General features: G+C 43.0%; 3 protein-coding genes across 3 annotated transcripts; all 3 read right to left on the reverse strand.

The window, feature by feature from the left end:
- Window positions 1–39,838: 39,838 nt before the first annotated feature.
- Window positions 39,839–43,723, reverse strand: LOC123190535 (zinc finger BED domain-containing protein RICESLEEPER 2). The gene is made up of 3 exons (XM_044603193.1): window positions 43,517–43,723; window positions 42,717–43,043; window positions 39,839–42,376 (listed from the first exon to the last, which is right to left on the reverse strand). Exons 1-3 carry the CDS (start codon window positions 43,545–43,547, stop codon window positions 40,242–40,244), a joined length of 2,493 nt encoding a protein of 830 aa, XP_044459128.1. The 5' UTR covers window positions 43,548–43,723; the 3' UTR covers window positions 39,839–40,241.
- Window positions 43,724–45,129: 1,406 nt separating this feature from the next.
- Window positions 45,130–51,896, reverse strand: LOC123190536 (methylmalonate-semialdehyde dehydrogenase [acylating], mitochondrial). Its single transcript, XM_044603194.1, has 19 exons — window positions 51,657–51,896; window positions 51,490–51,572; window positions 51,314–51,388; window positions 51,039–51,200; window positions 50,829–50,907; window positions 50,234–50,388; window positions 49,969–50,032; window positions 48,980–49,059; window positions 48,614–48,679; window positions 47,994–48,044; window positions 47,742–47,893; window positions 47,551–47,641; window positions 46,508–46,588; window positions 46,356–46,433; window positions 46,184–46,219; window positions 46,065–46,108; window positions 45,914–45,992; window positions 45,560–45,650; window positions 45,130–45,453 (listed from the first exon to the last, which is right to left on the reverse strand). The coding sequence occupies exons 1-19, from the start codon at window positions 51,682–51,684 to the stop codon at window positions 45,347–45,349; spliced, it is 1,602 nt and encodes a 533-aa protein (XP_044459129.1). The 5' UTR covers window positions 51,685–51,896; the 3' UTR covers window positions 45,130–45,346.
- A 9,991-nt stretch (window positions 51,897–61,887) lies between these two features.
- LOC123190537 (histone-lysine N-methyltransferase SUVR4) lies at window positions 61,888–66,320 on the reverse strand. The gene is made up of 8 exons (XM_044603195.1): window positions 65,875–66,320; window positions 65,301–65,775; window positions 63,649–64,670; window positions 63,276–63,541; window positions 63,092–63,158; window positions 62,925–62,975; window positions 62,346–62,445; window positions 61,888–62,238 (listed from the first exon to the last, which is right to left on the reverse strand). Exons 1-8 carry the CDS (start codon window positions 66,061–66,063, stop codon window positions 62,171–62,173), a joined length of 2,238 nt encoding a protein of 745 aa, XP_044459130.1. The 5' UTR covers window positions 66,064–66,320; the 3' UTR covers window positions 61,888–62,170.
- Window positions 66,321–72,089: the final 5,769 nt, after the last annotated feature.

Consider the following 72,089-nt stretch of genomic DNA (forward strand, 5'->3'; position numbering starts at 1 on the left):
TTCTTTGGCCTTTTCTTTTTTATGGCCTTTCTCCTTTTTTGGGGCCTTATCTTTTTTTATGGCCTTTCCTCTTTTTTTTATTCCTCACTTGGGACAAGGCTCTAGAAAATGATGATCATCACACTTCTATTTATTTACAACTCAATGATTACAACTCGATACTAGAACAAAGATGACTCTATATGAATGCCTCCGATGGTGTACCGGGATATGCAATGAACCAAGAGTGACATGTATGAAAGAATTATGAACGGTGGCTTTGCCACAAATACTATGTCAACTACATGATCATGCTAAGCAATATGACAATGATAAATGTGTCATGATGAACGGAATGATGGAAAGTTGCATGACAATATATCTCGGAATGGCTATGGAAATGCCATAATAGGTAGGTATGGTGGCTGTTTTGAGGAAGATATAAGGAGGTTTATGTGTGAAAGAGCGTATCAAATCACGGGGTTTGGATGCACCGGCGAAGTTTGCGCCAACTCTCAATGTGAGAAAGGGCAATGCACGGTACCAAAGAGGCTAGCAAGGATGGAAGGGTGAGAGTGCGTATAATCCATGGACTCAACATTAGTCATAAAGAACTCACATACTTATTGCAAAAATCTACAAGTCATCAAAAACCTCGGCACTACATGCATGCTCCTAGGGGGATAGATTGGTAGGAAAATACCATCGCTCGTCCCCGGCCGCCACTCATAAGGAAGACAATCAAATAACACCTCATGTTTCGAATTTGTTACATAACGTTTACCATACGTGCATGCTATGGGACTTGCAAACTTCAACACAAGCATTTCTCAAATTCACAACTACTCAACTAGCACGACTTTGATATTATTACCTCCATATCTCAAAACAATCATCAAGCATCAAACTTCTCTTAGTATTCAATGCACTCATAAGAAAATTTTACTAATCTTGAATACCTAGCATATTAGGATTTTAAGAAAATTACCATGCTATTTAAGACTCTCAAAATAATCTAAGTGAAGCATGGGAGTTCATCTATTTCTTCAAAATAAAACTACCACCATGCTCTAAAAGATATAAGTGATCGAAGCACTAAAGCAAATGACAAACTACTCCGAGAGATATAAGTGAAGATCAATGAGTAGTCGAATAATTATGCAACTATGTGAAGACTCTCTCATTTAATAATTTCAGATCTTGATAATTTATTCAAACAGCAAGAAAAGCAAAATAAAATGACATCTAAGAATAGCAAACATCATGTGAAGAAGCAAAAACATAGGATCAACCGATACTAACCGATAGTTGTTGAAGAAGAAAGGTGGGATGCCAACCGGGGCATCCCCAAGCTTAGACGCTTGAGACTTCTTGAAATATTATCTTGGGATGCCTTAGGCATCCCCAAGCTTGAGATTTTGTGTCTCCTTAATTCCTCTCATATCACGGTCTCCCTAAATCTCAAAAGCTTCATCCACACAAAACTCAACAAGGACTCGTGAGATAAGTTAGTATAAACCATTGCAAAAACCTTATCATAGTCTACTGTAGCAAATCACTAAAATTATTATTAAACATTGCATACTAAATGTCTCTGCATATTTAATAGTCCTATCCTCAAATAGAATCATTAAAGAAGCAAACATATGCAAACAATGCAAACATAACAGCAATCTGCCTAAACAGGACAGTCTGTAAAGAATGCAGCAACATCCATACTTCCCTAGCTCCAAAAATTATGAAAGAAAATTCCCACTGTAGTAAATTTATCAGAGCTTAATATTCAAAAGGTTTCAACATTTTATCACATTCTGACTTTTGTAGGGAATTATTGCAACAGCGTAAACTTTCTGTTTTCAAACAGCAACATGTGGACTTCTAAAATAGGCATAGTAAAGGCTATCAATGCCACATTTATTGAAATAAAAGATGAAAACATTGTTCTAAATAACAGCAAGAAAATCTTAACAAAATAAATTGACGCTCCAAGCAAAACACATATCATGTGGCGAATAAAAATATAGCTCCAAGTAAATTTACCGATGAACGAAGACGAAAGAGGGGATGCCTTCCGGGGCATCCCCAAGCTTAGGCTCTTGGTTGTCCTTGAATATTACCTTGGGGTGCCTTGGGCATCCCCAATCTTAGGCTCTTACCACTCCTTATTCCATAGTCCATCGAATCTTTACCCAAAACTTGAAAACTTCACAACACAAAACTTAACAGAAAACTCGTAAGCTCCGTTAGTATAAGAAAATAAATCACCACTTCAAGGTACTGTAATGAACTCATTATTTATTTATATTGGTGTTAAACATACTGTATTCCAACTTCTCTATGGTTTATAAACTATTTTACTAGCCATAGATTCATCAAAATAAGTAAACAACACATGAAAAAACAGAATCTGTCAAAAACAGAACAGTCTGTAGTAATCTGGATCAAACATATACTTCTGGAACTCATAAAATTCTCAAATAAATTGCTGGACCTGAGGAATTTATCTATTAATCATCTGAAAAAATAATTAACTAAATAGCACTCTCCAAATAAAAATGGCAGCAATTCTCGTGAGCGCTAAAGCTTCTGTTTTTTTACAGCATGATCGCAAAGACTTTCCCCGAGTCTTCCCAAAGGTTCTACTTGGAACAAACGCTAATTAAACACATAAAACCACATATAAAAAGAGGCTAGATGAATTATTTATTACTAAACAGGAACAAAAAGCAAGGAACAAAAATAAAGTTGGGTTGCCTCCCAACAAGCGCTATCGTTTAGCGCCCCTAGCTAGGCATGATGACTTCAATGATGCTCACATAAAAGATAAGGATTGAAACATAAAGAGAGCATCATGAAGACTATTACTAGCACATTTAAGTCTAACCCACTTCCTATGCATAGGGATTTTGTGAGCAAACAACTTGTGGGAACAAGAATCAACTTGCATAGGAAGGTAAGACAAGCATAACTTCAAAACTTTAAGCACATAGAGAGGAAACATGATATTATTGCAATTCCTACAAGCATATGTTCCTCCCTCATAATAATTTTCAGTAGCATCATGAATGAATTCAACAATATAACCAGCACTCAAAGCATTCTTTTCATGATCTACAAGCATAGAGAATTTACTACTCTCCACATAAGCAAAATTCTTCCCATGAAGGAGCAAATAACTGTCATGTGATTGAAAATTAAGATCAATATGACAAGGTTCATTGTTATTATTATTCTTTAAAGCATACGTGTCATCAGAATAATCATCATAGATAGGAGGCATGCTTTCATCATAATAAATTTGCTCATCATAACTTGGGGGACAAAAAATATCATCTTCATCGAACATAGCTTCCCCAAGCTTGTGGCTTTGCATATCATTAGCATCATGGATATTCAAAGAATTCATACTAACAACACTGCAATCATGCTCATCATTCAAATATTTAGTGCCAAACATTCTAATGCATTCTTCTTCTAACATTTTGGCACAATTTTACTTTCCATCATACTCACGAAAGATATTAAAAAAAGCGTATGAGACAAACTCAATTCCATTTTTTGTAGTTTTATTTTATAAACTAAACTAGTGATAAAACAAGAAACTAAAAGACTCGATTACAAGATCTAAAGATATACCTTCAAGCACTCACCTCAACGGCAACGGTGCCAGAAAAGAGCTTGATGTCTACTACACAACCTTCTTCTTGTAGACGTTGTTGGGCCTCCAAGTGCAGAGGTTTGTAGGACAGTAGCAAATTTCCCTCAAGTGGATGACCTAAGGTTTATCAATCCGTAGGAGGCGTAGGATGAAGATGGTCTCTCTCAAGCAACCCTGCAACCAAATAACAAAGAGTCTCTTGTGTCCCCAACACACCCAATACAATGGTAAATTGTATAGGTGCACTAGTTCGGCGAAGAGATGGTGATACAAGTGGTATATGGATAGTAGATATGGGTATTTGTAATCTGAAAATATAAAAACAGCAAGGTAACTAATGATAAAAGTGAGCGTAAACGGTATTGCAATGCGTTGAAACAAGGCCTAGGGTTCATACTTTCGCTAGTGCAAGTTCCCTCAACAATAATAACATAATTGGATCACATAACTATCCCTCAACATGCAACAAAGAGTCACTCCAAAGTCACTAATAGCGGAGAACAAACGAAGAGATTATGGTAGGGTACGAAACCACCTCAAAGTTATTCTTTCCAATCAATCCGTTGGGCTATTCCTATAAGTGTCACAAACAGCCCTAGAGTTCGTACTAGAATAACACCTTAAGACACAAATCAACCAAAACCCTAATGTCACCTAGATACTCCAATGTCACCTCAAGTATCCATGGGTATGATTATACGATATGCATCACACAATCTCAGATTCATCTATTCAATCAACACATAGAACCTCAAAGAGTGCCCCAAAGTTCCCACCAGAGAATCACGACGAAAACGTGTGCCAACCCCTATGCATAGGTTCATGGGCGGAACCCACAAGTTGATCATCAAAACATATATCAAGTGAATCACGTGATATCCCATTGTCACCACAGATACGCACGGCAAGACATACATCAAGTGTTCTCAAATCTTTAAAGACTCAATCCGATAAGATAACTTCAAAGGGGAAACTCAATCCATTACAAGAGAGAGGGGGGAGGAGAAACATCATAGGATCCAAATATAATAGCAAAGCTCGCGATACATCAAGATCGTATCACCTCAAGAACACGAGAGAGAGACAGATCAAACACATAGCTACTGGTACATACCCTCAGCCCCGAGGGAGAACTACTCCCTCCTCGTCATGGAGAGCACCGGGATGATGAAGATGGCTACCGGAGATGGATTGCCCCCTCCGGCAGGGTGCCGGAACGGGTCTAGATTGGCTTTCGGTGGCTACGAAGGCTTCTGGCAGCGGAACTCCCGATCTATTGTGCTCTCGGATGTTTTTAGGGTATATGGAGATATATAGGCGGAAGAAGTATGTCAGGGGGCCACGAGGGGCCCACGAGGGTGGAGGGCACGCCCCCCTACCTCGTGGCCTCCTTGAAGCTTCCCTTACGTAGACTCCAAGTCTTCTGGGCTTCTTCTGATCCAAAAATAGGTTCCGTGAAGTTTCGGGTCATTTGGACTCCGTTTGATTTTTCCTTTTCTTTGAAACCCTAAAACAAGGTAAAAACAAAAACTGGCACTGGGCTCTGGGTTAATAGGTTAGTCCCAAAAAATGATATAAAAGTGTATAATAAAGCCCGTAAACATCCAAAACAGTAGATAATATAGCATGGAGCAATCAATAATTATAGATACGTTGGAGACGTATCACTCTTCAACTCATACATTGTTTAATTTCCCTTCGTGCTTACCAAAGGATGATTGCTATGATGACTATTATGATCTCGTTGATTCTTTTGAAATATCCCTTTTTTGATGATGCTTGCTATGCTTGTGGCCAAGATGCCAATATGAATTATGCTTATGAAGATGAACTTGCTATAGTTCCTTATGTTAAACATGAAATTGTTGTTATTGCACCCACGCATGATAGTCCTATTATCTTTTTGCATTCTCCCAATTACACTATATCGGAGAAGTTTACCCTTATTAAGGATTATATTGATGGGTTGCCTTATACCGTTGCACATGATGATTTTGATGAATATAACATGCATGTGCTTGCTGCTCCTACTTGCAATTATTATGAGAGATGAACTATATCTCCACCTCTCTATGTTTCCAATATGATAAAATTGCAAGAAACTGTTTATACTATGCATTGGCCTTTACTATGTGTGCATGAATTGTTCTTTTATGACATGCCGATGCATAGGAAGAGAGTTAGACTTCGTAGTTACATGATATATGTTGCTTTGTGCTACTACTAAATTACAAATCATTGTTAATTAAAATTGGCTTTGATATACCTTGGGATCCGGGTGGATTCACTACTTGAGCACTATATGCCTAGCTTAATGGCTTTAAAGAAAGCGCTGCCAGGGAGACAAGCCGGAAGTTTTAGAGAGTCATTTATTTCTGTTGAGTGCTTTCATATAGTTTAAAAACAACAAAAATAAAGAGGGGAACCCAAAACTTTTTCAAAAAGGAAAGTGAAAGTGAGAGAGACAAGCATTATTGAAGTGGGAGAGCTCCTTGAACTTTGTTCATGCTCACGGCAACTTTGTGAATCTTGATTACAGAAACTTTTCAATAAAAATAATTATCCCCTTGTACAATTCCATTGTATTATAAAAATAATGTGCCAAGGTTTGCCTTTAGGATGTTTACATTTGCTTGATGGTTTGTACGGTGCAGGACAGAAACTTTGGCTGTAGTGCGCGATTTTACATTTTTAGCTGGAACATCAAATGGTTCTGATTATTTTTGCACTGTCTTTATATACAAATTTTTTATTTTTCCTAATTTTGGCAGAAATTTTCAAGTATCAGAAGTAGTGAATGTTCAGATTATTACAGACTGTTCTGTTTTAGATAGATTCTGTTTTTAATGCATAGTTTGCTTGTTTTGATGAAACTATCGATTAATATCAGTGGATTAAGCCATGAAAAAGTTATATTATAGTATCCATAATGCAAAAACAAAATATGAATTGGTTTGCAACAGTACTTAGAGTAGTGACTTGCTTTATTATACTAACGGATCTTACCGAATTTTCTATTGAAGTTTTGTGTGGATGAAGTGTTCGATGATCGAGAAGGTCTCGATGTGAGAAGAAGGAAGAGAGGCAAGAGCTCAAGCTTGGGGATGCCCGAGGCACCCCAAGTAAATATTCAAGGATACTCAAGCGTCTAAGCTTGGGGATGCCCCGGAAGGCATCCCCTCTTTCTTCAACAAGTATCGGTATGTTTTCGGATTTGTTTCGTTCATGCGATATGTGCAATCTTGGAGCGTCTTTTGCATTTAGTTTTCATTTTTCTTTTATGCACCATGCTGGTATGAGATAGTCCTTGGTTGATTTATAGAATGCTCTATGCACTTCACTTGTATCTTTTGAGTATGGCTTTTATAGAATGCTTCGTGTGCTTCACTTATATCATTTGAAGTTTGGATTGCATGTTTCTCTTCACTTAGACAACCGCCATTTGTAGAATGCTCTTTTGCTTCACTTATATTTGTTAGAGTGTGGGCATATCTTTTGTAGAAAGAACTAAACTCTCTTGCTTCACTTATATCTATTTAGAGAGATGACAGGAATTGGTCATTCACATGGTTAGTCATAAAATCCTACATAAGACTTGTAGATCACTGAATATGATATGTTTGATTCCTTGCAATAGTTTTGCGATATAAAGATGGTGATATTAGAGTCATGCTAGTGGGTAGTTCTGGATTAGTAGAAATACTTGTGTTGAGGTTTGTGATTCCCGTAGCATGCACGTATGGTGAACCATTATGTAACGAAGTCGGAGCATGAGTTATTTATTGATTGTCTTCCTTATGAGTGGCGGCCGGGGACGAGCGATGGTCTTTTCCTACCAATCTATCCCCCTAGGAGCATGCGCGTAGTACTTTGTTTCGATGACTAATAGATTTTTGCAATAAGTATGTGAGTTCTTTATGACTAATGTTGAGTCCATGGATTATACGCACTCTCACCCTTCCATCATTGCTAGCCTCTCTAGTATCGCGCAACTTTCGCCGGTACCATAAACCCACCATATACCTTCCTCAAAACAGCCACCATACCTACCTATCATGGCATTTCCATAGCCATTCTGAGATATATTGCCATGCAACTTCCATCATCATCATATACATGACTTGAGCATTCATTGTCATATTGCTTTGCACGATCGTAAGATAGCCAGCATGATGTTTTCATGGCTTGTCCGTTTTTTTGATGTCATTGCTACGCTAGATCATTACACATCCCGATACACCGCCAGAGGCATTCATATAGAGTCATATCTTTGTTCTAGTATTGAGTTGTAATATTGAGTTGTAAGTAAATAAAAGTGTGATGATCATCATTATTAGAGCATTGCCCCAGTGAGGAAAGGATGATGGAGACTATGATTCCCCCACAAGTCGGGACGAGACTCCAGACGAAAAAAAAGAGAAATGCCAAAAAAAAGAAGGCCAAAAAAAATAAAAAAAATGAGAGAAAAAGAGAGAAGGGGCAATGTTACTATCCTTTTACCACACTTGTGCTTCAAAGTAGCACCATGTTCTTCATATAGAGAATCTCTTGACTTATCACTTTCATATACTAGTGGGAATTTTCATTATAGAACTTGGCTTGTATATTCCGATGATGGGCTTCCTCAAATGCCCGAGGTCTTCATGAGCAAGCAAGTTGGATGGACACCCACTTAGTTTCAATCTGAGCTTTCATACACTTATAGCTCTTAGTGCATCCGTTGCATGGCAATCCCTACTCACTCACATTGATATCTATTGATGGGCATCTCCATAGCCCGTTGATACGCCTAGTTGATGTGAGACTATCTTCTCCTTTTTTGTCTTCTCCACAACCACCACTCTATTCCACCTATAGTGCTATGTCCATGGCTCACGCTCATGTATTGCGTGAAAGTTGAAAAGGTTTGAGAACGCCAAAAGTATGAAACAATTGTTTGGCTTGTCATCAGGGTTGTGCATAATGTGAATATTTTGTGTGGTGAAGATGGAGCATAGCCAGACTATATGATTTTGTAGGGATAACTTTCTTTGGCCATGCTATTTTGAAAAGACATGATTGCTTTATTAGTAGGCTTGAAGTATTATTGTTTTTATGTCAAATGATAGACTATTGCTTTGAATCGCTCGTGTCTTAAATATTCATGCCATGATTAGATATGTGATCAAGATTATGCTAGGTAGCATTCCACATCAAAAATTATCTTTTTTATCATTTACCTACTCGAGGACGAGCAGGAATTAAGCTTGGGGATGTTGATACGTCTCCATCGTATCTATAATTTTTGATTGTTCCATGCCAATATTCTACAACTTTCATATACTTTTGGCAACTTTTTATACTATTTTTGGGACTAACATATTGATCCAGTGCCCAGTGCCAGTTCCTGTTTGTTGCATGTTTTTTGATTCATAGAATATCCATATCAAACGGAGTCCAAATGAAATAAAAACTGACGGAGATTTTTTGGAATATAGATGATTTTTGGGAAGAAAAATCCACGCGAGACAATGCTCGAGGGGGCCACGAGGCAGGGGGGCGCCCCTGACCCTCGTGGCCACCCCGTAAGGTGGTTGATGCCCTTCTTTCGCCCCAAGAAAGCTAATATCCGGATAGAGATCGTGTTAAAATTTCAGCCCAACCGGAGTTACGGATCTCCGGGAATATAAGAAACGGTGAAAGGGTAGAATCTGAGAACGCAGAAACAGAGAAAGACAGAGAGACAGATCCAATCCCGGAGGGGCCCTCGCCCCTCCCGTGCCATGGAGGCCATGGACCAGAGGGGAAACCCTTCTCCCATCTAGGGAGGAGGTCGAGGAAGAATAAGAAGGAGGGGGGCTCTCTCCCCCTCGCTTCCGGTGGCGCTGGAGTGCCACCGGGGGCCATCATCATCACCGCAATCTTTACCAACAACTTCACCGCCATCATCACCAACTCTTCCCCCCTCTATGCAGCGGTGTAACCTATCTCTTACCCGCTGTAATCTCTACTTAAACATGGTGCTCAACGCTATATATTATTTCCCAATGATGTATGGCTATCCTATGATGTTTGAGTAAATCCGTTTTGTCCTATGGGCTGTTTGATGATCAAGATTGGTTTGAATTGCATGTTTTATTATTGGTGCTGTCCTGTGGTGCTCTCCGTGTTGCGCAAGCATGAGGGATCCCCGCTGTAGGGTGCTGCATTCATGATTCGCTTATAGTGGGTTGCGTGAGTGACTGAAACACAAACCCGAGTAAGGGGGTTGTTGCGTATGGGATAAAGAGGACTTGATACTTTAATGCTATGGTTGGGTTTTACCTTAATGATCTTTAGTAGTTGCGGATGCTTGCTAGAGTTCCAATCATAAGTGCATATGATCCAAGTAGAGAAAGTATGTTAGCTTATGCCTCTCCCTCAAATAAAATTGCAATAATGATTACCGGTCTAGTTATTGATTGCCTAGGGACAAATAACTTTCTCGTAACAAAAAGATCTCTACTAAAACTAATTTAGTTGTGTCTTTATCTAAACATCCCCTACTTTTTATTTACATGCTCTTTATTACCTTGCAAACCTATCCAACAAAACCTACAAAGTACTTCTAGTTTCATACTTGTTCTAGGTAAAGCGAACATCAAGTGTGCGTAGAGTTGTATCGATGGCCGATAGAACTTGAGGGAATATTTGTTGTGCCTTTAGCTCCTTGTTGGGTTCGACACTCTTACTTATTGAAAACGGTTGCGATCCCCTATACTTGTGGGTTATCAATCTCAGATGCGACTTTGAAATGTCGGCACGTCATTAACTGGCCCCCAATCCAGCCCCTTGTTGACCCATGACGCCAGTTGTGGCGGGGGGGGGGGGCGAACGGAGGGCGGGGGCAGCTACCCACTTAGTACTTCGGGGAGCTGTGATGTAAAACCACTCCCGCTGCCATAATTTGGACACCTCCAGAAAGAAACCCTTTGGCCATGGAGCATCGATGCCTTTGCTTATTGTGGCACCTCCGCATTCTGCGTGTCACCCATCGATCATCTTCGGCTTCACATTGAAGGTCTTGAGCAATAAGCTGAAGTGTGGGGTGATGGGAGGAAGGCCTCACACACGACGATAAACGACGAGATGTGAAGGATGGAATCCAGGGCTAGATCATGGAAATCGAGCCCGTAATAGAACATAAGCCCTCGGACAAAGGGATCAAGACTAAAGCCTAGCCCTCGGAGGAAGTGGGAAACAAATACGACACTCTCGTTGGGTTCGGGAGTGGGGATGACCTGCCCTTGAGCAGGCAGCCTATGCGAGATTTCGGCGGTCAGATACCTGGCTTCCCTTAGCTTCTTAATGTTCGCCTCTGTGACAGAGGAAGCCATCCACCGGCCTTGAAGGTTGGATCTGGACATGGTTGAAGGACCGAAGCACTTAGCCTGAGCCTTGGGTGTTGGAACGCGGGGTGGGGGAAGGGAAGGATTGAGCACGAGAAGAAAAGGACAGGCCTTGGCCCCTTTATAAAGAGGGCGAATATCAAGCGTCCTCCGCGTGCCCGTTTGGAACTTGCCTAAAATCGAGGAGTCATGTTAACCAGCACGGCTGGGTTACCCACGCCCGTATTGATGGGACTCCCGTGATAAGGGGAACACGATCTCTGCTTCGACAAGACGTGCCGATAAAACCGCCTCGCAACTCATGCAATGGCAGGCAGGGAAAAACGGTTCGTAATGACCGGGCGACGGCAGGACGTCACGTTATGAAAAGTTGTTAGCAAATTGGATTTGTCGAATAATGTACTCTCTACAGTGGTATGTGGAATTTGCTTTGCAGAGCTGGACACTATCCTTGTGTTCAAAATCTTATATGGAGTATTTGGAGAAGGAATCCGCCTTGCAATGCCGAGGACAATCTGCGCGCCGGACTCATCGTCATTGAAGCCTGGTTCAGGGGCTACTGAGGGAGTCCTGGATTAGGGGGTCCTCGGACGGCCGGACTATATCCTTTGGCCGGACTATTGGATTATGAAGATACAAGATTGAAGACTTCATTCCGTGTCCGGGTGGGACTCTCCTTTGGGTGGAAGGCAAGCTTGGCAATTCGGATATGTAGATCTCCTCCCTTGTAACCGACTCTGTGTAACCCTAGTCCCGCTCCGGTGTCTATATAAACCGGAGGGTTTAGTCCGTAGGACAACAACCATCATAATCATAGGCTAGCTTCTAGGGTTTAGCCTCTACGATCTCGTGGTAGATCAACTCTTGTAATACTCATATCATCAAGATCAATCAAGCAGGACGTAGGGTGTTACCTCCATCGAGAGGGCCTGAACCTGGGTAAACATTGTGTCCCCCGTCTCTTGTTACCATCCGCCTTAGACGCACAGTTCGGGACCCCTACCCAAGATCCGCCGGTTTTGACACCGACAGCTGCATCTCGTGATCCAGGCATTGTGGAGGCCGCAGAAGATCCCGGATGGCCGACCGACTCATCACGGGTGCATGATTGCATGGGGCCGACCAGATCAGCACCGGATCCGGCTCCTGTCAGCCGTGGCTAAGCCCGCCGCTTGTAGCAGCGCGACTCGTCGGGGAAGCACGCGCCACGTTGGCCACTTGGGAGCTGCCAGTTGTGAGGTGACGAGCGGGGCGGAGCGGCCATGGGGCCACCTCCAGCAGGCGCGGGACCACCTCCAGCTGTGGTCGGTTGCGTGGCGTGCGCGGGGTCGCTGGTGGTTGCACGGGCGTGCGATGCTGCTGTCGGCTCTGACGCGTCAGCCCGCACCAATCCCGGTGCAGATTGCCTGCGTTGTTGCTCCTGCAGCGATCCCGAGGTGGATCCGGCGAGTTCCAAGGCAGATTTGCCCCCCATGTCACGACACATGAAATATGGCATGGGGGAAGTGATTTGTGCATCATTTTCTTCTCTGTTTTCACTGCTGTTTTCTCCTGCAACATCACAAAGCTGATGGGTACGGTTAAGAGGTTAGTCATTGTTTGATCAGCACAATTATTTTCTCCCCCGTGATCAATGCCGGATAGGTGAGATGGCAAAAGAAGGATTTCTTTGCGGAGTAAGGCGCCGGCATTTGGATGAAGATCAGCAAAAGGAAATTTTGTTTCATTAAAGATCACATCGCGAGAAATATAGACACGGTCAGTGGAGATGTCAAGGCACTTGACACCTTTGTGAAGTGGACTATACCCAAGAAAAGCACATCGCTTTGAGCGGAACATGAGTTTGCGATTGTTGTATGGGCGAATATTAGGCCAACAGGCACACCCAAACACACGAAGTGATTTGTAGTCGGGTTTAACATGAAGTAGCCTTTCTGTTGGAGTTTCATTATTAATGACACGACTAGGAAGCATGTTGATAATGTGGACAGCCGTGAGAAAGGCTTCGTCCCAAAATTTAAGAGGCATAGAGGCGTCGGCTAAGAGAGCTAGTCCTACCTCCACAATGTGTCTGTGCTTACGTTCTGCCGAACCGTTTTGTTGGTAAGCGTGGGGACAGGACACGTGATGAGAGATGCCAAGGTTTTGGAAGAAAGTCCTTGCCGTGGTACTTCTCCCGCGTGGTCACCTTCTCAAGCTCGCTGGTGATGTGTTCGGTGGCGCCACTGTCGACGTACCAGTTGGTGTCAACGCCGTAGGAGCCGTCCGCAGAAGCAGCCACCTTGTCCTCATCCTGGGAGTCTTCATCGTCCTCGTCATAGCGGTACCAGCAGTCTCGGGCGGTGTGCCCGAGCTTGCCACAGATCTGGCAGCGTGGCGCATCAGGGCACACTCGGTTGGAGCCATGGCCACCACCGCCGCCGTGTCCCTTGGAGTTGGTGGAGGAGGAATGGTCGGTCCGAGGAGTGTTGGTGTTGGAGGAGTTGCTGCCACCTGAGCGGTTCTTGCCACGTGGAGGTCCGCCATGGCCACGAGAGGCAACATTCGCAGAAGACTTGAAACCGCCCGAACCCTGATAGAGTGCCATGCGCTAATCAAAATTGCTTAGCATGGTGAACAACTCATCTAGGGTGACGGGGGAGGTGCGGGCATCCAGGGCCGACACCAGAGGCTGGTACTCCATGTCCAGCGCGTGGATGATGTAGGAGACGATCTCGTCGTCTTGCAGCGGCTTGCCGGCCGCGGCGAGTTCATCAGCGAGGCCGCGCATGTGGGCGAAGAAGGTGGCGACCGGCTGAGTTCCCTTCTGCGCATGCAGCAAAGCCGTGTGTATGTAGTTGACACGGCTAAGCGACTGCGAGGAGAACATGGCCGCCAAAGTGGTCCAGAGCGCGTGCATCGTGGTGATCGCGGTCACCTGCACCAACACCTCTTTTGAGATATTATTGAGCAGGTACCCGAGCACTTGTTGGTCCTACCGGACCCAGATTGGTGGAGAGGGTTGGGCTCGGTGGATTCCTTGCCGTCCTTGTCCTTGCCAGGAAGGAAGCGGGCTGGCTCCGGCGTGCTGCCTGATGACCCACAAGTATAGGGGATCTATCATAGTTCTTTCGATAAGTAAGAGTGTCGAACCCAATGAGGAGCAGAAGGAAATGATAAGCGGTTTTCAGCAAGGTATTCTCTGCAAGTACTGAAATAAGTGGTAACAGATAGTTTTGTGAAGGGATAAATTGTAACGAGCAACAAGTAACAAAAGTAAATAAAGTGCAGCAAGGTGGCCCAATCCTTTTGTAGCAAAGGACAAGCCGGAACAAACTCTTATAATAGGAAAAGCGCTCCCAAGGACACATGGGAATATCGCCAAGCTAGTTTTCATCACGTTCATATGATTCGCGTTCGATACTTTGATAATTTGATATGTGGGTGGACCGGTGCTTGGGTGTTGTTCTTACTTGAACAAGCATCCCACTTATGATTAACCTCTGTTGCAAGCATCCGCAACTACAACAAAAGTATTAAGGTAAACCTAACCATAGCATGAAACATGTGGATCCAAATCAGCCCCTTACGAAGCAACACATAAACTACGGTTTAAGCTTCTGTCACTCTAGCAACCCATCATCTACTTATTACTTCCCAATGCCTTCCTCTAGGCCCAAATAATGGTGAAGTGTTATGTAGTCGACGTTCACATAACACCACTAGAGGCTAGACAACATACATCTTATCAAAATATCAAACGAATACCAAATTCACATGACTACTCATAGAAAGACTTCTCCCTTGTCCTCAGGAACGAACGTAATTACTCACAAAGCATATTCATGTTCATAATCAGAGGGGTAATAAAATGCATATAGGATCTAAACATATGATCTTCCACCAATTAAACCAACTAGCATCAACTACAAGGAGTAATCAACACTACTAGCAACCTACTAGCACCAATCCCGGACTTTGAGACAAGAATTGGATACAAGAGATGAACTAGGGTTTGGAGATGAGATGGTGCCGATGAAGATGTTGATGGAGATTGCCCTCTCCTGATGAGAGGAGCGTTGGTGATGACAATGGTGATGATTTCCCCCTCCCAGAGGGAAGTATCCCCGGCAAAACAGCTCTGCCGGAGCTATAGATTGGATCCGCCAAGGTTCTGCCTCGTGGCGGCGGAGTCTCGTCCTGAAAAGTTCCTCCTCATTTTTCTCTCATTGAAATACCTCATATAGGAGAAGATGGGCATCGGAGAGCCACCAGGGGGGCCACGAGGTAGGGGGCGCGCCCTAGGGGGGCGCCCCCCACCCTCGTGAGAAGGGTGTGGGCCCCCTGGCCTTCATCTTTGGCGTGGATTTTTCTTTATTTCTTTTAAGACGTTCCGTGGAGTTTCAGGACTTTTGGAGTTGCGCAGAATAGGTCTCTAATATTTGCTCCTTTTCCAGACCAGAATTCCAGCTGCCGGCATTCTCCCTCTTTATGTAAACCTTGTAAAATAAGAGAAAATAGCCATAAGTATTGTGACATAAAGTGAAATAACAGTCCATAATGCGATAAATATCGATATAAAAGCATGATGCAGAATGGATGTATCAACTCCCCCAAGCTTAGACCTCGCTTGTCCTCAAGCGAAAAGCCGATAACAATAAATATGTCGTCATGTTTAGAGGTAGAGGCGTCGATAAAAATAAAATACGGACATGAAGGCATCATGATTATTCTCATAAGAGCAACATATATAGATTTGGTTATATGATTACTTATGTTCAAGTGATGATCTATTCACAATGCAAAAGTATAAATCATAACCCTTATTGGGCTCCGACAAACTATAATCTCAGTCATTGAAGCAATTGCAATTTATCGTAACATCGGAAAGAGTCTATGTCAGAGCTAAAAAGCAAGTCCACATACTCAATTATCATTTAGTCCTCCATAATTGCTAACACTCACGTGATACTTGTGGTTACAGAGTTTTAATCGGACACAGAGAAAGATAGGGGCTTATAGTTTTGCCCCACAACCTTTTACCTCAAGGGTAATATCAACAATAATGGTTCATGCTCTCCTACATCCAATTACATATATATATCATGTTCTTTCCAACATGCTGAGCTTGCCAAAGGATAAAATGAAAAAGAAAAGGTGAACATCACCATGACTCTTGCATAAGGTAGAAGATAATAATAAAGGATAGGCCCTTCACAAAGGGAAGTAGAGGTTGCCATGCGCTTTTATGGTTGGATATATAAAATCTCAATGCGAAAGAAAGTCACTTTATATTGCCCCTTGTTATATGAACCTTTACTATGCAGTCCGTCGCTTTTATTACTTCCACATCACAAGATCGTATAAAGCTTATTTCTCCCACACCAATCAATCATACATATTTAGAGCAATTTTTATTGCTTTGCACCGATGACAACTTACTTGAAGGATCTTACTCAATCCATAGGTAGATATGGTGGACTCTCATGGCAAAATCGGTTTAAGGATATTTGGAAGCACAAGTAGTATTTCTACTTGGTGCTGAGAATTTGGCTAGCATGAGGGGGAAAGGCAAGCTCAACAAGTTAGAGGATCCATGACAACATACTTTATCTCAGATATAAGAAAGACATGACTCATTACGTCGTCTTCCTTGTCCAACATCAACTCTTTAGCATGTCATATTTTAATGAGTACTCTCAATCATAAAAGATGTCAATGATAATATATCTATATGTGAAACCTCTCTTTCCTTATTACTTCCTATTAATTGCAACAATGACCAAAGTTATGTCTGCCAACTCCCAACAACTTTTAATCATCATACTCTTTCTATGTGAAGTCATTACTCTCAATAAGATCAATATGAATTTTTTGTTTCTTTTTATTCTTTTTCTCTTTTCTTTTATTTACCCAAGATCATGGCAAAATAATCAAGCCCTTGACTCAACACTAATCTTTATTATAAATAGTTCATGGACTCGATTACATAGAGAGATCATAAAGCAAAACTCAAAACTTGATCATGGCATAAACTTTATTCTACTGGATCAAGATACTACTAATAGGATCGAACTAAGAAAAATGGTAAAAATAGGAGTTGTGATTGTGATACGATACCGGGGCATCTCCCCCAAGCTTGGCAGTTGCCAAGGGGAGTGCCCATACCCATGTGATTATATCTCCTTTGTCGGTGAAGAAGGTGGTGGTGACGGATAATCGCACATCGAGCGTAAGAGGTCCTCCAGCTTGCGAATAATGCCCTTGAGTGCAACAATATGCTCCTTTAACAAAATATTTTCTTGTGTGAGATACTTGTTTTATATACGAGCTAACTCAATCATCTTGAAAGCTTCAATCTCAGTTGGGGTAAGAAGGTTATGATCAATTTGAAGGGTGTCTTTTGCTGCTGGGGCTTGATCCTCCGTGGCCTTCTTGATCCTTTCATCCTTGTTGACCTTCGTGGGTTCTTCCCTCTTCAGATCTATCTTCATTAGCCAAGCATCATTGTCACCATTGTTGGAGGAGGGAGACGACATGATGCTTAGTCTAGAAAACCCTGATAGAAAACAGCTCGAAACGAAAACAGAGGAGGTTTGCGTGATACGGGAGTCAAAACCTTCGGGAGAATATATAATGAATTTTTACCGACCAAAATACGTAATGTGCAAGAAAACGGAGTCCGGAAAGCACTCGAGGTGCTCACGAGGTAGGGGGCGCACCCACCACCCTCGTGTCCTTCCCGGACTGCTACTTATTTTTCTATTTTTCTAAATATTCCAAAACGGAGAAATGTTGCCTTAAAAATTGTTTTGGAGTCGGTTTACTTACCGTATCACATACCTATTCCTTTTCGGAGTCTGAAATGTTCCGGAAAGTGTCCCTTATGTATTCCTCCGGGGTTACGGTTTCAATAATATTGGTTTCAACATTTATGGGATTACCTGAGATATAATGTTTGATTCTTTGACCGTTTACCACCTTCGGATTTGTGCCCTCGAAGTTGTTGATTTTTATGGCACCAGAATGATAGACCTCTTCGATAACATAGGGGCCTTCCCATTTAGAGAGAAGTTTCCCTGCAAAAAATCTTAAAGGAGAGTTGTATAGCAATACATAATCACCTACATTAAACTCACGCTTTTGTATCCTTTTGTCATGCCATCTTGTAACTTTTTCTTTAAACAACTTGGCATTTTCATAAGCTTGGGTTCTCCATTCATCAAGTGAGCTAATATCAAATAACCTCTTTTCACCGGCAAGTTTAAAATCATAGTTAAGCTCTTTAATAGCCCAATATGCCTTATGTTCTAGTTCTAGAGGTAAGTGACATGCTTTTCCATAGACATTTTATACGGAGACATACCCATAGGATTTTTGTATGCGGTTCTATAAGCCCATAACGCATCATCAAGTTTCTTAGACCAATTCTTTCTAGACCTATTAACAGTCTTTTGCAAAATTAATTTGAGCTCTCTATTGCTCAACTCTACTTGACCACTAGACTGAGGGTGATAAGGAGATGCAATTCTATGATTAACATCATATTTAGCAAGCATTTTACGGAAAGCACCATGAATAAAGTGTGAACCACCATCAGTCATTAAATATCTAGGGACTCCAAACCTCGGAAAAATAACTTCCTTAAGCATTTTAATAGAAGTGTTATGATCAGCACTACTAGTTGGAATAGCTTCTACCCACTTAGTAACATAATCAACAGCAACTAGAATATGTGTGTATCCATTAGAGGCAGGAAAAGGTCTCATATAATCAAAGCCCCAAACATCAAATGGTTCAATAACAAGTGAATAATTCATAGGCATTTCTTGATGTCTACTAATATTACCAATTCTTTGACATTCATCACAAGACAAGACAAACTTACGAGCATCCTTGAAGAGAGTAGGCCAATAAAAACCAGATTGCAATACCTTATGTGCAGTTCTATCTCCAGCGTAGTGTCCTCCATAAGACTCAGAGTGACACTTGTGTAGGATCTGTTCCTGTTCATGCTCAGGTACACAACGTCTAATAACACCATCTACCCCTTCTTTATAAAGATGTGGGTCATCCCAAAAGTAATGTCTTAAATCATAGAAGAACTTTTTCTTTTGTTGGTACGTGAAGCTAGGTGGTATAAATTTAGCAACAATATAATTAGCATAATCAGCATACCATGGAGTACTACGAGAAGTACTTATAACATTTAATTGTTCATCAGGAAAGTTATCATTAATAGGTAGTGGGTCACCAAGAATATTTTCTAACCTAGACAGGTTGTCTGCAACGGGGTTCTCAGCTCCCTTTATATCAACAATATGCAAATCAAATTCTTGTAGCAAGAGGACCCATCTAATAAGTCTAGGTTTAGCATCTTTCTTTTCCATAGGATATTTAATAGCAACATGATCTGTTTGAATAGTTACTTTAGAATCAACAATATAAGATCTGAACTTATCACAAGCAAATACAACTGCTAAAAGTTCTTTTTCAGTAGTAGCATAATTTATTTGAGCATTGTCTAGAGTCTTACTAGCATAATGAATAACATTTAATTTCTTATCAACTCTTTGCCCTAGAACAGCACCTACAGCATAATCACTAGCATCACACATAATTTCAAAGGGTAGGTTCCAATCAGGTGGCTGAACAACAGGTGAAGTGACTAATACTTTCTTAAGTATTTCAAATGCTTCTACACAATCATCATCAAAGACAAATGGTATATCTTTTTGCAATAAATTAGTCAGAGGCCGAGAAATTTTTTAGAAGTCCTTAATGAACCTCCTATAAAATCCAGCGTGACCAAGGAAACTTCTTATACCTTTGATGTCCTTGGGACATGGCATCTTTTCAATAGCATCAACCTTGGCTTTATCAACTTCAATACCTCTTTCAGAAACTTTGTGCCCCAAGACAATACCTTCATTAACCATAAAGTGGCACTTTTCCCAATTCAAGACAAGATTAGTTTCTTCACATCTCTGCAAAACTCGATCAAGATTGCTCAATAAATCATCAAAAGAGGAACCATAAACGGAAAAGTCGTCCATGAAAACCTCACAATTCTTTTCACAAAAGTCAGAGAATATAGCCATCATGCATCTTTGAAAGGTAGCAGGTGCATTACATAAACCAAAAGGCATATGTCTATAAGCAAAAGTACCAAAAGGGCATGTAAAAGTAGTCTTTGAATGATCTCTAGCCGACACAAGTATTTGAGAGAAACCAGAATAACCATCTAGAAAGCAATAGTGTGTATGTTTGCATAATCTTTCTAGCATTTGATCAATAAAAGGTAAGGGGTAATGATCTTTCTTAGTAGCTTTATTTAATTTGCGGAAATCAATTACCATCCTATAACCTGTGATAATTCTTTGTGGAACCAATTCATCTTTATCATTAGGAACAACAGTAATACCTCCCTTCTTAGGGACACAATGGACATGACTTACCCACTCACTATCAGCAACGGGATAGATTATACCTGCCTCCAGAAGCTTTAGTATTTCTTTTCTTACTACTTCTTTCATTTTAGGATTCAGACGGCGTTGAGGATCACGAACTGGTTTGGCATCTGCTTCCAAATTTATTTTATGTTGACATAGAGTGGGACTAATGCCCTTAAGATCATCAAGAGTATATCCAATAGCAGCACGATGCTTCTTTAGAGTTTTCAATAATCTTTCTTCTTCATGCTCTGAAAGGTTAGCACTAATAATAACAGGATATATCTTCTTTTCATCAAGATAAGCATATTTAAGATTATCAGGCAACGGTTTAAGCTCAAACACGGGATCACCCTTGGGTGGAGGAGGATCCCCTAAAATTTCAACAGGCAAGTTGTGATGCAAAATAGGTTCCTGTTTAAAGAATACTTCATCTATTTCCCTTCTTTCATTCATTAACATATCATTTTCATGGTCTAGCAAATAATGTTCTAAAGGATCACTAGGAGGTACGGCAATAGAAGCAAGACCAATAATTTCATCCTTACTAGGTAATTCTTCCTCATGATGTTGTTTACTAAATTTAGAGAAATTAAACTCATGAACCATATCATCCAAACCAATAGTAACAATATTCTTAGTGCAGTCTATGGTAGCATTGACAGTGTTTAAGAAAGTTCTACCAAATATAATTGGACAAAAGCTATCTTGCGGAGAAGTAAGAACAAGAAAATCAGCAGGATATTTAGTTTTCCCACACAAGACTTCAATATCTCTAACAATTCCAATTGGTGCAATAGTATCTCTATTAGCAAGTTTAATAGTGACATCAATATCTTCTAACTCAACAGGTGCAATTTCATTCTTAATTTCTTTGTATAAGTCATGAGGTATAACACTAGCACTAGCACCCATATCACATAAGCCATGATAACAATGATCTCCTATTTTAACAGAAATAACAGGCACGCCTACCACAGGTCTATGTTTACCTTTATCACAAGGTTTAGCAATTCTAGCAGTTTCACCTTCGAACTGAATAACATGCCCATCAATATTATCATACAAGAGATCTTAAATAATAGCAATATTAGGTTCTACTTTAACTTGCTCAGGAGGTGTATAAGTTCTAATATTGCTTTTATGAACAACAGTTGAAACTTTAGCATGATCCTTTATTCTAACAGGGAAAGGTGGTTTCTCAATATAAGAAGTAGGAACAATAGGATCATTATAAGTGACAGTCTTTTCTTCAACTTTAATAGGTGCAGCTACTTTTACTTCTATGGGAGGATGATATTTAAACCACTTCTCCTTAGAGAGATCAACATAAGTAGCAAAAGATTCACAGAAAGAAGCTACTATCTCAGAGTCAAGTCCATATTTAGTGCTAAACTTACGGAAAATATCGGTATCCATAAAAGATTTAACACAACCAAACTTAGGTGTCATACCTGACTCCTTACCTTCGTCGATGTCCCAATTTTCAGAGTTGCATTTAATTCTATCCAATAAATTCCATCTGAATTCAATAGTCTTCATCATAAAAGAGCCAGCACAAGAAGTATCGAGCATGGTGCGATTGTTTTCAGAAAGCCGAGCATAAAAACTTTGCATAATTATTTCTCTTAAGAGCTCATGATTGGGGCATGAATATAACATTGATTTAAGCCTCCCCCAAGCTTGAGTGATGCTTTCTCCTTCACGAGGCTAGAAATTATATATATAATTGCGATCACGATGAACAAGATGCATAGAGTAATACTTTTGATGAAATTCCAGCTTCAATCTTTTATAGTCCCACGATCTCATATCATCACATAGCCTATACCATATCAATGTGTCTCCCTTCAAAGATAAAGGGAAGACCTTCTTCTAAGCAACATCATCGGGTATACCTGCAAGCTTAAATAATCCACAAACTTCATCCACATATATTAAGTGCTCATCAGGATGCTTTGTTCCATCTCCTGTAAAAGGATTAGCTAGCAGTTTTTCTATCATACCCGAAGGATACTCATACGGAATTTCATTTTCAATAGGTTCAGTAGGTTGAGGAGCAACTCTTTGCTCTACTGGACGGGGTGAAGATACCCCGAACAAGCCCCTCAGAGAATTACTTTCCATAGTAACAAGTGACAGTAAATTTCAGCACACTATATAAAATTTTCCTTACCAAATTCCACCTACCAAAGGCGCTACACTCCCCGGCAACGGCGCCAGAAAAGAGTCTTGATGATCCACAAGTATAGGGGATCTATCTTAGTCCTTTCGATAAGTAAGAGTGTCGAACCCAATGAGGAGCAGAAGGAAATGATAAGCGGTTTTCAGCAAGGTATTCTCTGCAAGTACTGAAATAAGTGGTAACAGATAGTTTTGTGAAGGGATAAATTGTAACGAGCAACAAGTAACAAAAGTAAATAAAGTGCAGCAAGGTGGCCCAATCCTTTTGTAGAAAAGGACAAGCCGGAACAAACTCTTATAATAGGAAAAGCGCTCCCGAGGACACATAGGAATATCGTCAAGCTAGTTTTCATCACGTTCATATGATTCGTGTTCGATACTTTGATAATTTGATATGTGGGTGGACCGGTTCTTGGGTGCTGTTCTTACTTCAACAAGCATCCCACTTATGATTAACCTCTATTGCAAACATCCGCAACTACAACAAAAGTATTAAGGTAAACCTAACCATAGCATGAAACATGTGGATCCAAATCAGCCCCTTACGAAGCAACGCATAAACTAGGGTTTAAGATTCTGTCACTCTAGCAACCCATCATCTACTTATTACTTTCCAATGCCTTCCTCTAGGCCCAAATAATGGTGAAGTGTTATGTAGTCGACGTTCACATAACACCACTAGAGGCTAGACAACATACATCTTATCAAAATATCAAACAAATACCAAATTCACATGACTACTCATAGCAAGACTTCTCCCTTGTCCTCAGGAACGAACGTAATTACTCACAAAGCATATTCATGTTCATAATCAGAGGGGTAATAATATGCATATTGGATCTGAACATATGATCTTCCACCAATTAAACCAACTAGCATCAACTACAAGGAGTAATCAACACTACTAGCAACCTACTAGCACCAATCCCGGACTTTGAGACAAGAATTGGATACAAGAGATGAACTAGGGTTTGGAGATGAGATGGTGTTGGTGAAGATTTTGATGGAGATTGCCCTCTCCCGATGAGAGGAGCGTTGGTGATGACGATGGTGATGATTTCCCCCTCCCGGAGGGAAGTATCCCCGGCAGAACAGCTCTGCCAGAGCTCTAGATTGGATCCGCCAAGGTTCCGCCTCGTGGCGGCGGAGTCTCGTCCTGAAAAGTTCCTCCTCATTTTTTTCTCATCGAAAGACCTCATGTAGGAGAAGATGGGCATCGGAGAGCCACCAGGGGGCCCACGAGGTAGGGGGCGCGCCCTAGGGGGGGCGCGCCCCCCACCCTCGTGAGAAGGGTGTGGGCCCCCTGGCCTTCATATTTGGCGTGGATTTTTCTTTATTTCTTTTAAGACGTTCCGTGGAGTTTCAGGACTTTTGGAGTTGCGCAGAATAGGTCTCTAATATTTGCTCCTTTTCCAGACCAGAATTCCAGCTGCCGGCATTCTCCCTCTTTATGTAAACCTTGTAAAATAAGAGAAAATAGCCATAAGTATTGTGACATAAAGTGAAATAACAGTCCATAATGTGATAAATATCAATATAAAAGCATGATGCAGAATGGACGTATCGCTGCCATCGGCATAGCTGAAGACGCCTGCTCCCCTTAGCTGCCGCATGATCTGGACGCACCACAGTACATAGTTCGTATGGGTGAGCTTCTCCGTGACCTGACTGTTGAGGTCGGTCTGGGAGGAGCCGGAGGAAGACATGCTAAGCACTAATGGAGATTGGAGAAACTAGATGTATTGGAAGAAGGATGCTCTGATTACCATGTGCGATAGGCGGAAAGCGTCTTACCCTCGTATGAGGGGGCGCCATGCATGTTTATAGGCAGGGGCGCACATCCCTGATAGCGCATACAAGTTGTTGACATTACATGCTTGGAGGAGAAGGGATAAGAGAGAATAAAGAGAGTTCGGTTTACAAGAGATAAGTATCATCTATGCAACCGAAAGCACTTAAACACCTATCTCTATCTATCCCTATGTCACGTACAATGTTGCGTTTAACAATCTTGAATCTTGGATCTAACACGACAGGTATTGACAGCCACACGTATGAGTTTTGCTAATACTCATCGAACGCTTCATGCATCTCCATGACCAGAGTCACAATCTCTATGTGATCGTTTGATGCTTCTTCTTGCAGAACTGTCCTCACTTTCCATACCTTGCTGAAGTATACATTTGTTGTCGGAGATCTAGGGCTAGAAATTACTTCGATAACCTTGGTTTCATATCTGATGGAAATACCTACCGTCGTTGTGCTGCATCATCCCTTTCTCTTTGGGGAAATACCGACGTAGCTTCAAGCGACATCAATACGTCCATTTTGCATCATGTTTACCTACTGTTATTTATAATGTTTTTATGCATAATAATGCTTTTTGAAGTAATTCTAATGCCTTTTCTCTCATAATTTGCAAGGTTCACACAAAGAGGGAGCATTTCGGCAGCTGGAAATCTGGACCTGGAAAAGCTACATCAGACCACCTATTCTGCACAACTCCAAATGGGTTGAAACTCCACGAGGAATTTTTATTGAACAAATAAGAAATACTGGAGAAAATAACCACTGGAGGGGGGCCACCTGGTGAGCACAAGACACCAGGGCGTGCCTGGCCCCTCAGGTGCGTTCTGGTGGGTTGTGCTCAGCCCAGCCCACCTCCGGTGCCCATCTTCTGGTATATAAGTCATTTTGACCTAGAAAAATAAAGGAGAGGGCTTTCGGGACGGAGCGCCGCTGTCTCGAGGCGGAACTTGGGCAGGAGCATTTTTTCCCTCTGGCGGAGCGATTTCACCGGGGGAACTTCCCTCCCGGAGGGGGAAATCATCGTCATCATCATCACCAACAACTCTCCCATCTTGAGGCGGGCAATCTCCATCAACATCTTCAACAACACCATCTCATCTCAAATCCTAGTTCATCTCTTGTGTTCAATCTTTGTACCGAAACTATAGATTGGTGCTTATGGGTGACCAGTATAGTGTTGATTACATCTTGTAGCTCATTGCTATATGGTTTATTTGGTGGAAGATTATATGTTTAGATCCAATAAGCTATTTAATACCCCTCTGACTTGACCATGGTGATCATTTGTGAGTAGTTACTTTTGTTCTTGAGGTCACGGGAGAAATCTTGTTGCAAGTAATCATGTGAACTTGATATGTGTTCGATATTTTGATAGTATGTATGTTGTGATTCCCTTAGTGGTGTCATGTGAATGTCGACTACATGACACTTCACCATATTTGGGCCTAAGGGAATGCATTGTGGAGTAGTAATTAGATGATGGGTTGCGAGACTGACAGAAGATTAAACCCTAGTTTATGAGCTATTCCGTAAGGGACCGATTGGATCCAAAAGTTTAATGCTATGGTTAGAATTTATTCTTAATACTTTTCTCGTAGTTGTGGATGCTTGCGAGGGGGTTAATCATAAGTAGGAGGTATATTCAAGTAAGAACAACACCTAAGCTCTGATCCACCCACATATCAAATTATCAAAGTAGCGAAGACGAATCGAACCAACATGATGAAAGTGACTAGATGAAATTCCCGTGTACCCTCAAGACCGCTTTGCTTATTATAAGAGACCGTTTTAGCCTATCCTTTGCCTCAAAAGGATTGGGCTACCTTGCTGCACTTTTGTTACTACTATTTTTATTTGCTCGTTACAAATTATCTCGCTATCAAACTACTCTGTTACTTACAATTTTAGCACTTGCAGACATTACCTTGCTGAAGACCACTTGTCATTTCATTCTGCTCCTCGTTGGGTTCGACACTCTTATTTATCGAAAAGACTAAAATTGATCCCATATACTTGCGGGTCATCAGTGGCGCCGACCCTTCGTCGGGGATGCCGGCCAGGTGGTGGGTCCTTGTGGCGGCGCTGGTGGCGATGGATCTTGGGATCCCGCTCCCGGTACGTTGCAGGATGCGGCAGCCCGTGCACATGAGATTGAGTTTCTTCAAACAGATCTGGATGAAAACTTGCTTTCGGCTACTGCCAAGGCTGGCGGTGGCGGCGTTGTTTGCGGCATTTCCTTCTTGAAGGCATCGCCGTGGAGAAGCTCAAGGCCACTTTTTGCTACCACCGGAGCAAATCGTAGACCAGTAGATCGGATGACAGCGGCGCTCTGGTGTTGTTTCCCCCTTGGGGGCGTCATTCATGGAGATACACACGGGTTCGAGGGAATAGAAGACGGCTTATTTGGTGGAGCAGTGCTTCATCTTACACATTGATGGCGGCGGATCTCGTCGGTGTGGTGCTATGGAGACTCGGAGTCCGATGCGCGGAGATGGACTCGCGCGGGAGGATGTTGTCTAGGGTCATGGTGACGTCGATGGCAGAGAGGCCTAGCAAGGTCGGTGCATTAGTTTCTGCTCTAAAGATTGATTGGTGGAAGATGGTGGCGACGACACAGAGAGTGTGTCGGATCAGTTTGTGCCCCAAACCCAGTATGTGGCTTGGTTGGGGCCTCTGCCTTTAGATGTTAGGCATTTGTGCGATGTCTGTTTGGTATTAGGCTCGGACTATCGGCACCCCTTCATCAGGTGAATAGAAGTAGCGACAGTTGTTGCTAAGATGGTGGCTTCAGACTACATAATGTACTACTTTGTAAGATCTTTGTGAATAACTAATAAAATGGCTACATGCATCATCCAGATGCAGAGGCCGGGGATAATCCTTCTTTTCTAAAAAGAGAACTACTTGTACATGCCGCAAGTAGTTTGAACCCACACAGGCAGACCAGTAAATGTAGGATGCAAATGATATTAGTGGTGACCATTTCTGACCGCACGCCGCTAGTTCATATAGTACATACTAGTGTCGAGCCTTTGTATTGAATCGCTGCTGGTAGTTCTTGGCATCAGAGCCCTCTTTGTGTATCTTAGCAGCAACGTGTCATTTTTTGGAACACTGCTAGTAATATGACAACAGTAATGTGCTTTTTTAGCTAAACACTGCTTGTGTTTTGCCAAGTTTGCGACGGCATGTCATTTTTGCCAGACGTTGTTATTACCAAAATACTATGAGACCTCCTTTCGTTCATAGGATAAGAATGCTATAGTAATATGAAAATCAAAGGAAGTGAGATGACATGCATCTCAATTCTTATAGAGAAAGACATGTCATTTGATGCATAGGATAGGAATTTTTCCATTGAGTCTTCTAATGTTTTTTCCTTCAAAATGTGAAGGATTGATTCCTATCCTATATAGGAATAGGAATCCATTCCTACAAACCAAAGGGCTTGAAAGGAAATTTTCCTTCGCAAATCCTATCATATAGAAATTCTATGAAATTCCTATGAACCAAAGAAGGCCTGAAGGGTTCCTGCACTAGTGGCTGACACTAAGGTAGGAGAGGAGGTCACAACCTTTGGCTCGTGGGATTCGTTGGCGAGGCACACGCTATTTAGAAGACGCATAGTCGCAGTCGTGTGCGTCGTTGATAAAGCCGACGTCACTACTACAGGGCCGCGCTTGGGGTTGTCATGGCTGGCGAGCTCGGGGCGGGGCAACACACACCACCCATGATATGACCAGTCTCAACTATAGTCAGACCAACGACAACGACAATGTACAAGCTGCCAACCAGAATCATGTTTTTGCAGCTCCATTAGTCACTGTTGGTGATATCGTTGTACCGTCATATTTAGAATCAAGCTTTGGCAATGAACTAGTTATCGCTACATGTATCCATGTGGTTCGGCCAAGAAAGATTGTTGTTGTTCGGCCAAAAGAGGAAGTGATATTTGTTGCGCCTAAGAACGCAATGAGCGTGAGCATGTATATTGATTTTGGCTGCCTTGGTACACATGCGCACGTGAAGAATATTGGTGATTCAAACTACAGGAAGAGATCGGATCCATTTAAAAAGTACAGGTCCAGGTTTAAGCTTTGCCTGCTGTTTTTATTTCTTCCACGCAAGGAATACCAGGCAGGTGAGGACGAGGATCCTCTGCCGTTCGGCAGGGTGTCTTTCGACCACTGACTGATGGACCCATCGGGGAACAGGCCCACATGGCAGCGCCACAACGGCAGGAGCCGCACGTTAGGGGAGCCGCTTCCGGCAGGTGAAAGGACGTGCTGCATGTGGAGTCTCCTATGCTTAAAAGAAATCGGATGGGGTCCACCAACAGAAGAATAAAGCTGGCGGCCATGTAACAAATCTAGTAGTTTTTGTCTAGTTAAATAGATCACAAGTCGGTTATCATATGCTTACGATGTTTCCTTGTTTTTTAAGTGTACGTAACAAGCCTTGCTTCCCAAGATAGTTAGGTGTGCGGCTATTATATAAAGCCAATCTAGTTCTTTGTAAGAGGAGATTATTTTTTATGAATAGACACAATGTCTTTTTAGGGTAAATACCCGTATCGAGTTTTGGGGGAAACTGTCTAAAAATCCTTAAGTTTTGGAGGAAGCTTTAGAAAACCTCTGTGTTGCGATTTTTGTGTGAGGAAATTGTTTTGCGCGTGAGTACCGTCGTCGAGATTGGTTTTCTCGTGCTGAGCCACAAGGTTCAAACCCTTTATTTCGTGTACATCGCGTGCGCGGGCGAGAGGTTGCTACTGCTGAAGAAGAAGTGTCGTGAAAGATCGGGCCGCAATAACGGATCAGACCTCACCTTAAGCTTTGGTCTACATCAACCCACTTCCATTCAGAATTGCTCGTGCTTGCCATAAAGATGTCGTGCAGCGCCTTCATCCTCGGGCACTCTTCAATCATGGCTCGCATCAGAGTCATGGTGAGGCCTCTTTTGGTTCATAGGATAGGATTATCATAGGAATAGGAATTTTGTAGAAAATGAGATGGCATGTATCTCAAATTCTATGAGTAAGAATAGGAAACGAGATGGCATTTGGTTGACACCAAAGAAATTTTTCCACTGAGTCTAGGCTCATTTTTATTTTCCTATGAAATGTGAAGGATAGGAACCAATCCTATGTAGGAATAGGAATCTATTCCTATGAACCAAAGGGCTCTAAAGGAAAAAAATCCTATAAAATTCCTATCCTCTAAAATTCCTATGAAATTCCTCCAAACCAAAGGAGGCCTTTGTGGGAGAAAAAAAATTAGGCCTCCTTTGGTTTGTAGGAATTTTATAGGAACTCTATAGGATGGGATTTGCAAAGGAAAAATTCCTTTGAAGTCATTTGGTTTATAGGAATGGATTTCTATTCCTATGTAGGTTAGAAATCAATCCTTCATATTTTGGAGGAAAAAAGACATTAGCCTAGACTCAATGAAAAAATTCATATTCTATGCACCAAATAACATCTCTTTCTCTATAGGAATTGAGATGCATGTCATCTCACTTCCTATGATTTTCCTATCCTATGAACCAAAGGAGGTGATCCTTTGGTTCATAGGAATAAAAAGTCACAGGAAATAAGATAACATGTATCTGAAATCCTATGAATAGGAATAGAAAAGAAGATGTCCTTTGCTTCACATTATAGGATTTTTACTATTAAGGCCTCCTTTGGTTTACAGGAATTTCATAGGATTTCTATAGGATAGGATTTGCAAAGGAAAAGTTTCATTTGAAGCCCTTTGGTTTGTAGGAATGAATTCCTATTCATATGTAGGATAGGAATCAATCCTTCACATTTTGGAGGAAAAAAAACATTAGCTAATTGAGATGCATGTCATTTCACTTTCTATGATTTTCCTATTCCTGTAAAATTCCTATCCTATGAACCAAAGAAGGCCTAGGCTAATGTTTATTTTTCTATGAAATGTGAAGGATAGAAAAAATTCCTCCATAGGAATATGATTCTATTCCTACAAATCAAAAGGATCTAAAGAAAATTTTCCTATACAAATCCTATCTTATAGGATTCCTACAAAATTTCTACAAACCAAAGAAGGCCTAGAATACCAAATGATAGCACCCACTACTTCTATGACATGAATCAATCATTGGTCGGGATTACGAACAGGAATCATAGAGGAATTCATGGTTGAGAAAAGGAATCTGGAGGTGGAAGATGAACAGTATGCACAGACGCTACAGGGTGCAGCTATGTATCCCTTATAGCCACCACAAGCGCAATGGCGCGTGCAGCGCTCCCTAAATGGGCTGGACCAAGAGACGTAGCTGCGTTGGATGCTACTTCGTTCGTTTCCTTTTGATCGCTCATTATCTTTGATTTATTCTTTTCTTTCATAATTTTATTCATATTCCCAAATATCCTAAAATAAAAATATTTATATTTAAAATGCTTATGCAGTGTTTAGAAACTGTTTATGCAGTACTTAAAAAAAGTTCATGAAACTTTTAAGAATGTCATTGGCTGTAAACAAAATGTACGTTAAAAATGTTCACAAGTTTCCAAAAAAACGTGACATATTAATAAAATACTACGTACCATTGATAAAATTATAAATATGTGCACATGTTTCAAAAAATATCTTCAAAATTTTTAAAATACTTATGCAATGTAGAAAAACATTCTCCTATTCTAAAAAAGGTTTGATGGCACTAAAAAAATTCAATGTGCATTTAAAAAAAACATGTATTGAAAAAAATTTGAACATATGTATTTTTTTAAATGTACATCAATTATTCAAAAAATGATCAACGTGTATCAAAAACATGTATACGGAAAATGTAGAATGTGTATTGAAGAAAGTACGCATGTGTTGATTAAAAGAATAAAAAAATAAAAAAATAAAACCGATGAAGAAACACAAAAAACGGGGAAACCCGATGAAAGAAATGTAGATCCACCCGAAACAAGCATGAAAAAACACGCAAAAAAGGTTCAAAACAATCACAGAAACAAACAGGGATAAATAACCACGTGAAAAAACATGGTCAAAATTAACTACAGAAACAAACATGGAAAAAACCACACGGAAAACCGATCAAAAATCTTTCCTAAAAACTGCTCCCCCAGACACCTATTGGACAGGCCCATCAGTGCTCGTCTCATTGGTGGGCTGGATCGTGCCTGAGGGCCCAGCGAGGCCCACCCAGGTCGCTGGCACTAAAGAAGACCAGCCCTCGTACTATTACGTGTTGCAGGCGCGATTCAACAATGGATCCCCTCTAGTTAGGGTTTTACCTTCCTCTCGGCGCCGATGGCGACGTAGAGACCTCTGATCCCTCCCCCACCGAACTACGTCTTCTTCTCGGGCTGATCCAGGGGCGTCCTTCGGGTCGCCACCCGGCCTTGGAAGGGATCCAGAGTTTTTTGGCGGGGATAGGATTAGGTGCTCCCGTGCGGGAGCGATCTGTCTTCTAGGGTTTATCATGGCGGACCGAGGCAGCACCTCTACAGCGAACAAGGGCAAAGCAAACCCGGTGGATATGATGAAGGAACTAGCCCTCGATGAGGACAACCTTGATGACGTGGTTTTTGAGGACAAAGATGCACCGGCAGATGAGAATCTCCGCTGGATGATCTTGGTCAGGGTTCATATGGATAAAGACTTCAGCAACTACTGGTTTTTCCGCACGATGCGTGCAGCCTGGGATCTGGCGAGGCCGGTGAAGATAAAAACTCTAGAGGAGAATCTCTTCATAATGCAATTTGATTGTTTGGGTGATTGGGAAAGAGTGACGCAGGGAGGTCCGTGGCACTTCAAGGGCAACCCTGTGATCATTGCCCCGTACGATGGATTCACCAAGCCTTCTACGATCGAACTCTACAAGTTTGAGATATGGGCCCGGATCATTGATCTACCCCCGGCGTATCATGGTAAAGTTAAGGTGTTGGCCTCCAAGTTTGGTGAGTTTGTTGACGCGGAACCCGCTTCTTTCGATTTTGAAGGAAATTTCTTCAGGGTAAGGGTACGGCTGGATGTTCGTAATCCGTTAAAGAAGGCCACCTCACTGATCCATGGTGGCGAACGAGAGATATTTGCAGTCCGCTATGAGAGGCTACCGGACTGGTGCCAGGTGTGTGGTATGATGGGGCATCAGTTCAAGGAACATGGGGACGGCGTTCACCCACCGTTTGCGTTGGTGTTCAAGAATCTGCGTGCGCCGGCCACCACCAGCTGGGCTACCAGGAGAAGGAGTAATAGCCAGAAGCAGCAGCCAGCAAGGGGCAACTTCTCTGAAGCTGGAAGTGGTATCGCCAAGGGGGGAGAGAAGGTCGTTAGTGCAGTTGATGACCCTGAACTGAGTCGCAAAAGATCCTCAGATGCAGTCCTGACCGAATCAGCAAAGGAAGGGACAGGCTTGGAGCTCGCCCTGGTGGTCAAAGATGCAGTTGTGAATCAGGTTCCCCTGAGTCCACCCCCAAAGCAAGACCCCAAAGAACAAAAACTGTTATGCAGGCTGAAAAGAATAACTCAAGGGATGGAAGAAAGGCACCGGCTAGCAAGATCAACAACAACAATGGTGCACGTTTGGCGGCCTCCTCCGGGGAGGACCGCCGTGCACAATGAATCTCTTGAGCTAGAATTGTGGGGGATTGGCAACGCCCCGACAATTCAAGAGCTGCGAGAAACCACGAAAAAGTTTGCCCCTAAAGTACTATGTATTGTTGAAACCCAGATTAGCGGTGATAGAGCAGAAAATCTCAAGGGTACTTTAGGCTATGACAATGCTTTTGCTGTTGATTCCTCCGGTAGGAGTGGAGGTTTATGTATTTTTTGGAACAATGAAATAAAGACGGAGATTTTAGGTTACTCTAAGTATCATATAGATGTCAAAATCAGTATGCTTGGGGGGGGGGGGACCGTGGAGGCTCTTATGTTTCTATGGGGAGGCCCAAACGCACCTCCGGCATCAAACCTGGACAACCATGTGTAATCTGGCCACTCTCCATAATATGCCTTGGATGTGCTTGGGAGACTTTAATGAAGTGCTCAGATATGACGAGCATGATGGAATTGGTACTTGTAGTCAAACCCAGAACCAAGGATTCAGGGATGCAGTGGATGTGTGTGGTCTGATAGACCTCGGTTTCACTGGCAGAAAGTGGACGTATGAGAAGAAGGTAGCAGGAGGGTCGTTCACAAAGGTGCGCCTAGACAGGGCACTTGGGATGACCGAGTGGTGCACGCTCTTTCCTAACGCAACTGTTGAGCATCTATCGGCTGCAACTTCTGATCACTCGCCCATTCTCGTACACCTTGCCACAATCAGTCCAGGAGCAAAGACTGAGAAGAGGTTCAGATATGAGGTAATGTGGGACACTCATGCGGAGTTGAAGCAAACAGTTCGGACTGCATGGGAACCCGGGGGACAGCTAACAGCGAACGAAATTCGATCAACGCGCTTGCAAACAATTTGGGATAATGGGCAAAGTCTTCTTTCGGAAGTGTTCGAGGGGAGATTCGCATCCTCAAGAAAGAACTTGACAGGCTACGTAATGAGCCGACGAGGACAGGCCCGTCTCATGCAGAAATTAAAATTAACGATAGGCTCATCGAGCTATATTTACGGGGAGAGCTCATGTGGAGGCAGCGGTCCCGTATTGAATGGTAGTCCGCTGGAGATCGTAATACTCATTTTTTTCATATGCGAGCATCGATGAGGCGTAGGAAAAATCTGATAAAAGCCTTGCAAAGGGCTGATGGCGAGCTCACAGAGGATATGACGGAGATGCAGCAGCTAGCCCTGGACTTCTACAAAAATTTGTATACGTCAGAAGGAGTACAGGGAGTTGCAGAAGTACTGGAACACGTCCCGGTCAAGGTGACACCAGCAATGAACGCAGTTTTGATGGCACCGTATGAGGAGAAGGAAGTGAAAATGGCCTTGTTCCAGATGTTCCCTACTAAGTCCCCGGGACCCAATGGCTTCCCTGCTCATTTCTTTCAACGCCATTGGGATGTTTGTGGAGAAGCGGTCACCCGGGCCATCCTAGGCATTGTTCGTGGGGAGGAGAGCCCATCATGCGTTAACGATACACTTCTGGTCTTAATCCCTAAGGTATCTAATCCCACGTTACTGTCACAATTTCGCCCTATCGGTTTATGTAACGTTTTCTACAAGATTGCCTCAAAAGTGTTAGCAAACCGACTAAAGATCATCCGACCAGATATAATCTCTGAGGAGCAGTCCGCCTTTGTACCGGGAAGGCTAATTACGGACAATATTATTTCAGCTTATGAGTGCCTACACTTCGTGAAGAGGAACAGGGCAAAAAGCAATTCCTTTTGTGCGCTCAAGCTTGATATGATGAAGGCTTATGACAGAGTTGAATGGGAATACCTTAGAGCTATCATGGAGAAGCTAGGTTTTGCTACCCCCTGGATTACTGTCATCATGAACATGGTGAGCTCTGTATCCTTCTCAGTGATGTTTAATGGAAAAAAGTTGGAAGAATTCAACCCTACACGTGGCATTCGACAGGGAGATCCCATCTCTCCTTACCTTTTCTTGTTGGCAGTAGAGGGCCTTTCGTGCCTACTCAAATCACAAAACCAGTCATCCCAGCTCGGCGGCATTAAGGTGGCACCATCGGCCCCGTCGGTGAACCACCTTTTATTCGCGGATGATAGCCTGCTGTTTTTCAGGGTAAGTGTTGATGGAGCAGAGGAGATATCAAACCTATTGGAGTCATATTGTATGGCATCGGGACAAAGAATCAACAGGGACAAATCATCTATATTTTTCAGTAGGGAAACCCCGGAGATAGTTCGTGCTGCGGTCAAGGGTTTCCTTCATGTTCCAAACGAATCTTTGAGCGATAGATACTTGGGGATGCCTACGGATGTGGGGCATGCCAAGAATGGTACATTCAAATACTTAAGTGATCGTGTGTGGGACAAGGTAAAAGGATGGATGAGCAAGTGTTTATCAGCGGGAGGAAAAGAGGTTCTAATTAAATCAGTAGCTCAGGCCATACCAGTATATTCTATGTCTTGCTTTAAGCTACCAAGAGGTTTATGTGAGCATATAAAGTCTATTATTCGGAAGTTTTGGTGGGGCTGTAAATAGGGCAAAAGGAAGCCGGCTTGGGTATCGTGGGATGTGATGATGCGGCCTAAACACTTGGGAGGATTGGGGTTCAGAGATTTAGAGTTGTTTAATCTTGCTCTTTTGGCCCGTCAAGCCTGGAGACTTTTTAATGAACCATCTACTTTGAGTGCTAGAATACTCAAAGCTAGCTACTTCCCCGAGACTACATTGTTAGAAGCTCAACTTGGTGCTCGCCCCTCTCAGATTTGGCGAGCAATAATCGAGGGAAGAGATGTGATGAAGCAAGGAATCATTAGAAGGATTGGAAACGGACAGACCACCGATATTTGGCTGGACAATTGGATACCAAAAGAACACACACCAAGGCCCATTACGTCCCTCGTGCAAGACCCGCCGACGAAAGTGGCGGAGCTGCTACAACCATCCACCGGAGGGTGGAACGAGGACTTGGTAAGGTCTGTGTTTATTCGTTTTGATGTTGATGCTATTTTGAGAATCCCAGTGTGTACTCGCAATGTTGAGGATTTTTGGGCATGGTACCCTGACAAAAAAAGGAAGGTTCTCTGTCAGTTCGGCTTACAAATTTATGGTAAGCACAAAACTGCAGCGCGAGGAATGGCTTGAGGGCAGATCAGGATCTTCTTCAGGTGAGGAGGAGGGCAAAGCCTGGTCAGCATTATGGAAGATATCTATACCCTCGAAGATTAAAATTTTTATTTGGCGCTTGGCACGGCACTCGCTGCCTACCACGGATGTCTTACACCACAAAAATATGGCAACCCAGGACACTTGCCCTTTGTGCGGGTGTCAGGACTCATGGCGCCATGCTTTGATGTCCTGTACAATGTCAAAGTGTGTGTGGGCACTATCAGATGCAGATGTGGTGCTGGCAATGCCAGAACTAGAGGAACCAAGTGCAAAGAGGTGGCTGTTTGAGTAATACAGCAGGTTGGACCATGCAAAGTTTACATCAATGACTGTCACACTTTGGGCTATTTGGTATGCACGTCGAAAAGTTGTGTACGAGGCAATATTTCAAGCGCCACACCAAACTATTTCTTTTGTGAACAACTTCCTCGCTGACTTGCAAGAGATACCTAAGCCTAACAAGGTGGTTTCCATGACAGCACGGGTGGCCGGAACTAGGCGATGGCTCGCTCCAGGAACCGGATCTGTCAAAGTTAATGTGGATGGAGCAGTAGCGCGAAGCAGAAGGGGCGGAGCAGTGGCTGCACTATGTCGAGATGAGCAGGGCAACTATCTGGGGTCCTCGGCAGTGGTCTATGGAGGTGTTACTGATCCCACGATCTTGGAAACCTTTGCTTGCAGAGAGGGATTAGCTTTGGCAGAAGATCTAAATGTTCATGAGGTGGTTCTGGCTTCAGATTGTGAGGGAGTTGTCAATGACATCAATGATGGAACAAGTGGGGCAAACTCAGCAATCGTACATGAAATTACAGCTCGTAGTTCTGGTTTTGCTTTCTGCAAGTTTATTTTTGAACGTAGAAACTTCAATTTTGAGGCTCATAATCTCGCAAAGTATGCATGTAATCTAGGCATAGGTAGACATGTGTGATTGGGTATTCCTCATAACCCAGCTAGTGTACCTATGAACATCTCTCTGAATTAATAAAGCTTGCGAGATCTCTAAAAAAAAACGTGTTGCAGGCGTTACGCGTGTACGACTCGGAACACGTACGCGTAAAGATCGAGCAGGAGTTGTGCCGATCGACGACGTACGCCTTCTCCGCCTTCCACTCTGATCTGGTAGGGTTCGTTGCTAATCGGTCGGGGGCCGCGTCGGATACGGCTCCTACTCCTACCTCGATTCAGATATCGATCGAGCCACGCGCTACAAATATATATATCCCCGCACGACGTACGCCACAAACCACCAAAGCAAACATAAGACGAAATTGAGCGGAACCATGAGCCATCAGATCGATCTGAAGACGAGCGACTGCACCATGGCCGCCGCCGGCGACGACGACGACTGGGTGTACATCGACGGTGACCAAGAGATGACGGCTTCACCGGCGCCGGCTGTCGTATGTGCCTGCGCCCCGGCGCCTGACGATGCTGCGACGGAGGTGGTGGTTGCCGCGGACGCTGCCGGTGATGGCGCAGCGGATGACGCCGACGCCGTGGAAGACGAAGACGACTGCTCTGACTACTCCAACGGAGGCCGCCTCGAGAAAGCCTACGAGTTGGACCAAGACCTCGACCAAGTAGACGATGAGTCCGAGCGGCATGAGGAGGCCACCCCCGCACCGGCACCGGCGCCGTCAGCGCACGGCTACAACTCTCGCCACTCAGCCTACATAGCACGACTCTTTGCCTCGTCGTACACCTCTTACGACGGCTACCGCAACGGAGGTTACGACACCAGCTCTGGCTATGATGGCAACGGCTATGGCGGCGGAGGTTATGACAGCGGCCTCTCAGACTATGACTACGGCGGCGGACGTGGAGGTTATTACCGCGGCATCTCGGGCTATGACTACGGCGGCCTAGGTTACTACTACTACCTCTTAGGCTATGACTATGGCATGAGCGGCGGAGGAGGTTACGGCATCGGCTTTGGCTATCGCTACGGTGGCGGCGGAGGCTACGGCGGCATCTCAGACTATGGATATCGCTACGGCCGCAACGGAGGTCATTACTCTGACTTTGACTACGGCGTCCTTGGAGATCGTTACGACGGCAGCTCTGGCAATAGCTACGGTTATTTGTTCATCGCATAGGGGTGTGGTGCTTGGTATCGTTTCATCGCAGTAGAGTAATAGTAGTTGGTAATTGCTGTTTGGATCTATATTTTGTTACGTAGTATTATTATATCTTGTCAGAAAGAATTAAACTATTAGTTATATTAAGTGTGTTGCTGAACTCTTGAACTTATTTGCTACTTCTCCGTTGCTATGAAATCCTATGTGACAGTTTGATACTTCCTTTCTTACACGTATAGCACTTACTTCCTCCGCTTAAGAATTAGTCTAGAGATATAGATCCGTTTAAGCATCAACTAATTCAAGATGGAGGGAGTAATATATAACCCAAGTCCCAACTAATAGAAGATTAGCATAGCCTAAGCGCGCGGCGCCCATTGCCCATAGAAGCGCCCATCATTAAATTAGATGTTGACAATATTGGAGGATTTATATAAAGGTAATGATCGCTGCGCCCCTCTGGATTTTTGTTATATGAAGAGAAACTAGTGTTGTTGTTGTAGAAAATAAAGTTAGCTAAATCTCAACGGCTGGCTTCATAACATCTCACCAGATTCAGATTTAGCAAACTTTAGTTGGGTTGCACTGTCATGCAACATAAAAATTGTTGCATTGGCACATCCAGATGCGCATAATGCATTAAGTTTTATTTTCATGAATAGTGATAATGGCACACCAGTTAACAAATGCTCACTTAAATAACAAAGCAAGGTTCTTAGCTCTAAGAACATCCGTATATGGGCAATTTCAGTCCCTCCTACGGTCTTGTTAAGAAGCCTTCAAGTCTCATACACCAGTCATGTAAAACTGCAAAAAGAACACGCAGACCAACATCAAGCAACCTTTTCAGCCTACCATTAGTGAACTTTGGACTTCCAGTGGAAAATCCAGTGAAAAGCAGCTAGAGATATGCAGATCAATGTACTCTTTCCAAGACTAAATTGTCCAGGGAAGAGAAAAATAGCCTTTCATGTATTAATTATGTTATAAATCTTCTAGTAAAAGAACTTGTACTCTTTTTTTCATATACTCCCCCCACACTAGGTGAGCGGGTGGTGTGGGGGTGAAGAGAAGAAGAACAACACAACCAGCATGAGGAGCACCCAAAAGGCTAGAACCAAAACCAAAAACCGAACATGGCAGGCCACAGCAGCATCCCACAAACTAGCAACCGTCACTCGGGCGCAAAACAGAACGTGAACCCTCCTCGGTTTGCCATGATAGAGTTAGTTTCAAGAGCCACGCAGATATCTTCAGGCGACTGGCGATGCCAGGTCCCCTTACTGATTTTTTTGTTCATCTTCAGAGCTTGATGCAGCTTCGCGGCTTCTGGGCGCAAGTGCCTGGAGAATCTCACCTCCATCCACCAACGCCTGTTTGTCCTCCGGCGAATGGAAACCTTCCAACTATTTCAGGAACACACAGTCCGTATAACAAACATACCAGTTCAGCAGGGGAACGAATCCCCTTCCATTCGAAACGAGCATTATTTCTAATTTTCAGAAGAGCCAAGCACACAGCTGCACTCCAGTAAGGATATATGACAGAATTTTGTCGGAAGTCTATAACCAACGATGTGATAATGAAAGTACCAGAATGTGAAGCGTAAAATGGATTTAAAATAGTATGAGAACAGTTACATGGTATCCTTTCCGAAAAAGTTCAGTCTTGCCATGGAACTTCATAAATTAAAGAAAGTAACATCTAATGCAAACATGAGATTAAGCAGCCTAACTACCGAAGCTACTAGCAGCTAACTACAGATGAACACGAACATGCAAAGTTCTAAAAGAAGCTTACTCTTTCAGCACCACCATCATAGCACACTACGTATCGCTGTAGTTTCCAAAACCAAGGAAGTCCATCGCATTGTTCCCACAAGCAAACAGAGTCAAGATCAATTCTGCCAATCAGAAACCCTTTTGCACTCAACCGCAGCATCGCACTACTGGGTTGGTGATCATAGGACGGAGAGGTGTGTTAGTAATAGGACGTTGCAAATTTATCTCATCCAATCTCGACTACACACAAGTGCTTCAATCGTCTCGATGCTCAGTGTGCTCTGGTGCTTTGGAATTACTGGCCTGCTGCTACTGAATGCTGCTTCAGATTGAACAGCAGATGCCGGCATCGCTAAGACGTCCCGGGCAATAGCAGCAAGTGTGGGGTACTTTGTGGTGTGTTCCATCCACCATTTAAGAATGTCAAAATCGTCTTTTCTTGGGACTAGAACCTCCCCAAGGTAGTCATCAAGTTCTGAAGACATCTGGCAATTGAGGTGCTCATCCCAATCTTCCAAAGGATCATTATCAGCTGTATCCAGAGCTGCACTCCTTAAAAGACGGACGCCACTCAGCTGCTCTGTAGCATTGTAGTATTCATCGAAGAGTTCCTGGACCGTATCATGTATTTCAGATAAGTAGCCCAGCGAGTCTGTGCTGTAAGCCCGTTGCAGGCGAAATTGAATGAAGCTCATCTTGAATCTTGGATCTAACACGACAGGTATTGACAGCCACACGTATGAGTTTTGCCAATACTCATCGAACGCTTCCTGCATCTCCATGACCAGAGTCACAATCTCTACGTGATCGTTTGATGCTTCTTCTTGCAGAACTGTCCTCACTTTCCATACCTCACTGAAGTATACATTTGCTGTCGGAGAGCTAGGGCTAGAAACTACTTCGATAACACGATAAAATGTCCTCAAAATCTTGCAAATAGGCCAAGTAGCTGTCATATCTTCTGGAGACAGCACTTCTGCAACAGGAAACAACTTGTTGAATTGCAGCACAACTTCAAGCCTAAAATATAACTTGTGCCACCACTTGGCATCTTCTTGCGGACATTTCAAACTCATCTGTGAAATAACTTCCAGAAGCTGCTGTTGCATCGATGATGAAGATGCACATGCCCCAAAAAAGTCCTTTACTATGTCACCAACAAGGAAAAGTATATATGATCGTCCATCAGAAACAACACTGTTTAGCATATCATCCACACAAGCAATGTTGTACAGCTTGCCTCTGATGGGAAGGCACCTCTTCTTTATGAGCATCTCCTTGAGCTTCAAGGTATTTGCATCATTCTTAATTTCACCAACTGAAGTCAAGCTCAAAATCTTCTGGTCAAGATTCCAGTCTCTGATTGCATCCCATATGACATTGTATGATCCACTTTCCGACTCTGGAACACAAGCCTCCTTGCAGTGTATTATCCTTTCCAAATTAGTAGGTGAATACATGCCGAATTTGATTACTAATCTGTGAATTTTCCAGTCTTCAGTAATAAAATGTGCTGTCAAACAGAGGTAATTTACTGTCGGCTCAGGTCCATCATGAGTCCAGATGCTTGCTGACAGTGAGATACGCTGGGAGGTAAGTGCAATTTCATCCTTGACGTTTATCTTCTTCTTCTGAAACAGAGCAAGTAAATGTTCTTCCATATCACTAAGAGAGACTTTGTTAGTCATGGGACTGATGTTCTTCAAAATTCTTCTCATATCTTCATTCTCTACAATTGACAAAGGATAACCATGCAAAGTTATCAATCTGGCGATATCTTGATAAGGTGAATCTTGACCAAACTTTCTGGTGCTTATCGCAGCTGCATTAGTCATAGACGAGGTCTTCTGTTTCTTCAGCCCTGTACCATCTGGTGCTGGTAGGGATAGATGATCTGCCACCACTTGAATGGGCCGATAGGTGATGCCACTGGAGCTGCTAGCCCTGCGGAGCTTGCTAGAGCATTTTGTACCACCTGGTGCTTGTAGGGATAGATGATCTGCCACCACTTGAATGGGCTGATAGGTGATGACACTGGAGCAGCTAGCCCTGCGGAGCTTGCTAGAGCATTTTGTGATTTGAGCTTTCCTGGCAGGCGAAGACTCGTCTCGCACCCTGGACTTTAATTTAGGTAGACTAGAACAGTTACCCTTATGATGACTTTGGTCATGCCCATGTCGTTTTGAACAGGCTAGAGCATGTCGATTCAGATGGCCTCCGTGTTTGCTGAGGCGCTTGTGGCAATGGATGCATTCTGCACCCTGCAGTTTCCCCTCAACGAAGATGGGTGTGAAACCCTCCCATATTTTTGACCTCCATTTTAGGGGACTTACTGAGCTTATGTCGTCGATCGTCACTGCAAAAATTTCATCAACAAAAACATGTGATGAAACTGGATTAATTTGATTCACCAAAACCTTGTATACAATACGAATAGATACTTTGTGCCAGAGTTCAATTATCTTAATAAAGGAATATCTGTGTATCCGGATCTTAAACTACACACCGCTAACTAACAAATCACAATTATTAAAGTTGACTGGACACCGTTAGCTAGGTAATGAATGGAACCTCGATATGCAAAAATGGACATTCCATTTGGGAAGTAGGAATCTACTACTACTAAAGTGTGGTCTACACACTGAGCCAAGTAGAAGGTAATGGCATGGAGCCTCAATAGGCAAAAATGAACATACCAATTGGGAGGCAGGAATCCTGTGGCGACATCCACTCCGTCACTTCGGCCGACGTCGATTCCGGTTTGGCTGGGCAGGTTTTCAGATGCCGGCGCAGAAAGATATTCCCATTGTAGCCGAGGCGGTTGTGGCAGTGGAGGCAGTCTGCAAACTGAACCTTCCCATTCAGATAGATCGGCTGGAACTCCTCCCAGATCGGCTGCAACTCCTCCGGCGCCACCTTGGACTGATTCTTGAGCCTTTTTCTGGGCGAGATGTGAGCACCATCAAATTTAACCATCGCCTTCATGCTGACATCCTTCTCATGCTTACCAGGATTCCCCATAGCTTCACAGCAACTCAGTCAAGTATGAAAAGAACACACATATCAGTCCAAGAAGATGGCTTCACATAACCTCAGTAAGTATGTAAGATGAAATCCATATATTTCCAAGAAGAAACCCTACATCGATCTGAGTACATGACATCCTCCATAATTTCAAGACCATAAGGACACACAGACACACATACATATGCTTCTTGCCCGGCCGTCCGCCAAAATAAAAAACACATATTTGTGGATTCAGTCTCCCGGCCTAAAACCTAGATTACCGAGCGCGAGCGCCCAACACTACCACAATCCGAAGCATCCTGCTAAGCGGAAACTTCTTCCAGGCACGAAATGTCACAGAACTCGACCAAAAATGGCACCTTTTGCTCCGTATGTAATGTAGCAGAGCACAGCGCGGCGGGGGTTTCTTGAGCAGCGCGAGGGGAAACAGAGCAAGGGGGAAAGCAGAGCAGAGCGACGGCGGGCTAACCTGAACCGCCGGGAAGCGATCGCCGACGCATGGTGTGTGGTCCCGCCGGAAAACCGCCGCTCCTCGGCGGGCTCGCCGGGCGCTTCCCCCCAATCTTTCCCTCCCTCCTTCGGTGGCGAGAATGGGCTTCCGCTTCCTGGAGGAGGAACCACCTACCCCTAAGACGAGATGCGTGCACTGGGCTGGGCTTCTTGGTGGGTCGGCCCTGCTAAAACCCAGATAATCTATTGGTTCGGCCTGGATTCAAGGCTGGATGGGCTTATATTGGGTCAATCTCATTCTGTCTTCTTGATTTCAGCTCTTATTCTGTCCTTGTCTCAAAAAAAAAAAGCTCTTATTTTGTCCTTCCAAAAAAAACTCTTATTCTGGGCTTCCACTCACAGGTCCTTCTACATCACTATCTACCATTATTATTTCTAAAACCAGATCACTTATTTTGGGATGGATGGAGTAAGTCGTATGTCAGGGTTTACTCAGAGAACTGCAGCCGCCACCGGAGAAATTCCTGTCCCTTCACCTTCTGCCATCTCGGCGTTGAGAGATGGAGGACCTCGAATCTTTAAGAGTTATGTTTTCTTCGTCAACATCTAGTGGTGATCATAGTTTTGTGCGAATAAAGTTACTCTTTTATTTTATTTGGCAAATTCGATTATACAGATCTAATGAGTTTATGTTATTGTGTCAAGTTGTTTTTGCTGGTTTGATTATTTGTGAAGTTGGAATCTTACATCGACATTGTGACTTGATAGTGTGCAATTTTGGTGGATCGTCTCTGGCCAAGTACGTTATCACTCAAGGTTTTTCATTTTTTTGGATGGACGACTGAATGGGCTTTCAAAAACCTTTATTAGCAATCAAGTCCGTGTGGATGAAAAAGTGACAGTGTCGTTTTACCAAAGTCTTGCGGAGACTGATAGCATAACAAAGATAATTTTAAAAGATTATATTGTAATTCTTAATCATAAAAGGTACTTTATTTATTTATTTTGGATATTAGATCCAAATCAATGTATTTGTAATAGACTAATAGTTATGGGCATGATTTTTTGGATGCCTCAGTTTGATTTAGTACACACAAGTTTTCTATCATGATTAACATTCTTCCATTGTTTTCTGAAAGGTCAGGGGTGTTTGGCCCATGAACATCTTCCGTTAACCCCATGTTTAGGTATCATCAGAGAAGGCGCTTAGATTATTTGCCACACTATCAAGATTTAGGCCCGGTGTCACTCTGCTCCACAACTCCGCTCCCGAAGCTAGTGAAGCTGTAGTTCAAAATGACGGAGCTGCAATTTCCTCCAGATTCTGGGAGTTGGTGGATTACCAAACATGGTCTTAGATGATTTGCTCCAGGGTTATTTGCCACAGGTACTGACTTACAGGGCCCCGTCAATCTTGAGAGGGGTGGGGTGATCATCAAATGGGAAAGTAAAGTGTGGGTTAAGTCTAATTTCACGTAGAGGCCAGCAAGAGCTTCATTTCTAGGCCGCCTCAAAACCCCGGTGACGCCGATGTCGCCGACTGTTTGAACTTTGATCGGCAGGCCGCTCAGTCATAGCCAGCCGCCATGCCCCACATGGCGATTTGGCTGCAAGTTCAGTGACAATGTGATATCGAGCCATTGCATGTACACATTAATTTGGTCCCTGTACAAATACATGCTCTGCTGTGCGTGTGATTCGGTCGTCTAATCTGGGATTTTCTTATTACCGGCAGCACAATGAAAGACATCACAAGAGTTACCCTTAATGAAAGGCAACTCCTGTGAAGCTTAAATTCCACATCAATGCCTGGGTTTATTTCCACATACATGAGTCAGCTCGGGTGACTTCACTTCTGCGAGGTGGGCATGGAGAGAGAAACGCGCTGGGGAGACGACTCCTTCCACTGCTGCGTGATGGTCTTGATCTGGGTGAAGAACTGCACGCCCGCCTTGCCTGCGCATCCATGTTTACCGTGTTAATTACTTATGCCCAGATGTGATTGTATTGTAGGTCAGTAATCTGCTGAAGAAGGATCAAATGAGATGATTAGCAGGCGCACCGTAGAAATTCAAGTCTCCGGCGAAGGAAGCTTTGCTACCCGTGAAGGAGAAGAACGGCAGGGGTACCGGGATCGGCACGTTGATACCCACCTACAAAGGAAAGCGATACATTGTGATTCATACGGGCAGTACTCTTCTTGTTTATGTTAACTTCAACTTCAAAATGCTGAATTTCAGGCGACCATATATATGTGTTTACCTTCAGGTTATATTCCAATATCTAGCAAGAAACAATACACTACTAGGTTTGACATTTTCGCCAAAACGTTTTCAGACCTTGTAATGTAGGAGTACTACCCAACTACTAGCTTACACGATTAGGTAACTAATCCTTCACAAATGCTATGCAGTACCTGGCCAGCTTCAATGTCCGTCTGAAATTTCCTTGCTGAGACACCAGATGTGGTAAAGATGGAAGCCCCATTGCCATACCTGAGGACGATTTGCAAATCATTAAACTGCAACCAATGCTTTGCCTATGAGCTCACAGGAGAGAGAAATTACTTGTTTCTGTTTACAATTTGTATGGCATCATCTAGGCTCTCTGCCTGCAATTAATTGATAACACAATCAGCATAATAAAAATTTAATGGTGTCAAGAGAAGTAAACAAGTTTGTTATACCTTCATCAAGAGAAGAACTGGACCAAAAATTTCCTCCTGTTTCAAGTTTTCCAGGTTTCAATCAGATATAACAAGCCAAATGGTCGTCCAATTCTATCTTGGGAAGGAAAAGGTGGGTACTCTTTTTTAAAATAATGTTAAAACTGATGCAAAGTAAACATTATAAAAATACCTGGTAACACTCCATATCACTTTTAACATCAGCCAACACAGTTGGACCAATAAAGTTGCCATCCTCAAATTGAGGAACCTGCACAGCGCATAGCTATCAGGCATAACAGGAATTGCACACAGGCAGTTCAACAACTGAATTCTTAAAATTACCACAATCTCCCTTCCATCCAGCACAAGTCGAGCACCACTGTCAGCGCCACTTTGGACTAACTTGCAGATGCGGTCCTTGGCCTATTGATACCAAACTGTTAGGGCACAAGATTCACCAAGAAAACAAAGGGCTCTAATACCAATCTAGAACTCCCTCCAGTTCCCCAAAAGCAGAAGTTTTGGACATCGACATGGTCTAAAACCACAACTCTGGTCACTGTTTCTCTATATATAAATCCTAACAAAATTATGATATCATGGAAGTACTTTTGAAGATAATTCCTAAGTTCTAAACTTCTAATCCAAATACTTGAAAATATAGGTAGACAGAACTTTTAAAGAGTCAAAACGTCAACAATCTGTGAACTGGAGTAAGTGATATGAATCCTGAGGTCACAGAGAAGCCTCCAAAAAGAAAATTGACTATTATATTATCAAGCTAATATTTATGATAATTTATTTCTATGGTCCAAATGTGGGCCCTAGTAGCTTAGGCCCACAACAAAAAACTCAGTTAATCACGAACATGGCAGTGGCATATAGATGTGCTCCAGGCAGAGATTATGACAGGGGAACTACTAGTTACCATTGCAATGACTATGAAGGTAGATCTAAAGCTCATGACGTACAGTCAAACTCCAAAAGCTAATATGTTTCCGGAAAGGCTATACCATATGTCAACAGTTCATCATCACTAAAAACAAGTGTAGCATTTTTTTTCACTGGGATCATACTCCATACAGAGGCTATACGAAGATTACTCACTCAACATTTCATGATTAATTCTTCTAAATAAACTTGAGTGGTTAATAAGTAACTACTGTTCTATCGTCCAATTTTAAACAGGTAATCAAGCAGCCTTTTGGAGATCTAAACTTCATAAGATCTCCTTTTACCCCTTCAATTTAAAAGTTTGAATATCTTCCGACAAAAAAAAGGATCCTAAGTTCAAATATTCAATTTAAAAAAAAAATCAGTATGTATCCATAAGTGGGAAAATATGAATAACATGGATACAAAAACATGTGCTCAAAAAAGCAAACCTGTGTACTGATCACTGGACCAAGGTCAGCATCATTAGCTGTTCCAGAATTAACTACAAGGTTGCTTGCACGTTTGACTAGTTCATCCTCCCTAAAACAAAAGATAAGGTTGACAATGCTTCCCCAAAATCTGACCCAAAAAAAACTTTAGCCTAAAAAATTTGTCTTGGGTAAAAGTCGTAGAACTCTACCATGGTTCTGAACCTCCAACAAAAACAGCAGTGCTCAATGCCATGCACCTTTGCCCAGCTGCACCAAAACCGGCAGCAATAAGGGCATTCAATGTGGCATCTCGATCAGCATCAGGAAGGATAATGGCATGATTCTTTGCACCCATGTTACACTAAAGGAAACAGAAACTGTTATTCTGAATTATACTGCTTAGAATGCAAAAGGCATGGAAAAAAGGTTATTCAGGAAGTCATGATTAGAAGCAAACCCACCTGAACACGCTTCCCACTCGCAGATGCTCTAGAATATATATGCATACCTGCCTGAGAAGGAGAGAGAGATCAGAGATAGCAAACTGCTAGCTAGCTCTGAGCAACAGGAGTACAATAGCAATAGGGTTAAAAATCTAATGTAAATGATCAAAAATAGAACTTATAAGTTATAACTGCACATCTCTCTTTTCTTCTGCACATCTTTCAATACAAGAGAACACATACCATTAACACGCTTCTTCTATCAATGCAATGATACGCAAGCTTTGCATATTCGCGGAAAAAAAAAACATGCCATTAACACGAATACATGAACAGCAAGAACACCTGTATTGGCACAAAAAACTCTTATTTGCATCTTGGTAAATGAATTTATTGGTCAGCACAGTAAGCTAATTAAGTTTTGAAACACTATAATAACACATAAAAAGATCTGTCATGTGTGCATGTGATTGAGAATGCATGGATATCCTTGTTTCTAGAGTGAGGTCTGGTTGATGACCCAAGAGCGGAAAACAAATATGTCGATACGTATCGGAAGAGCAGAATATTAGTTAGATGGTCGATGCAGGAAAGTGTACTCGTAAATCAAGGTTCAGGGAGATCATTGATCCACTTACTGTATTGGAACCAACAAATGATACTGCCTTAATAGCCTCGTCATCACAAATATTGTTGACAACATCCTGATAAAGTAAAACAAAATGAGAACCAGGTAACCTAAGAGGCCTAATAGATTCATGTATCCAGAAAAGGCATAAAAGATTCATGTATCCAATATGAGCAGATAATTCTCCAGAGGAAGTGTGAAGTTTCAAGATGTGCTGCTTTGCCAGTGTTCCAAAGAGTAAAGACAATAGGCTTTGCCCACAAAGTATCAATCATTTTATGTGTTCTAAAATGAAACAACACCAGGCATCAGCAGCACATGAGAAGCAAATTATCAAACCCAATGGCAAGCTAAAAAAAAGCTAAGAATGCCGTACATGGGTACCATGAACAATGTTCAACACACCCTTTGGTAAACCAGCCTCCATCGCTAGCTCCGCAAGCATCATAGCAGCCCCTGTTCACAAATACAATACCATCAAATCTCAAAATTAATCGTGTGCAGTCTTTCTGTCAAAATGGCCGAGAATTAAAGCATTTTAAAGGACCCCCATTTACAATGATACATGGTACTTTAAAACGTGGCAAATGATCAAATCCCTCCTTTCAGAGTTGGAAAGCACGTTTCAAGTGTGATATAAATTATGCAGTAGCGTTGAGCCCATCTCTATATCCTGTTTTGGATTCTTGGTCAATATCTTTGTCCTTTTGCCCCCTGTGAGCAGGATTTTAGGCCGTTTAGGCCTAGTTTGGCAGCACAGTTTTTCAAAACCCTAAAAATCTAAAAACCTCAGTATTCCAATGCATGGGCAACGAATACTAGAGTTCCTAAGAATCACAGTTTTTCGCAGTCAGTTAAGAAAAAAGAGGTTGAGACCTCTTTTTCAAATACTGCAAAAAAAACATGGTATTGGAGATACTACGGTTTATGCAAGTGCTACATTTGTTGATGCCAAACACATCAAAGTATTTAAAACCATGCTTTCTAAAAAGACCACGGTATTCTCTTAAAACTCCAAAAAAAAACGAGATGCCAAGCGTAGCCCTACATTTTATATTACAAGAATCTACTACACATACCATAGGGGGTTCCCCTACAGTATTCCTGTCCAAAACGTATATTTTATAGTGCTATTGTACAACTAATGAAAATGTGAAACTTGGCTGCAACTATTATGCACCAATTCCTTATGAGACCGAAAGGTATATTTGTCATAATAATCATGGCGAGAAATACAGCACCGTTACCAATCTTCAAATGTTAGCTAAGCAAGAACACATGCACTTTTGCATTTAGTTAGTAAACGCCACAACAACAATAAATAGTCAACAAATTGGGCAAGAACACAATGGCAAAAGCAAGCACCTGGATCCTTTTCTGATGGCTTTAGAACAAAAGTATTCCCACAAGTAACAGCTATGGGGAACATCTGCATCCAAAGAACATAAGAAAAAACGCATGATCAAATTTTCTCTCCCGAGTTTATATTACAAAGAATGATAGCAGACATTAACAAACAAAGTTACAGACAGAACAAGGCCAGGAAATTGTACAGGGGATGCACTCTAGAGCCCTGATAAGTAATAAGAACAAAATTTGATGTTAAAGAAACAGTGAAAGTCGGGCATACCCATAGGGGAATCATGGCAGGGAAATTGAATGGGCAAATCCCAGCACATACGCCGAGTGGCTCCCTAATACTAAAGGTGTCAATCCCATGAGAAACATTAGATACGTATTCGCCCATTTGAAGTGACCCCATTCCACAAGCATGCTCCACCACCTCTACAAGATTAGAAGTTTGAAATCAAAAAACGTACATCCAGTTTGTTAAATAGCCAATATAACCAAGAGGCATCTACGAAGAAAATGTCACTTCACAGAATAAGCGTATTAAGGGCAGATAAAAGATACTGGTGGCATCGACATGTCCTGCAGTGTAGAAGGTGTGGAAAATAGAATATCGTGTCTTAAACTGCATACATGAGGATAACCTGCTATTATATGGATGATTTATTCTGCTTACTGACCAGTTTGTATACCTTCTAGCGGAATAGTGTTATTACATATTCCAAGCATGAACAGAGAGAGTGAACTCATCAGACTAGCTTGCGGGTTGCCCGTGTATCAACAACTAACACGATTGCGGTGTTAAGATGATTATACTATCTAACCAATGCAAGCAGAAAAAGGCCAAAAACAAGTGTAATGACATGAAAACTAACCTAGACCACGGAATACATCACCCCAAGCATCTTTCAGTGTCTTTCCCTGCTCGGTTGTAATGTTCTCTGCCAGCTTATCCTAGTATTTATCACCACCAAATAAGCACAGAATTAATCACCACCAATGAAGCACAGAATTTACTGCAGCAGGAACCAATAACTGATGGTTTCTATTGATGGACATTGGAATAAGTTCAGAAATAATACTACCATGTTGGCCCGGATGAGCTCCTGGTATTTGAACATGATGCGCTGCCGCGCCGTGACCGGAGTGTTCCGCCAGCCAGGGAAGGCGGTCCTGGCAGCGTCCACCGCGGCCCTGAACTCGTCGGCGGTGGTGAGCGGGATCCGGGACACCACCTCCTGCGTCGCCTGCGACATGGAAATGCCCGCGTCACATCACATCTCGACAGCTATAAAATCGACCAGCTCCGGCTGGAGGGTCGACCGATTGGGAGGGACCGAGAGGCGGGAGGATGGCTTACGGGGTTGGTGACGTCGACGTGCTCGGTGGCCTTCGACTCGACGAAGTCGCCGCCGATGAGTAGGCGCACCCTGGGCTGCGAGCGCGTGGAGGCGGCAGTAAGTCACACCAGGCGGAAATGATGCATACACGGATAGGAATGACAGATTGGGGGTTCCGGGAGGGGTGTGCGCGTACCGGCGACGAGGTCCCCTCGGCGAGCCACGAGGCGGCGGCGGTGGATAGCGGGGCGGCCATCGGCGACCGGCGGAGGCCGGAGGCTGCGACGGGGAAGGGGGTCAGGAACCGCGTGCGGCCTCAGGGGGTGGAGAACGGGGAGGAAGGGAGGGAGGGGAGCGATCTACCTGAGCGGAGGAGGACGGCGCGAAGCATCGTCGGTCGTCGGCGGCGGTGGTTGCGTCTGGGAACAGGGGTGTGGAGTGGAGCGGAGCGGTGGCGAGGAGGGAGGGAGGAAGAGGGGAGGGGAGAGCGGAGTGGCGACAGGCGAGGAGCGGTTGTTGGTGTCGTATTCGTTGTACTATCTGCCACCCGGCTGCGCCGCCGCGGCGGCGGAGGAGATGGGAAGGCAGACGTCACGGGATTCTCTTTCCAGCTAGGATATCTCTATCTCTGTCTTTTTTATTATAATCAGCCGTATGATTATTTCTTGCTTTAAGATTCGTGTTGGAGAGTTGGCTGTCTCGTTTTCAGCCTGCTAAGGAGAGCGTCCAGCCCGATTCTCTGCTTGTCTGTGTCTTCCGTTGTTTGGGCTGTTTTTTGTTTGGACCAATCTAGCTGGCGGCCGGGCGCTAGGTACCGCTCGCGAGCGGCCGGCCCCTGTCCGAGACGTCTAGTCACTGCCGCATATTAAAAACGCCAGGTAGAGTTTGGGAGCGGCCGGTGGAAAAGGTAAGTACGTGGTCCATTGTACACTAAAGGGAGTTGACCATCTAGTTTGCTTTTTAATTTTTGTTTCTTAAAAAAGTCATAACTTTTGAACCAAATATCGAAATTAAGATCCGCTTTCACCACTGAAATCCTCGCGATGTGCTCTTCGAAACTAGATCCCGCATGGATATGTTTTGACAAACCTTTTTTTGTGCAATTTTGTCCCCGTTTTGTGTAACTGACTAGCCGTCGATGTGCAACTACCTGACAGGGATGTGCAATTTTTCTTGTACACCGTAGACATGCAGTTTTTCTCTATGGTACCTCCATCCCCAAATTGCCTCCTTTCAGTGAGATGTGCAACTTCGTTTGTTGCCCAGGCCATGCAATTTTCACTAGTGGCACCACCCCATACTACTCTCTAAAATTGAAATGTGCAATTTCATCTGCTGCCCCGGTGCCCTGGCCAACTGCCTGGTAGTCATCGCGCGTGTGAGCCTCTACAACCGCGTTTGAGGGACTATCCTGTAAGAATGTCCCAACTCCACGGCCACGCATGTGCGACTATGAACACAAGAGTGTGCAACTCCGTGGTCGGACGTGGGCACCTCCCATAGCAATTCATGTGCGACTATGCAGACGATATTGTGCAACTGTGTGGCCATGCATATGTGACTATGCCGACGAGAGTGTGCAACTCCGTGGCCGGGCATGAGCACCTCCCATAAAAACTCATGTGTGACTATGTGGACGAGGTTGTGCAACTCCATGGCCATGTATGTGCGACTGTGCCGACGAGAGTGTGCAACTCCGCAGCCATGCGTGAGCACCTCTCACGGCAATTTTATGTGTGACTATGCGAATGAGATTGTGCAACTCTGTGGCCATGCATGTGTGACTATACCGACGAGAGTGCGCAACTCCGCGGTCGGGCGTGAGCACCTCCCCTGGCAAATCATGTGCGACTATCCGGACGATATTGTGCAACTCTATGGTCATGCATGTGCGACTATGCCGATAAGATTGTGCAACTCTGTGGCCATGCATGTGTGACTATACCGACGAGAGTGTGCAACTCCATGTAGACAACTTTTCTGCACCCTCATGGTCTACGGATGTGCATTTTTTCACCATTCAACAAAACCATGTCAGTGAGATGTGCAACTTTATCTGTTGCCCTGGCCAACTGCCTAGCAGATTTTGTACAACTACTTCTATTTCCCCTGCCAACTACTTTCAATGACCGTGTCCAACTGAAAACAACTATATGTGCAACTAGAACTACTATAGATGCCAACAAAAAATGATCGCCGTGTGTGCAACTTTCCAATGACCATGTCCAACTGAAAAAAACTATGTGTGCAACTAGAACTACTATAGATGCCAACAAAAAATGATCGCCGTGTGTGCAACTTTCCAATGACCATGTCCAACTGAAAAAAACTATGTGTGCAACTAGAACTACTATAAATGCCAACCAAAAACGAACCCCGTGTGTGCAACTTTCCAATGACCGTGTCCAACTGAAAACAATTATGTGTGCAACTAGAACTACTATAGATGCCAATCAAAAATGAACCCTGTGTGTGCAACTTTTCAATGACCGAATCTAACTGAGAACAATTATGTGCGTAATATCTAGAAGTAATATAGATGCCAATAAAAAATGATCGTTGTGTGTGCAACTTTCCAATGATCGTATCCAACTGAGAACAAATATGTGTGTAATTAAAACTACTATAGATGCCAACAAAAATGTGCAACTCCACGGCGCGCATGTGCAGCAATGTAGTTTCTTCAGAAAATAGAACAATAAAAGTCTGAATTTTTTGAAAACTTGATGTATTCCAACAGATGGGCCAGCATGTTCAGTACTTAGATAAACTACAGAGCTCAAATCAGCTGAATCCACTAGTACCTGTAGAGCATCAAATCGGCTGCAGAGCGATACGCGCCAAATCGACTACAGATCTGAAATGATCATATCCAACTCAGAACTATTATGTGTGCAACTATAATTATTGTTAACGCCAACAAAAAATTAGTAGCATATTATAGCTGCCCAAACACAATACCTCCGCTTCTTCTTTTGCTAAATTCAGTAGCATATTCAACAGCCCAAAGCACATACATAGCACCATCTTCAGTAGGAAAAGAAAATTCAGCAACACTCCATAGGAGCAACAACATATGCATCAACACAAAAATTCACTAGCACCGCGACCAAAGCAACGGTAGAACTCCAGCCTATGCTGGTCTTGCAACACGCATGAAGTAGGTCCCTGCTAGCTAGTGTTTTCCCTTCCCTTGTAACTTCCCTCCTGCGTTCAGAAATGCGTCAAGAACAAAAGCAACAAGAATCCCGTGTAATCTGTGCGATGGTAATCAGGTGCATGCTAAACCTTTTCTCAGTTGCTTCTTATTTTTGTCTTATTTTATCATCATCAAACAAGCAAGTGGGAGGGAATGGGTTCAATCAGGACGAAGGGGGATAAACTCGGACGACATCAGAGGAAGGAGACGACGGCCGCATCTCGTCGAGGATGATGGCCATCCCGTCGACGCAGAGGCCGTATCCCGTCGACGACGGAGGGGAACGACGACGATGGGACTGGATCCGGTAGGGGAAGGAGCAATAGGACGGTAGGCGGGATGTCGTGGTGGGGGCTGGTGGGGGCGCGGCCAAGCCTCCCCTCAACCGGTGGAGCGCGGTGGCCAGCCGGTGGAGGTTTCTGGTGGTCGGCGTTGAGGGGAGACGCCAGTGAGCCCCCTCCGATCCAGATCTGTGAGGAAGGGAGAATAGACAGAAAGAGAGAGACGGGTTGGGAGAGAACGAGGGAGAGGTAGGTTGGCTGCCGACCAGATGGCACCTGAAGTGGGGACGGACGCGCGTGATAGAGATCGTGTGGTTCCCAGCCGGCCGCTCGATCGCGTCAAATCGTGCGCGGACACTTTTTAGATTTTAGGTTTTTGTTTTCGCGTTGTGATTTTCTCACTTTTGTTATCTGTGTATGTAACAGGCCATGCGTGTAGGTCTTTCTCATTTTGTTTTATTTTTTTTCAGGTCGCATCTCAATGTGTGTTTTTAGGCTGCTGTTGTCTCGTTCTTTGTCTTTTCTTTTTCTTTATTTTCCTCCCTTTTTCATTTTATGTATCATTTGTATGTCTTTTCTTTTTCTTTTGTTATTATTTTTTTATTGTCCCATTTTTAGTTTATTTTTCTTTGTACTTTTTAGCTTTCATTATTTTAACGGAGTCTCAGTCGACGCGCCATCCGTCGGATCTTTGTTTACTTCAAGATCGCGCTGAAAGTGGGTTATCTTGTTTCAGCCTGTGTAACACGTGTGTCCAGCCTGTTTGTTTGTTTGTTTATCGGGCTTCTTTTTGTCGGGGGACATGGGAGGTTTTCTCGGTGGGTTGTTCGCTGGGCTGGGTAGGCGTTCCTCTGATTTCTTTTTTTTTAGTTGTCATTCTGTAGATCTGAGAGTAGGTGTTCCTCCGATTTCTTATGTTTGTTGGTTCCAGTAGGTTGTTTTAAGTAGAGATTAGTATTATCTTCATTTTCCCAGGGGATTTGTTTGTTCCAGTAGTTTGGACAAAGTGCAGATTAATAGTTTCTTTTTCACCAGTAGTCAAAATATATTTTGGATCAGCAGAGGTTAGTGAGTTTTATTTCCATTTCCCCATTCTTAGCAGAGGATCAAGAGAGGTCTAGTATTTTCAAGCAGAGTTTGTAGTAGTTTCAAATAGAAATGTTTCTTTGTTTTAAATGCAATAGAGTTTGTTGTTAGTCAATGCAGAGTTCTGTTAGTTTTCAAGTAGACATTCTAGAGGTATGCATGTATGTTTGTTTTTCTGTCTAGTTTTTGAAATGTTTCTTTTTTGATAGTAGCGGAATTTGTTTGTTAGTCAACATAATATGTTCATTTTCAATTTTTGTGACCACATCATGTTAATATATCCACTTATACGAAAAAAAAATCCACTTATGCATATTTTTGTTAGTAATTGTTTCTTTTTTATATCATCTATGCATATATGTTTGCCTTTTCATATCCTAGTTAAGAAACCGCTGTTTGCTTGTCTGGTCATAAAATATGTCATTTTCATATCCTTGTTAACATTCTTCGTGTTGTTTGTTTTTTTATGCGCTCTGGCAATGGTCCGTGAAGTTTGCTTGAGTCGTTGCAAGCATAGGAACATGGGTAGCGGTTGGCGTCTATTTATGGAGGGAATTTAAAATCACAACGGCAACTCAATAATTTTCAATGGTAACTGAAACTGACCACTGTTCTGCTAGTGGGCGGGAGAGGGGGGTAGTTGCATGTTTGAGACTAGGCATGCAACTGCAAGTGCGTGTCTACCCACCCGGCCGCAACTAACCTTTTTGTTATGTCGGAGGACGACGGGAAAGGAGCGGTAGTTGCATGTCTGATACTAGGCACGCAACTGCAAGCATCACCACCAACTGCAATTGCATGTCTACCCACCTAGCTGAAACTGACTTTTGTTTCGTCGAAGAGAGGCGGGAGAGGGGCAGTTGCATGTCTGACACTAGGCATGCAACTAAAGTGTCGCCCTGAATGTAACTGCATGTTTACCCAGACGACTGTAACTGACCTTTTGTTTTGTCGGTAGGCCGTGGGAGCGGGGGCTGTTGCATGTCTGATGCTACGCATGCAACTGCAAGTGTCGCCCCCGACAACAACTGCATGTCTACACACCCGACTGTAACTATCCTTTTGTTTTCTCGATGAGTAGTCGGAGAGGGGGGGGGGTGCATGTCTGACACTGGGCATGCAACTGCAAGTGTCGCCCTCGACTACAACTGCATGTCTACCCACACGACTGTAACTATCCTTTTTGTTTTCTCGGTGAGCAGTCGGAGAGGGGAGGGGGGAGTTGCATGTCTGATACTAGGCATGCAACTGCAAGAGTCTCCCTCGACTGCAACTACATGTCTACCCACCCGACTGCAACTGACTTTTTTATTATGTCAGATGATGACGGGAGAGGGGGCAGTTGCATGTCTAACACTACGCTCGCAACTGTAAGCGTCGTACCCGACTGCAATTGCATGTCTACCAATCCAACTGCAACTGGCCTTTGTTTTGTTAGCTGGCAGTGGGAGAGGGGGCGGTTGCATGTCGGCCACTAGGCATGCAATTGCAAGTGTCGCCCCCTACTGCAACTGAACTTTTGTTTTGTTGGAGGGCATCAAGATAGGTAGGGGAAGTTGCATGTCTAACACTTGGCATACAGCTGCAAGTGTCACCCTCGACTGCAATTGCATGCCTGACACTAGGTACGCAACTGCAAGCGTCGCCCCAAACTGCAACTTAATGTCTAACCATCCGGTTGCAACTTACCTTCATTTCCCCATAGGGCGGCAGGAGAGGGGGCACAGTTGCATTCTTGACACTAGGCATGCTTTTGTGGGTTGGGCGGGTGTTCAAGCACGCATTCTTGTTTTGTTTTTTTGTTCTTTTGTCATTGCTTTGTGTTGCATTTGCGCTTGATTGTTCCCCAGCTTCGCTCCCATTTTTGTTTTTTATTTTCCCCATTTTTCTTTTTTTATTAGTTTTTATTTTTTTTCAAAAATATTACCACCTATTTGCACATACATCGATCACACACAATTGCGTGTAAATTAAATCACGCGTAATTACATGTCTACTATCGGTGTGGAACTTTTTTTCTTTTCATCTCTGCCATTAAACACACCACTGCAAGTGTCACTCCCCCTCAGCGCGCTCGAGTAATAACTGGGAAAATTAAGGCTGGACAGGTGACTGCAATTGTGTGTCCTCAACGTGACTGCAACTCAGTGATATTTTTTGTCAGAAGGGGGACAGTTGCATATCGTCCACTAGACACAGTGTAGCCGCGACTACAACTACATGTCTTTCAAAGTACAACTTTGTGTTATTATTATTATTATTATTATCACTACTACTATTATTATCATATTTTATTTTTTCTGCTTAATTTATTTTGTTGTTGTATTTTTAGTTATTTTCTATTTTTGTAAACAGACAGTAAACATTTTTTTAATATACATGATGTTTTTTAAGAATATTTGTTTCAACACATGATGATTTAAAAAATAAACAAGCACTTTCTTCCAAAATATTACTATAAATGTAAACAAAGCTTTCATTTCTTTTTTACGGTGAAGCAATAACTGATTTTTCAAAGGAAATAAACATTTAACAAACAAAAGCAAAAACAGAAAAACCAAACAAAAACAACAAAAGGCCGGATGATAGGAAAATCATGCAAACGGCTAAGGTTACTACTTGTTTTTGAGACATCTAAGGTTACTATTGGCCCTCACCGTAAAAAAAAGTTAACTACTGCCCCGGCCAGTGTGCCAGAACGAGCAGCATCTACAAAAACTCTCGATATTCAAAAAATCGCTGGTCCAAAAGCACACAACAACCGAAAAAATGAAGGCATTAGGCTGCAATAACACGGTCGGCCCAGCAACAGTAGAAAAAGGTACCAAGACTTAATAAGAAACTAAAATGGGCTGGGCTACTGTTGGATGATGTCACCTGACTTAGACTTCGTGAAGTCTAAGTCGACTTAGACCTAGACAAACCCTACTGTATATTGTATTCTTATTTTAGTGGAAAATCTCTGTCTCTTTTGTGTGTATTTTATACTCCGTCCAATAATGTTAGTGTCAAAAAAAAGCTTACATTATGAGACAAAAGAAATATATTATTACACTCTAAAATCTCTTATACTTATTTGTTTACAAAGAGTACATACATAAATTGTAAAAAGGTCTTATATTTTAGGACGAAGGTAGTATATACCATCAGTTATGTACTCCCTCCGTTTCAAAATAGATGACTCAACTTTGTACTAACTTTAATACAAAGTTAGTACAAAATTGGGTCATCTATTTTGGAACGAAGGAAGTATGTGATTTCAAAAAAGAAAAGCAGTTATGTATGTGCAACCACATAATCCAAAATTTAAAATCTGATTTTTATTTATTTATTTATTTATTTATATGTGTTTTGCTTCTTTGGATTAAACCTTGTAAATAGTGAATATCAATATCTCCGTTGATGGCACGATTCGCAGCTTTCGTGGTTGTGGTCTAGCGATCGGGTCCACTGATTTGAATTACTATGTTTTTTGGATTGCTAATTACGATGCTTTGATTGATTGAGACAATTTTTATATTTGGAATCCTAATTATGGTGATTTGATATGATGTTTTTAATACTAATTATCATGCTTTAACTGTTACAATATAATTGGAGCAATATTGGTCATTAGATCTAACATAACAAAAGGATGATATTCAATGTTTCTATCATAACTCACTTTTTTAATAATAAAAAGAGGATGATGATGTCCATCTCTATCTTGATATACTACTTAAAAATAAGTACTCCCTCCGTCCATGCGTATAAGTCAAATTACGAAAATTAAATAATCTCAAAACACTTAGACACGGTGCATTAACTCTCATCTCATTTCTTGTTTTTTGACATAGATAAATGAACCAATCAATAAGAGATGTGGGACGTGTATATTTTTAATGACTTGAGACTAGCAAACACGACATGCAATGGTCAGTTCATTGCATGCGATGATATTAATTAGCAAATAACCATTAAGTTTTTTTTGTTTTTTGCTCCACCTTGGTCATGGTGCACAACCTAAGATGACTTATATATTAATTAGCATCTCTATTCCTACCGAACAGAATTCTTCGTCAACTGGTTCCCACCTCTCATCATGTCCCTCTATTGATTTTTCCTTTCATTCAGTCGATTTTATTTCCACCATGCCATATTAACCACACCTTTCAAGTATGCCGCTCGATCACATTAATATAACATGTGATTACGACGCTTAATTTTATGCCATATTTTATCGCACCTTCACGTATGCCGCTCAATCACATTAATTTATCAAAGTTATGGAGATAAAAAAATATTTGGCCTCTGTGACAACGCACAGGCACATACTTAGTACTACATGAAAAAGACATAAGGTTTTGTCTGCATCTTACATCTGTCTCACTCCTAACTCGGTCCCTTCACTATTATTTTTTAGGTTTCCATTCCCTTTTGACTTTCACACTAATTTTTGGCAACCCAATAAACCAGATCAATCAATGGTACATCCATAAATTCACGGCCCATAAACTTTCTTACACTAGCCACAGTGAAGAGTAACATACACATATCCTTAGACTATGTTACTATCTTCATAGTGGGTAGTAACTTAAGTGTGGTAACATGCAAAGATTCATTTATTAGGTTATAGACTCATATTGCAATGGGACATGTGATGTTACAGTAACTAGCTAAGTTATTACAACTATCTCTCTCCTCATTAACTCATTGCCACATAAGCAAATTGGCTGAGTTGGACTCGATGTTACTGTTGAAATTACTCCCACTGTGGCTAGTGGTAAAATCTAACACCGGCCAAGCATCTTTTTTTCGTGGGGGGCAAACATCTTAATAACCCAATAAATAACAATAAATTCATGACTGTAAGTAAATAAATAGCAATCAGTCTTTTATCTTCAATAACCTAATAAAAAAGATCAGTCACGAACACATATAATCATATTTTGCTATTTGCTTGCATCAAGATTTGTCCCGTACTCTTCTCTTATTACGTTAAAAAAAATTACCCCATGACAATACACGGCACATATCTTTAGTAGTACAAAACAAAGGAAGCTAAGGTCAGATACAATTTTAGGCGCCCTGAAATTTGTTTGCATGGATATAAAACAATTAATTGTTTTAATATATTTCTTAATGAGTTTCCATCTTTGTAAATTTGTTTTGTTCATACATATCTATAGATGGATCACCATGTTGCAATAATGGGCTCATGTAGCAACAATATGCTCATGGCGACGGGGTTAGCATTTCTCGTCATACATACACAACTGCGAGATTTGGTGGCAGGTTCTTCACACCAGCTTAAGGCTTCAACGGCGACGACTGCGGCTTCGGGATTGGTTCTTAGAGGCACGTGCATGAAAACTTCTCACCTGTCATTGACAAGGCCGGACCGGCTCCGGTTCGGGAGCATCGACAACTACGCGTCAACCGGCTCATTCTAGTGACGGCAGTGGACGTTCAATCGCGCAAAAATCTCGATGTAATTTTGTAACACTGTTACGCCTAGCGGGATCAAAACTGACCCCACAGACCAACATTTGGCCTTTCTTTGCACTTTGTCCTCACTCGTGCAGCAGTTCTTTTCGCAGTTCTTTTCGAAAGGGCTCCCGGAAAAGGAGTTCCTAGTTAATATGAGTAGTCTATAGTTCCTATTAAGCCGGGCTCTCACAAGTTTTTACTATATTTGGGATGTTTTGTGCTTGTGGTTAACGTTTATAACAGATCTGACAACAATCCAAAAGGAGAGGTAGCACAAAAAACACAAGTAGGAAGGGAAGGAACCGGCACGGCCGCAGTGCAGGAGAGGGAGAATGTGCTGCTGCATGTGTTGCGTATGTTGTGGCTGTGCTACTCCTTAGGGGAGGGGTAGTGAGCTGAGTTACAACCAGCAAGTTTGTACTGGAGCACAGCAGCTGAAAGAAACGGTTTCAGTTTAACACCATACAAACTCAACCCACTAGGATTGTTTCTAGTTGAGTGCCAGGTGTAACATACAAATACCCATGAAATGTATATACACATCTGGACTAGTAGGTAGTGCATCTTGTTCTACTAATATTAAGAGCGAGCGAGGTCACTTGATCCATACACATTTTACTTCTACACAGAGGAGAGGAGAGGAGAAGAGAAGAGCCATCGTCTCCTCCGCCTTACCCTTACCATACCATCCATCACTTGTCCAAAATGCACACGCCAAACTACCTACCACATACATACATTCTTCCACCTGCAGCACCTTGCTTGTGACACTACTACTTGATTACCCTAGCTAGTTAGTTAATTAACCCTTCCTAAACAAGCAACCATCGCATCGCACCGCATCAACAACCTTCTAACACCTCAGCTCGTCCCGCGGTACCGGTAACTCTACTCCTCCTCCTCTCCTTCCCTGCAAAACAACCCAAAAACAATCAGTACTAGGTACGCCTTCAAAACAAACAAAATGCCAACACTCTTCCAGGACAGGCGATGACAAACAAACAAGCAAGCGCGTACTTAGGAGGTGACGCCGACCTCCCCGGCAGTATCTGCTTCCGCACAGGCACTCGAACGGCTTCATGGGCTGCCTCTCGTCGTCGAAATCGATGCCGTAGTCCTGAAACCAGCAAACAACATCTCACTAAGCATTTCTCTTCTGTTGCGGCTCTAGTGTCCAAAGTGTAAATATAATTTATTTTTTTCATCTTGCAGCAGAGACGCACTTTCTACTTAAAAGATAAGTACCGGTGGACGAAAACAAATTCTTGGGGATGGGATCAGTAAACGGAAGATAAAGCCAACAGTTGTAAACACATATGGTTGCGATCAGAGACATAGTACTGGCATTGAGGCGGTTATGTGAAGGAAATTCTACAAAGAAATTGATCACTGGATATACATGCATTCAGAGAGAAGACTTGAGAAATAGAACAGCAACCTCAACCTCACTTAGACAACAAAAACCTATACCATGAGATTCATTAACCTTTGCAAGTACACAGGATTTGGTAGTCTTGCTCACTGAGACATTTGTCTATATGAACAAAAGTTGCATACATGCTGCATCAATATCAAGAAACTATATAATGCACATACCCATGTCAGTTCCTCAAAAGCCTCCACCTTCTTGCTTGTGAAGAATGCAACCTGTTTTATGAACAGAACAAGAAAATAAAAATAAGATCATCACCTTGGTGTGCCCATCTTATGGTATTTTCAGGTACTGGTACGGGTACATAACAAAGTTGTTGAGTGTAGCTTACATGATAATACTGATGATCAGGAGTCTCCACTTCAACAGGAATCATGGCTAGATTTGCATCACAGCATCTACATGGAATGTTACAAGAAGTTTTTTTTTAAAGACAATTTAAAGTTAAGCCTCTTTCTCTTTGCTGTCATTTAAAATGAGCATCATAAACATGACTGTTAAGAACAAGCGCACACCTGTGGTTGATGAATCTGCCAACATTCCCATAGAATGTTCCATCTAGGCATAAAGCCTCTTCATCCTTCGGCTCCCCTCCAGAACACCAACCGGCATCCAAAAGTATTGGATGTGTATACCTAGCATTCTGCATATTTTGAATGGCCCTTTCATGCAGTTCTGTATTTGTTAGTATCTCCCCAGCATATTCACAAACAAAAGTGCCTTTTGGCAAATCATCGAGTGTGCGGAGCCCCCAACCCCTCCCTTCTTCGGCAAAGAACACCTAGTAGATAATGAAAGTACCAGTCAGGATGCTGCACACGGCAAATAAAGGAAATGTGCCATTATAGTGCCCCAACAGTCTACGTTTTCAAAAACATTAAATGTTACCTGCAGATTGCATCTTATGCCACGCTGAACCACACGGTTACCGCATTGCATGTTACAGCCACATTTGCTCCAGCATTCCTTGATGAATTTCCTAACAAGGTGGCCCCTGCAAGGCTCTGGTGAAGCTTTGTTTCTAGACCTCTCAAGCGGGCAAGTTTTACAAAACACCCTGTGATGTTCTTCTGGGAATCGGTTCATAGAGACACATTCATCAATGAATGCTGGCTTAACCAAACCGTCCAGTGTGTATGCATATTCACCCCCAGTTTCTCTTGCACAAGCACATGGTGCAGGTGCGGACAAGCAGTTGCCAAAGCATTCAGGACAACAGTCTTCACTGCCAATCTTTGCAAGAAACATGCTAACAAGAGCATTCTGGGATACAGCGTTTGTTGGCATATAATAAAAGGAAGGTGGGCATTTCTCTCTGCCAGATTCATCTGCAATCGATATCCTCACATTTTCTTCTCCCTTGGATATATCAGTTATGTCATGGATAGTCTTCGATACAGAAAGTGCCAAATGGTGTTGCTGGGCAAGGGTTGAATTTGCTGGACCACTCTCCGAGCCTTTCGAAACCAACGGTTCTCCTCTAGCTTTCCGTTTCCTACTTATAGCATTCTCTGACAAGCTGCCATTACCGACAGTATCTGATTGCGTATTATGCTCTGCAGTATGTTTAGTGCCCAGTTGCACAACACACTGGCACATCTCAGTCATGAGGCCGCGAATGGAAAAATCAGGAGGAAGAACCTTGTGAGAGCGAAGACATTTGTCCTCAACCATCTTTAAAACTGCTTCTAAAGCAGGCATGTGGAACTTTGATGGGTCTATACAGAATTTCAGAGACATCTTAACATCACCCCTAGGGGATGATGCTATATCAACATCTAAACAAGGTGCTTCCTGCACATTTCCATCTCCAGATCCCGTTCCATTGTTCATTGTGCTGTTTGCTGGCTCTACCGATAAAGTAGGCATTTCCCTATTTCTGCAATGCTGAGTTGTCCTGTTTTTATCACCTATATAAAGTTAAAAGTTCAAAAGAGTAAGACCATTGCTCAGAAGAAAAAAATAACAGCAAGATGTGATTGATTAAAGACTTATTTAACATGTTAAAGCAAAGGTTCAGCAGGTGGAACCTCAAAAGTGCAGAAAGCCTTATTTAACATGTTAAGTTACCAAGCAAAGGTTGCAACCAGTGTCGGGAGCAATTTTTGTGAATATAAGTGTCCAGATGAACAATATACAAAACTGAACCGGTCAATTGAAAGGTGTATGTTCTCTAAATGATGCTAGCAACCCCAACTTTATGCATGTGGAAAGGTATATCACAAATTGTATTAACAAATCCTGATTCTGTACTTAACATATCTTCAATGGTAGGGATGCTAAAGGACAAGTGGCTTACTGAACAGAAAGTGTATTTTTAAGCATGATATAAGGCCAGGATAGCACGAAGCGAAAATCCTTTCTTCTACTGTACAACATAAAGCACTACTGCTTAATTGGTTAAAACACTAAAATGACCACCCTGTGCATAGACAATGTCAAATGTCATGATCTGAAAATAAAAGACAGGCAATATGCTTAAAGTGTCGTCTATAGCACCGGGACAAAATGATGAATGAGTTCAGATTGTCAGTGCGAACCTTCTGAAATCTGTGTAGGAGTTTGTTCAGGCGGAGGCAATGCCAGAAACTCTGAGGAGGGCGCACTGCGCTTGCGCGAACGATGAATCAAGCCAGGTTGCACATTCAGACAGTCCACCGCATCCATGTCGACAGGTTCAGGCTTGGGCTCTCTCAGGAAGACAGGCTGCTGAAAATCTCCATCCATCATCTGCATCTGCATCTGCCTCCGCTTGCTCAGCGCTCTGGTCTGTGTAGGCGAAGCGGCTTGAGTTGGGTCAGGGCCAAGGGGGTTTGCTCTGGAACCAGTCCTCGAGCGTGGTGCGGTGATGCGGTTATCCGGGTCCTTGCGGACGACGGCGAGGGAGGTGGAAGGGCGCTGGTCGTCATCCTCCGGCGTGAACATTTCCGGCATGGTGCCCGTCTCCTCCAGCTCCAGATCGAGCTCCTCCTGCCCCTGCACCTGATCCCCGCCATTGGCTGGGCCGCCGTTGGCCTGAAAACAGAGCAACCATTTCATCAGCTCCTCCGACAGCGGGGGTTCTCGGTATGGATGGATGCCGGAAGGGGGGCAGGAAGGGAGAAAGGAAGGGACCTGCTCGTCGAAGATGGCGTCGGCGAGGGCGCGGTAGGACTCGGCCTCGATGAGCTGCCAGTTGTCGTCGTAGAGCTCGACCAGGCGCCTGAGGACGGGGGCGGTCTGCTCCCTGGAGATGCCGAGGAGCTTCATGGCCTTCACGGCCCGCCGTGCCCTCACGTTGCGGTTACCTCGGGAAGAGCCCATCTTGGATCCGCTAGGACCAGATCCGATTCACAGCGGCATCGCCATTGCTAGGGTTTGCAGGAGAAAGCTTGGGGATTGGCCTGGCTGGGGTTTCTGGGCGGTGGCTGGCTGGCTTCCCCCCTCACTTCATTGGCGATTCGTCCAGTGTCAGTCGCTCACACTGCCGGCTGCTGAGTGCTGATCGGTGGGTGTGGTCGGTGGAAGAAGACCAGAGGACGCCTCACTCCTTCACTGCCTACTCTGCTCGTCTTGCTCCTATCCTATTTTTTGTTTGGTTGTGTGGATAAAATTAGCCCATGTTGTGTTTGGTTAGAAGGATGAATCATTAGAGCATCTCCGGCCGTTCGGCCTCCCAGGACGCCGAAAAAGAGCCTCATGAGGGTGAGCCGGCGCTAGATTGGCGCGTGGGGGCGACCTAGCTCCCAGTCGTGGTCAATGTTTTAAATAGTGGGTTATGAAAAATAGCGGCGGACCTCCAAATCAGCTATAACGGAGCTATAGCGAGGTAAAGCGGCTATAGCGGGTTATTTATAAAGACGACCATTTAGTGGCACCCTACTAAAAAGGCTATAACGGGCTATTTAAAACTATGGTTGTGGCCCACAGGTCGCCTCGGTTCGGCGATGTTGCGTACGAAAATATGTACAAACTCGGTGACTTTTGCATGAACTCGGCGAAACTTCGTTGAAATTTGAACAGAAAACATCAAAAACATGCAAACTACGTCTGAACTACGCCTAAACTATGCCAAACTACGCCTAATTGCCATCGTCGTCGTCGTCAACATGCCGAGAAGCCTATAGAAGCGGGTGTAGTCGCCGCCATCGCCGCTGCCGTCGTCTACATGCTGAGAAGCCTGTAGAAGCGGGTGTAGTCGCCGCCGTCGCCGTCATCGTCGGGCGGCTGGCTTGGGCCGGCGCCGTCCCTGCTGCAGCCTTGGCCAGGGTCGCCGAGGCGTGGAGGCGCGCTGGACGGCCCGGCCTCGTCTTCCTTGTCGCTGTCGAGGACGATGACACTGCCCTCCTCGCACCCGCGGCGCCGGGCCTGGAGCTCCGCGTACGCCCGGCGCTGGCGGCGGACCTGCTCCCGGACGTAGTCCTTCTTCGCCCACTTGAGGGCGGACTCATCGTCGGGGGCTGCCATCTCGACGTGCTCCGGCTTCACTGGGAGCAGCCCCGGCTCGAGCTTCAGCCGGACCAGGCGAAGGGAGCGCCTCCCCGGAGCCGGAGCAGGCGGGGTGGGCCGGGCACCCTCGTTGATGACGAGAGCGCCGTTGCGGGTGCGCCGCCCGAGCGGCGTCTCCTCCGGCTCAGGCTTGACGGGGCGGAGCGCGGTCGGCGAGCCAGAGCCCGACGACGAGGACGACCCCGGCTCCATCCGCCGCGGCGTCCAGGAGCTACTGCGGCGATGAGAGTGATACGTCTCCAACGTATGTATAATTTTTGATTGCTCCATGCTATTATATTATCTATTTTGGATGTTAATGGACTTATTTTTACACTTTTATATTATTTTTGGGACTAACCTATTAACCGGAGGCCCAGCCCAAATTGCTGTTTTTTTTGCTTATTTTAGAGTTTCGCCGAAAAGAAATATCAAATGGAGTCCAAACGGAATGAAACCTTCGGGAGCGTTATTTTTGGAACAAACGTGGTCTAGGAGACTTTGAGTGGACGTCAAGAAACAATCGAGGAGGCCACGAGGCAGGGGGCGCCCACCCCCCTGGGCGCGCCCTCCACCCTCGTGGACCCCTCGTTGCTCCACTGACCTACTTCTTCCTCCTATATATATTCATATACCCCACAAACATCCAGGAGCACCACGAAAACCTAATTACACCGCCGCAACATTCTGTACCCAAGAGATCCCATCTTGGGCCTTTTCCGGAGCTCCGTCGAAGGGGGCATTGATCACGGAGGGCCTCTACATCAACTCCATGGCCCCTCCGATGATGTGTGAGTAGTTTATTTCAGACCTTCGGGTCCGTACCTAGTAGCTAGATGACTTCTTCTCTCTCTCTTTGGATCTCAGTACAAAGTTCTCCTCGATTCTCTTGGAATCTATTCGATGTAATCTTCTTTTGCGGTGTGTTTGTCGAGATCCGATGGATTGTGGGTTTATGATCAAGTTTATCTATGAACAATATTTGAATCTTCTCTGAATTCTTTTATGTATGATTGGTTTATCTTTGCAAGTCTCTTCGAATCATCAGTTTGGTTTAACCTACTAGATTGATCTTTCTTGCAATGAGAGAAGTGGTTAGCTTTGGGTTCAATCTTGCGGTGCTCGATCCCAGTGACAGAAAGGGAAACGACACGTATTGTATTGTTGCCATCGAGGATAAAAAGATAGGGTTTATATCATATTGCATTAGTTTATCCCTCTACATCATGTCATCTTGCTTAAGGCGTTACTCTGTTCTTATGAACTTAATACTCTAGATGCATGCTTGATAGAGGTCGATGTGTGGAGTAATAGTAGTAGATGCAGGCAGGAGTCGGTCTACTTGTCACGGACGTGATGCCTATATACATGATCATGCCTACATATTCTCATAATTATTCACTTTTTCTATCAATTGCTCGACAGTAATTTGTTCACGCACCGTGATACTTATGCTATCTTGAGAGAAGCCACTAGTGAAACCTATGGCCCCCGGGTCTATTTTCCATCATACAAGTTTCATATCTATTTTATTTTGCAATCTTTACTTTCAATCTATATCATAAAAATACCAAAAATACTTATCTTATTATTATCATCTCTATCAGATCTCACTCTTGCAAGTGGACGTGAAGGGATTGACAACCCCTTTATCGCGTTGGTTGCGAGGTTCTTATTTGTTTGTGTAGGTACGAGGTGACTCGCGCGTGGTCTCCTACTGGATTGATACCTTGGTTCTCAAAAACTTAGGGAAATACTTACGCTGCTTTACTGCACCACCCTTTCCTCTTCAAGGGAAAACCAATGTAGTGCTCAAGAGGTAGTAAGAAGGATTTCTAGCGCCGTTGCCGGGGAGATCTACGCCAAGTCAAGACATACCAAGTACCCATCACAACTCTTATCCTTCGCATTACATTATTTGCCATTTGCCTCTCGTTTTCCTCTCCCCCACTTCACCCTTGCCGTTTTATTTGCCCTCTTTTCCGTTCACCTCTTTTTCCTTCTTGCCTTCTGTGTGCTCGTTCTTTTTGCAATTTGTTGCCATCATGTCTAAAATTGGGGAGGTTGTCATTGATAAGGATAGTAATATGGAAAACTTTGATGCTATTGATGATCCTCTTGAAAATCCTATTATTTTGCACACTAAAAAGTTTCGTATTGGCAGCGGTAATATTATTGGGAAGGGAGTTATTCAAGATTTTTTTACTTGTGTCGGTGCTTTGCCCACTATGAGTGGATCTATCCTTCATAAAACTAGTAGTCTCGCAGATGCTATATCTTTGCTCATAGTTGAACTCGAGAGACAATTTTTACATATGCATCCTTCCATACAAAGGATTTTCCTAGAATTTTTTAATATTGAGCATTCCTCTATTAAGCGAGCAGCGACCATCTTTTTAGCTCATGAGTTCAGATTTATAATAAAAGAGGCCAATGAAATTTTTGCGCATTATAGGGTGGATGCCGACCGTCCTCCCATAGAAGCAATTCTTTTCTATCAAGAAGATATTATGCATTTACGATCTTTAGATCATGTTGCTTTTAATGAAAACCTTAGAAAAAAAGGTTCCTACCGATGCTCTTGTTAATAGGATCTCTGAACTTAATGATAATTTTGCCATCCAGAACAATGGGCTAAGTTTTTTCCTTGAACAAAGACTCGTGACTTTTTGCCAAAAGAATGCTTATAATGATGAATTGATTGTGCAATATGAGGGGCCAAAGGAGGAACCAATACCTCCCGAGCTTGATCTTGGGGACTTTTGTCCCATTAAATTTAGTCCTTTTGATTATTTTTGCTTGCCACAAAGGAAGCCTGCTGCTGAACGTAGGGAGTATGAGATGAGCTTTTGCGATTTATCTTATCATTATCATGGCAATACCTAGGTCTATCCTTGCTTTTATGCCTAGCTAGGGACGTTATACGATAGCGCTTGTTGGGAGGCAACCCAATTTTATTTTTATTCCTTGCTTTTTGCTCCTGTTTAGTAATAAATAATTTATCTAGACTCTGTTTTGGTTGTGTTTTTTGTGTTTAGTTAGTGTTTGTGCCAAGTAGAACCGTTGGGAAGACTTGGCGAAAGTCTTTTTGATCTTGCTGTAAAAAACAGAAACTTTAGCGCTCACGAGAATTGCTGCCATTTTTTATTGGAGAGTGCTATTTAGTTAATTGTTTTTGCAGATGATTAATAGATAAATTACTCACGTCCAGCAATTTATTTTAGAATTTTGGGGTTCCAGAAGTTTGCGTTAGTTACATATTACTATAGACTGTTCTGTTTTTGATAGATTCTGTTTTTCATGTGTTGTTTGCTTATTTTAATGAATCTATGTCTAAAAGAGTTTATAAACCATAGAGAAGTTGGAATACAGTAGGTTTAACACCAATATAAATAAATAATGAGTTCATTACTGTACCTTGAAGTGGTGTTTTGTTTTATTTCACTAACGGAGCTCACGAGATTCTCTTGTTAAGTTTTATGTTGTGAAGTTTTCAAGTTTTGGGTAAAGATTTGATGGATTATGGAACAAGGAGTGGCAAGAGCCTAAGCTTGGGGATGCCCATGGCACCCCAAGGTGAAATACAAGGACACCAAAAAGCCTAAGCTTGGGGATGCCCCGGAAGGCATCCCCTCTTTTGTCTTCGTTCAACGGTAACTTTACTTGGAGCTATATTTTTATTCGCCACATGATATGTGTTTTGCTTGGAGCGTCTTGTATGATTTGAGTCTTTGCTTTTTAGTTTACCACAATCATCCTTGTTGTACACACCTTTTGAGAGAGACACACATGAATGAAGGAAATATGCCCTAGAGGCAATAATAAAGTTATTATTTATTTTCTTATTTCATGATAAATGTTTATTGTTCATGCTAGAATTGTATTAACCGAAAACTTGATACATGTGTGAATGCATAGACAAACAGAGTGTCACTAGTATGCCTCTACTTGACTAGCTCGTTGAATCAAAGATGGTTAAGTTTCCTAGCCATAGACATGAGTTGTCATTTGATTAACGGGATCACATCATTAGGAGAATGATGTGATTGACTTGACCCATTCCGTTAGCTTAGCACTTGATCGTTTAGTATGTTGCTATTGCTTTCTTCATGACTTATACATGTTCCTATGACTATGAGATTATGCAACTCCCGTTTACCGGAGGAACACTTTGTGTATTACCAAACGTCACAATGTAACTGGGTGATTATAAAGGTGCTCTACAGTTGTCTTCGAAGGTACTTGTTGAGTTGGCGTATTTCGAGATTAGGATTTGTCACTCCGATTATCGGAGAGGTATCTCTGGGCCCTCTCGGTAATGCACATCACTATAAGCCTTGCAAGCATTGTAACTAATGAGTTAGTTGCGGGTTGATGTATTACGTAACAAGTAAAGAGACTTGTGGGTAACGAGATTGAACTAGGTATTGAGACACCGACGATTGAATCTCGGGCAAGTAACATACCGATGACAAAGGGAACAACGTATGTTGTTATGCGGTTTGACCGATAAAGATCTTCGTAGAATATGTAGGAGCCAATATGAGCATCCAGGTCCCGCTATTGGTTATTGACCAGAGACATGTCTCGGTCATGTCTACATTGTTCTCGAACCCATAGGGTCCACACGCTTAAAGTTCTATGACGATTGGTTTTATGAGTTTATATGTTCCGATGTACCGAAGGTAGTTTGGAGTCCTGGATATGATCACGGACATGACGAGGAGTCTCGAAATGGTCGAGACATAAAGATTGATATATTGGAAGCCTATATTTGGACATCGGAAGAGTTTCAGGTAAAATCGGGATTTTACCGGAGTACCGGAGGGGTTACCGGAACCCCCCGGGGGCTAATGGGCCTT

The sequence above is a fragment of the Triticum aestivum genome, chromosome 2A, assembly GCF_018294505.1.
Source record: "Triticum aestivum cultivar Chinese Spring chromosome 2A, IWGSC CS RefSeq v2.1, whole genome shotgun sequence".
Classification (NCBI taxonomy): domain Eukaryota; kingdom Viridiplantae; phylum Streptophyta; class Magnoliopsida; order Poales; family Poaceae; genus Triticum; species Triticum aestivum.

What these genes read in the sequence shown, in the direction of transcription:
- LOC123190535 (XM_044603193.1), bottom strand. Translation starts at nt 43,547, where the DNA reads ATGCGTCGGCGATCGCTTCCCGGCGGTTCAG. An exon ending in ATCGCTTCCCGGCGGTTCAG is followed by an intron (nt 43,044 to 43,516) that starts GTTAGCCCGCCG and finishes GTTGCTGTGAAG; the next exon opens with CTATGGGGAATCCTGGTAAG. An exon ending in GGATTCCTGCCTCCCAATTG is followed by an intron (nt 42,377 to 42,716) that starts GTATGTTCATTT and finishes AAATTTTTGCAG; the next exon opens with TGACGATCGACGACATAAGC.
- LOC123190536 (XM_044603194.1), bottom strand. Translation starts at nt 51,684, where the DNA reads ATGCTTCGCGCCGTCCTCCTCCGCTCAG. An exon ending in CGGACATTGAAGCTGGCCAG is followed by an intron (nt 45,651 to 45,913) that starts GTACTGCATAGC and finishes TTTCCTTTGTAG; the next exon opens with GTGGGTATCAACGTGCCGAT. An exon ending in CGGAGACTTGAATTTCTACG is followed by an intron (nt 45,454 to 45,559) that starts GTGCGCCTGCTA and finishes ATGGATGCGCAG; the next exon opens with GCAAGGCGGGCGTGCAGTTC.
- LOC123190537 (XM_044603195.1), bottom strand. Translation starts at nt 66,063, where the DNA reads ATGGGCTCTTCCCGAGGTAACCGCAACGTGAGGGCACGGCGGGCCGTG. An exon ending in GGCAGATTCATCAACCACAG is followed by an intron (nt 63,159 to 63,275) that starts GTGTGCGCTTGT and finishes CATTCCATGTAG; the next exon opens with ATGCTGTGATGCAAATCTAG. An exon ending in CTGATCATCAGTATTATCAT is followed by an intron (nt 62,976 to 63,091) that starts GTAAGCTACACT and finishes TTCATAAAACAG; the next exon opens with GTTGCATTCTTCACAAGCAA.